The 69,351-nt window shown below is 37.6% G+C and overlaps 4 protein-coding genes across 4 annotated transcripts; 2 read left to right on the forward strand and 2 right to left on the reverse strand.

Moving 5' to 3' along the window:
- The first annotated feature begins 4,863 nt into the window (after positions 1 to 4,863).
- LOC149947919 (uncharacterized) lies at positions 4,864 to 37,991 on the forward strand. The gene is made up of 4 exons (XM_090170991.1): positions 4,864 to 5,542; positions 15,208 to 15,404; positions 29,901 to 30,390; positions 36,580 to 37,991. The coding sequence occupies exons 1-4, from the start codon at positions 4,864 to 4,866 to the stop codon at positions 36,939 to 36,941; spliced, it is 1,728 nt and encodes a 575-aa protein (XP_090027117.1). The 3' UTR covers positions 36,942 to 37,991.
- A 4,863-nt stretch (positions 37,992 to 42,854) lies between these two features.
- mesh (sushi domain containing 2 mesh) lies at positions 42,855 to 52,266 on the forward strand. Its single transcript, XM_090172201.1, has 21 exons — positions 42,855 to 43,130; positions 45,573 to 45,754; positions 45,819 to 45,975; positions 46,044 to 46,228; positions 46,831 to 46,956; positions 47,034 to 47,199; positions 47,281 to 47,559; positions 47,629 to 47,776; positions 47,844 to 48,044; positions 48,131 to 48,415; positions 48,482 to 48,614; positions 48,693 to 48,843; positions 48,912 to 49,067; positions 49,215 to 49,391; positions 49,458 to 49,594; positions 49,661 to 49,790; positions 49,976 to 50,136; positions 50,216 to 50,339; positions 50,402 to 50,578; positions 50,646 to 50,787; positions 51,648 to 52,266. Exons 1-21 carry the CDS (start codon positions 43,046 to 43,048, stop codon positions 51,742 to 51,744), a joined length of 3,399 nt encoding a protein of 1,132 aa, XP_090028327.1. The 5' UTR covers positions 42,855 to 43,045; the 3' UTR covers positions 51,745 to 52,266.
- Positions 52,267 to 53,020: 754 nt separating this feature from the next.
- Positions 53,021 to 54,307, reverse strand: LOC149947921 (uncharacterized). Its single transcript, XM_090172813.1, has 3 exons — positions 54,158 to 54,307; positions 53,960 to 54,085; positions 53,021 to 53,823 (listed from the first exon to the last, which is right to left on the reverse strand). The coding sequence occupies exons 1-3, from the start codon at positions 54,270 to 54,272 to the stop codon at positions 53,507 to 53,509; spliced, it is 558 nt and encodes a 185-aa protein (XP_090028939.1). The 5' UTR covers positions 54,273 to 54,307; the 3' UTR covers positions 53,021 to 53,506.
- A 2,082-nt stretch (positions 54,308 to 56,389) lies between these two features.
- LOC149947922 (uncharacterized) lies at positions 56,390 to 60,722 on the reverse strand. The gene is made up of 4 exons (XM_090172182.1): positions 60,395 to 60,722; positions 58,924 to 59,055; positions 58,632 to 58,790; positions 56,390 to 57,215 (listed from the first exon to the last, which is right to left on the reverse strand). Exons 1-4 carry the CDS (start codon positions 60,683 to 60,685, stop codon positions 56,409 to 56,411), a joined length of 1,389 nt encoding a protein of 462 aa, XP_090028308.1. The 5' UTR covers positions 60,686 to 60,722; the 3' UTR covers positions 56,390 to 56,408.
- Between the last annotated feature and the right edge of the window lie 8,629 nt (positions 60,723 to 69,351).

A 69,351-nucleotide genomic window follows, 5' to 3' on the forward strand; every position in this document is an offset into this window, starting at 1 on the left:
GACTCACTAAGAAAGCGACATTAGAATTTCTTGGTGGAATTTCTAGATAAAATATTTATGGTAAACGTCCCCACAGTCAAACGAAAGCCATTAGAAGCGGAATTTAATTGATTATAATTAACCTCAGATGCAACTATCAGTTGAAAAATGTAGATTGATTTACCCACGAATTTAACATGTTAATCCTATTTTCAAAATTTTAAAATTTTGATTTATTCGTCGGAAATAGGTCTTGAAAAATTTTAAATGATGATTGGTCGGGTATGCTATAACCTAGTTTTTCAAATGATTCATGATGACCTTTAAATTTTATCATTGTCCAAGAAACTCGAGCAACGTAACCTACTGGTTAACGGGATAATTCGTTAAAAGATTCTTAACCATGAGGAATATTTTTAGAGTATTTAGGATCTGATGTGGATGCCAAAATGGACGGACAAATTGGCAAATATCACGAACATAGGCTTCGGCGCTTTAGTCGGAGGACAGCGGGAGGTTCGCGGATTGCTCCTCGAGCTAGGCCACCGACGTCAGACTTTTGCCAGATCATTAGTCCTTACGCGATGGTGATATAAGCCCACTGAATAATATTTAAAAACATTTTCTTTGAATTTGGCGATAGCAGAGACGGATCCCCCGCCGTAAAAACCCGGAAAAAACGTCAACCGTCCGTAGCGATGCGGCTGCGGACTTAATTCAATTAGGAGCCGTCTATTCAATTCCCCTCCAAGCGGGCCCTATTCATGCCCTGTCCCCCCGCCGCAGTCCCCTACGATGAGAGGAAGGGGGGCAGAAATAGAGGATTAGGGAGAGAGGGAGGCCTGAGAGCGGAGAAAATAGAAAGGGGAACGTTGCGGAGAAAAGGGAGCTTGCATGTAGAATGAAGAAATTCGCCGTATTCTGCGTGTAGATATGCGTCGCTTTCGTGTCACGATACGTAGGATTTGCCAGGATAAATCGACATTTATTCTCGAAACTGATATCTAGGTTGACTTTGAATATCCACGATCACATTTCAAAGATCTTACAACGAATGGGATTTTTAATCACGATTAAAATTTTATTTACACGTGATAGATTGAATGGAAAAGCAAACATTCCGTATGTTGATTTAATACAAAAATATATTTAATTAATTTCTATCAACAAGCGAAATGGAGCCTAAAATATCAGCAAAAAAATCCCCTTTAAGAATATAGAGATGCTTTTTTAAGCGAAAAAGTAAAACTTAAAAAAAACACGAGAAAATCTTCCGCATCTCGAATGGGAGGAATAATAGAACATCTCTTCCGAAAGAATTTTTTTCAGTCGCCACTAAAAAAAAATAAAAAAAAAAACTGTTTGAGCGCGCACTCGAAAAGCCTCTCCCATCCTCCCAAATTAATTCCGTTTTTTTTTCTCCCAAAAGAACTTTACTTTTGGTATAATGATCATTTGATTGACGGGCGAAACAGACCCCGCCCACGAGGATGAGTTCATCTTTGTTCCTCCGGCAGGCAGCGTCGGTCTCTCTCGCGGAATAGGTGACTTTCTCCTCCTACGCCGCCCTCTATGATCTCCCGGGGGAAACAGGCAGCCGAAGGCCTCGCCTTCTTTCTACCTACGGCCAATGTTTACCCTTCTAGTTTGCCAGACTATATCCTAGCGAGCGTATAGTGTTGGTTTTACAGATCTAACCTTTTTTCATTTCTCTTTTTATCTTTCGTTTTAAATTTTAATAAATTTATTCCGTATTTATCGCGTTGTTAGTACACTCCTATTTCGGAAATATTTTCAACAAAGAACATCTATATTTATAACTATTCCACGGAAAAATAATAATGAATGAAAATAAAGGTGTAGAAATCTAAGATCATACTTTTTGGGGAAGGTGGGCTTCTCCACGAACATAGGTGTACGGCGTGTGGAACATTTTTACAGGCGTTGGTAGATCAAAAATAGAGCAAAAATATATTCCCGAAATAATAAGAGGGTACTCCGATCACCCCCTTTAAACATTAGATATAAAATATACAAAAATTGTTAACAAAATTTAAGGTTAACCATTAATGATAACTGAGAAGTAATTGAATTATAAGAGTTAGCTTTACAGAAATCTGAGATAATACTGTGGAGAGTTCCCTAGAATGCTATTGAAAATAAAGTAGTATTTTTAATACTCTTTTACGTGTAAAAAAAAATCCAACAGATTTTCATAATGAACAATTTGCTACCAAAGGGAAAAGTATTTTCTGTTGCATTCATTTTAATTGTAATTTCTGACGATTACGAATATAAGCATTTAATAACGACCAACTCAATTATAAGAATAACTCAACACTTCAAAATTGAGGCTAGTCAAAACGTTTTTGGACTTGCCTACATGTAACTCATTACGTCTACGTTCAACGCTCATAATCTGAAACTTCTACATAAGCCCATAATATTTTCCAAAAGTATAACCAAAGATAATATAGAACTCTGTACCCTAGATTTGAATTCTGAGAACTTTCCGATTGACGGTTTGGTAACGAAGCGTTTACCCACTTCCGGCACGTGACCTCCGAAAAAGAGACTTCAAACGGTTGCTGTATTGCCCTATCTATAGTTATTTACCATGGTAGCTATGGAGCTAATATTTTCGAAGTTAAAACGAGAAGTGGGTAACCACTATTGACTACGCGCTAGGCAGTCATTTTCCGTCTCTGATCACAATGGTTAGTTAATAACTCCAAGTGAAGTACTTCCCAAAAGGATCATTCTAATTATAGAAATTATGGAAATTAGCCGAAAACTGAGTAATTTTTATTATTAAGAGAAGCGAGCCTGATCAAAGAAATTAGAGAAACTATAGATTTTCAAACTATCTCGACGTTTGCCAGCTATTGCTTTGCGCTTGGACCAATTTATAAAAGGACGTGTTAGCTTCTCTGAGACGAAAAATACATTTTTTCTGATCCCCTCTTGACTAGAAAGTGCGCAACACAATCCGCGCGTGTGTAGCCTATTTTATCTTTTACAGTTTTTTAAACATGGCCGTTTCTTGTGATACCTTTGCATCTGCGCAGTCGCGGTTACGCCAATTTTGCCCGATAGAGGGATAGGAATAACAGTGTATCGCGCTTGCTAAAAAAATTCGGTTGCACCAAAAGGTCCCTAAATTAATTAGTGCCAGCTTTGCGTTATCATCTTCGGGATAATATTATTTCATTAGAAGAGATTTACGTCACAACATTAACCCTAACACCTCCCGAAATGAAACAACTATTTCAGTATCTTCTTTAGGTTGAAACGTATAGATCGTTATTGTTTACCCGAGCTAGGTGACTATAGTATAAAACCTTAACTTTTTCATTTAAAAAAAGGGATTATAACGGGCAGTCCTATAGAGAAAATATACTGGAAATGAAGCGTTTCGACGACTTCCGTTCCTTTACTTCCACTCCTTTAAAACATTTTCATTCGGAATCACGACCGCCAACCCATCGGCGTTTCCAATAAACAATTCTATTACACCAATTATCGTTTTAAAACGTCGTTTATAGTCCAAGTTATTTATTGCAAAATTTCTATAGAGCAAAAAACTGAAAAAGAAAATAATTGTTGATCGCTCGCGGAGGCAGAGAGATAAAAATGTTAATTAGGCCGGGTATGATAGAAACTGCGCGGTTATTGATGAAAAAGCAACCACTCGCTCGAGTAGAGCCACTACTCACTCAAACGTCCATCTCTGGCTCTCGAACATACGTATAGGCTGTATAGGCGCGTTTAGGCTCTCCATCAGGAGCGCTTGTACGTCAGGCAGACATGTATGCCGGGGAAACGGTGTTCCGCGGGGAAGCCGAAGTTCACCGATTGGCTGTTCAATTCTCGCGTCTGACAGCCCGAGCGCGGCCGAATGAGGCCGGAACAGCTTCCATAGGCCACCGTCGCGAGGTCTCTTATTTCCAGCCTACCGAGCATCCGTATTAGGAAGAGGGGGACCCAACAACTGGGAATAGCGCGGTGCCGGGGGTAGCCTCGCTGGGGGGGAGCCGGTATAGAGAAATATTTCAGAGTCTATATAGATCGCTATCCTAAGGGGGGAAGAGCGGCACGCAGGGGCTAAGCAAAATGGAGGCCGGCTTCCAGATTAAGCGGAGAATTCCAGGCGTCGCTCGAAAATGGGTTCGAGTTTTCGGGATTAACCGAGTCGAAACGAAACAACGGCGCCACGACGGCTCTTAGACACGCGACATCTCGCCGATTGTCCAAAGACTCGGACAATCGCTGGCCCCTCGTCATTCCGGCTTCGAAAGCGACGATATCCCGGAAGAGGATTTTTGCGTTCGAAATTCCTTTTTCTCTCTTTATCGCTTTTTAAATTCGCCGATGAGCGGCGGACGACGCCTTTTTTTGACTCCGGCGCGCGGACCGAAGAGAGAAAACGATCATATTTAACTCGATTTATCGCTCGCTCCGTGTTATAAATAAGATTATTCAATTAAAACCTTCAATTTTCGGTCCGTTGGGGGTTGTAAATGTAATTATAGCGCTCACTCGGTCGCCTTCCCTTCCAGAGACGCCGAAAGCCCCCCTTGTTATTCAATTTTGACCGAGAAAAGTTATGGACTAGAATGATGTAATATCGCTAACAAGATTTGTTTCCCGGCGGCCCACCGCTAATAATAACCCGAGAAAAGAAAAACGAATACTCCCAAGAAAAGACTACTTTTTCCGCGGTTAAGGAAATTTACCAATAAAGACCACGCTATTTTACGAAACGCTAAATTAATAGATCGACTTTTTTTAAAAGATCGTATCTCGAGTACGGTTTAGAGCGCGTGGATTCCCACTCGACGATTCGTTAACTATCGACCTAATTGAGCAGATTCATTATTAAAGATGGATTACTATCAAAACGCGTTCGAAAGTAGTTGCTCGCTGTCGGGGATGACCAACTCGGGTCAGGACATGAGTTCGTGCTCGGCTTCGGCGGGCGGACATCAACTCGCCTGTTCCCCGTACGCCGAGCTGCACGCCGCCTCGTCGCCATGTGGCCCGGGCGGCTCTTCCGTCAGCGCGGCGGCCGCCTCCGCCGCCGCCGTGGCTGGTATGCAAGTTTCGTCAGCTCACGCGGCCCAGGCCTACCATCACGCTGCCGCGGCCGCGGCCGCCGCCGCCAGGTACACTACGGCCGCCGCGGCCGCTGCCATGCCCAGGTCGTTCTCGGCGCCACCGAACAGCCCCACTGCCGCCGCCGCTGCTGCCGCGGCGGCCGCCGTCGCCGCGGCAGGATCCGCTTGCGGTATGATGGCACGCCCTCGTGCCGAACAAGGAAATATTAATGTTAGTGGCGGAAATCTGAGCGGTAACCTTGTAGGTTCGAACCTGGGAAACCTGAGCGGCGGAATGGTCTCGCCGGGAGGAAACTCTGGCCACCACGCTTCGCACCACGCTCATCACGCCCACGCCGCGGCGCTGCACCATCACCATCACGCGGCCCACGCTGCCCACCATCATCACGCGGCAGCCGCCGCCGCCGCAGCCGCAGCCGTCTTCCCATCAGGAATGACTCTTCAAAGTGAGTTCGATAATACTGATTTGTACCTTGTAAGAATGAGATCTAAGCATGAATTTTACGGGATACTATCGTTAAGCTTTTTTGTTGATTAACTAGAAAGTGGCATAGGTTCTAACTAATCGTCGGATATAGCCGTGTCCTATTGGTCAGCTGCCCAATGAAAACCTCTAGCCATTTTATCACATTCACGAAAGAAAGGTTATTGGTACGATGTGACGTTATTCTTTGAAGTCTCCTCACGCGGGCTATTTTCCATCCGACGATTTGTGTTAACTTTGGACACTTTCCAGGCCGATTTAATACTTACGAATAACAAAAACTAATATCACTAGATTCTTCCTACAAATAGGCAGCAGTTATAACTCGCGGAAAGCACGACCAAAATAATTAATTTCTTAACATAATTTTTCCGTCCAATTCAACATACTGGATTATTTAAACTATTTCATCTAAACTAGCTCTCTTCATATTGGTCATAACAAGAATGTATGGAAGTTACTAAGAATATTGGACTACAGGATTCTGATTCCCATCCTCGCAGCCTTTGTAGCTTAAATTCGTCCGCTTTCCCATTCAAGTTTGCGATATGGTATGACTTTGAATGCCCCTTAAATGCGGACGAACTTTCTCCACAAAAGCTGAGATGATGGTACCAGGGGTTAATGCTATGCTGAAATATTCTTAGTAACTTCAATACATTCTTGGTCATAATATATGAACCGAAATAATTAGCTTCGCAGCCGCGCGTCAACACGCGGAAAGACTGCGCAGATCCGACTGAAAATGCTACGTATTAAAAGCGTGAAAATAAGAAAGATAGGAAATTTTTAAAACCATAAAATATCGTAATTGTACGAGGACATTTTATAATAAAATTAAAATGTAAAACTGGTTATATACAAAAAGGAACAGTTCGTAATAGAGTAGTATCACCTCGTAGTTTTGGCCATGGCCGCCATTTTAGGCGCGTTTTTTTCTCTATAGGAAAAAGCATGGGTGACGTTGCGTGATGTAGCACTGACACTACTCTATTGTACTCCATATCAGTCGCGCTTATACTTTGAGAGATGGCACAGTATATCCGTTGATTGGCGCCAATTATAAAAACCTATTGAAAATAACTTTAACAGAGAGTATCCTACACGTAGAATTATATATTCCCAATAGCAACCCTGACTGCACACTGAACATTAACGTCACAGAAATCGGGTCAGAAACGCACCATATCCAAGTATAAAGATTCACTCGTATTTTTCATTAAACTGGATAAAATGGTCCTGGCACAGGCCATACGCGATTGAGGGTAAGGCGACATTTGGTGGTCCGGGCGGTTTAGGAGCCGCGCGGGCGACCGTCGGTCACCATCTTCGATACAATTATTTTGGGGATAAATTCCGCGTGAAGAGGCTCCAGTCGCGGCGCGGTCTTCCTCTTTTATGGGATATCTGGAACCAAAACGAGGAACATTTTTAGGCTCATTCGGGTCCACTAACCGGGTTAAGATCGGCGTTTACCGTTGTGGAATCCCCCTCCCCCCTTTCTAACTACGTTGGATAGAAAGATAGGCGAGAAGCGAGGAGGAAAATTAAATAATTTAATACTCTGGTTTGTTGGCCCTCGTACCTATAAGGCTCGGCGTGGCCTTCCCCGGGCCTGTGGCCCCCCTCCTGCCCCCCGCGTTCTTCTTTCCCGGCCAGTACGTAAGGAGAAGCTCTTTATTGGGAATAATTCGGTTTAGGAGCAAAACTCGGGCTTAGAATCTATGATGTACAAGCGGACTAGCGGCGTATAACTTAATTTCACTTCTTGTACACTCATTGAACGCCTCGTAGCGGTAAATCTGATAATAACCCTATTACTTCCCAGCCGGCCAATAGAAGATCGCCTTCCTCTTCACTCCGCTCGGCTTTAATTTCATTACTTTCAAAAACGGAGCCACCGCGCGTCCTCGGCCAGGGTCACTTTTAAACGGCGCCGCTTACATTTCTTCTTGTCTATTCATTCGCCACTTGTAAGCGATCGAAAAAGGCAATCTCTACGTTGCCTGTACCCGCTAATACCATTCTTTTAATTGCTCAAAAATTTAAACTCTTTACCATAAATATATATCTTTAACCGACGACAAACAGTAAAGACGTTCACACGTACCCTCATAGCGGTTCCTAGCGTTTCGAAATCTCTTTGCATTTGAGCGACGTTTCAAAACATTCTAATTAAAAATGAATGCACCCAGAAGAAATTTTTTGTATTTTTTAAACAAATAGACAAAAAGTTGCGAGACATTTTCTCCTAAAAAAGGCATACACATTTTATTAGGCGCAAAGAAATCCACGATTGACGATTTTTGTAGAAAAAAGGCTCATGGTTCGCAAAAACCGACTCGATTTCGTCACGAATCGCTGCCAAAATGGTCGACGAAGCGGTTCAGCCGAAGCGATCTGAAACGCTGGGACGCGCAACGGTCACTGTTCACACGACGGGATACAAACGTTGCGGTATGTGTGAACGCGACTATAATCTGTCGTGCCAAGTAAAAAGTTCCCGAATTAATCTCGTGTTGTAAGTAAAATATTTTGCTTGTCAGAAAAGGTACCAAGGCGGAAGATGGGTGCCGTCTAGGTTGGCCAGAGCCTTAATTATAAAGGGGCCTTTAATTCCTACCAAGAAGAAAGTTAGGAAAAACGTTTGGGGTTACTTTAAATTACTTAAAATTTTACTGGATGAAATTACAGGAAGCACAGAAATTGAAATTTCGAATATGAATAGCTATATTTTTCAGGCTTTAATAAATATACACAGGGCCTAAAATCCATCTAAGGAGTTCAAAAATAAATCTTAGCCTACACCTAACCCAAAAGTCCTGGCACTTCCATTGAAGAAGTATATAATCTCGTGTTGTACGTATGCATAGCTTGCCACAAGAATATTATGATATCGTGGTGTAAGTTAATTGCATAGCCTGCCACAAAAATAAAATAATATCGTGCTGTGTAAGTTAAATTCATAGCTTGCCAGAAAAATATTATAATATCGTGCTGTAAGTTAAATGCATAGCTTGCTAGAAGAATAATATAATATCGTGCTGTAAGATAAATGCATAGCTTGCTAGAAGAATAATATAATATCGTGCTGTAAGTTAAATGCATAGCTTGCCAGAAAAATATTATAATATCGTGCTGTAAGTTAAATGCATAGCTTGCTAGAAGAATAATATAATATCGTGCTGTAAGTTAAATGCATAGCTTGCTAGAAGAATAATATAATATCGTGCTGTAAGTTAAATGCATAGCTTGCCAGAAAAATATTATAATATCGTGCTGTAAGTTAAATGCATAGCTTGCTAGAAGAATAATATAATATCGTGCTGATAAGTTAAATGCATAGTTTGCCAGAAAAATATTATAATATCGTGCTGTAAGTTAAATGCATAGCTTGCTAGAAGAACAATATAATATCGTGCTGTACATTAAATGCTTAGCTTGCCAGTAATTGGCTTCACAAGTCACTAGTTGATGTCTATAGTGGTTATTAATTTCTGAGTATCAAGTCTACGTCAATGAGTGTCATATAAGAAATAACTTTTAGTTCTCTCGTTGAAGGTCCAACAGATTTATAAAATGTTGTATTATTTTTATTAAATGGTTTAATTAAAATCTCAGTTTATAGTACAGATTGTTATAGTGCTGGAGACTTAATAACTGTTTTAGGAAACTCACTCGCATCGATTGTGGCAGGCTCTTAAAGGATGACCACCGTATATTAATTGGTGTCGCTTCCTCTCAATTAAAATGGCTGACAAGACCGTCTGCTTGTAGCTTGAAAAACAGATAATAATCCATTGGTCAAGTCTTCGCAACGATGAATGGAGGAGCTCCATTTAAATTCAAACCCAATCTTTCAAAATGGTTTTTATTATAAAAAATAGTTATTATTATTGTCAGCATTTAAGAATTGTAATACCAATTTCTTATATTATGACGTATTCGGCAAAGGGGTTAGTTGGATCCTAGCTACCATAAAATAATCATTGAGGTTACTACTTGTATTTCGGTTGCGTGCTGTATTGAAGCGACAGCGGTGCTGGGGTACTTTTTACATATAGCCTACAAATTGTGTCGCCCCTTTGGATACTAATAATCTTATCAGCTTTTAATTTTAAAACGAAATTCGGATACTATATTATTTTTTTAGTGTACTTTCATTAAGATTTGAACATTTTCAAAAGTATTTTGTAAATTATCTAACTACCCACCTATTTGAAAATGCTGTCCCCATTTTATCAAATCCATTGCCTTCTTGGAAATTCTAGCACCGCCTCCGGGCGGAAATCAATAAATTATATATTTTCCCATAGATGTATTTTAAGACCATGGCTATATAGAATTCATTTTGGTATGCGTTTGGTTTTGGGCTCCAAAAGGGGTTCGAAAAAAGTTCGTTTAATTATTGAACCTTAATAAAGTGGAATATTTAATTCCGTTTTCCAAAATTGATACGAAGCCTATACAGCTCCATCGTAGTTACTAACATAAGAAACTAGCTTAGCAACCTCATTTACAGGGTGATATCCAAGCGCTTCGGTACGCCGAAATGCTTTCTCTAAGCTCCCTTACAAATTAAGAAACTTTCCTTTTCCCTTCCTTAAGCATGTTCAAGTATCCCTTCTCCATCACATGACATGATTTTGTATAAAATATTCTTTGTTTACTTTTTGGTTGACTTTGTCGCGATGCAGTGCTACAATATAAGATATCACAACTTTATGTTTAGTAAATCTCGCGTTCTAACCACCCGATGTCAAAATCATTTTACTTATTCCGTTATGAATAGACATCGCTTGAAAATGGTTGGAGAAAGTAACTAATTTGTTTCACACTAAATAATGTTCCTTTATTTTTTATCTGTATATTATCTTCAAGAAGTGTACCGTTTTCATCCTAAATGACTTAGTAAACTACACTTACTAAATAAACATAGCTTCCATGGACGCAAAGTTAAACTCGTGCAGTACAATGTAGGCCTTGGTTGAGAGTTTTCTGTAGTATATTTGAAAAACGTCAGTGTCAGGAATTACATTTTCATCAGATAATTTATTGTTATTATTATTATTATGTGGTTGAGCATAAAAGTTAACATACTTTCCTTTGAATATATTTGGATTCAGCATATTGTAATAGACCCAGTTCCATAACTGTAAGAAGCTTAGGTCAGATATTAGACTGGGTCTCAATTGTAATTTTTTCCCCGTAGAAACTTTAACAGCCTTAAGTGTGATCTCTAGATATATTAGGTGAAATGTATTCGCCTATACCTTAAGCTGTCCGGAGCTATATCACTACCAACGTTTTACATTTAGATCTTTCAAAAGAGTAGCTCGAGATTGGTAGTAAACTGGGCAGGTCAAAAGGATTCCCATACTGTTTCACATTTCATTGAAAATCACATTATTTCATCGGGGAAAGACGAAATAGCGTACTAATTTTCAAAATTTGTGAATATAATTTCCATAATATACCGTTCTTTCTTAAATTGATATCAAGACTGAATTCAGGTATCCAAGAATATTGGCTACCACACTCGCATACTTGGTATTGTTCTAGTTTTTAATGGCAAAACGTAAACATAGATATCGATGTGTTTAGAATCCCATATTCTTAGGTACCTGAACCTTGTTAAATATACATGAAATATTAGCTACGACGAAGGTATTAGGTTAGAGAGTTTGTAAAAGCGTAATCAATCGAAATGTAAACTCGAAGAGGGCGTTTACAGTCAGTCCGAGTGGCCCAGAAATGATATTCATCAGAACGGAGCTTTTTTCTTCTTTTATTTTTGTTCGTCTTGGGGTGTAATCAGTTTTGGGCTGGAGCCCTCCTATTTTATCATATATACAATAAGATTCCCCCGTTCCGGAATGCGCTTCGAGAGAAGCAGAAAACGGAATCTCCCAGTTAACTCGGTTACCAATTTCATTGCCGGAATCCCCCCCCCCCCCGGGGCAGACGCGCCTCCAGCCCCCCGCCCCTACGTATAAACGCGTTATCCGGTTAAGCGCGTACGTTACGTACTTGTATGTACGGACCAAATTTGATCAAGACCCATAAATCCGAAAATTTGCTGGCCAACATAATCTATATTGGACCGAGGCTTAACTCGTACAACGGTATCTCTTTATTGGGTTACGAGTAGCCTCCCTTAATCGCGTATACCCAAGCCGCAACCTTAACGGGACCGCGCCAGGCCAGTTCTCCAAATGTTCCCCGCCATTCGAGAGAAAAAGGGCACCCGCCTAGTACTTGGAGGCCGTATTTATAAAAGACGAGGACTGCTTTATGGCCGAATTCGACCAGAACTCTCCCTTCAAACGCCGGAATAAAATTCCTTCCTTCCGCGGTTTTACAAGTCGAGACTGGCCGAGATGGACTCTCTTTCGACGCCGGCCCGACTTCGCCGCTGGGCAGGCGACGCCGAGACGAACGCCGCGTCGTACTTCAACGTTTTCTTTTTTGCGGATTTTTCAAAAGGAAGTTTCGCGTCAAAGTGCAGTTAACGTTAATTGGAACTCGTTTCGCGTTCAGGATGCTACGCGGATGCTATTCGGACGTTACGTCTCGCGATTTACAAAAAACGATCGATACCTGAGGTACGAACACTTTCTTATCAAAATCCATTCACTCGCGAAAGAGAGATTAAACTCACGCGCTTATTTTACTTTGGTTATCTTTTTAGTCTAGGCTATGCTAGACCGATGGCATGTCGCAATACGCTAAAACCTATTCGTTTAACAATCGCGTTTCAATTCGAATCGCTCATTATCCGTTTAAAATATCCTATAGAATAATCCATTACGAAAATAGTTGGAAACAATGAAGTTGATAACCCATTAGAATAACTTAGCACAAAAATTGCTGTCTCTAGCTTTATTTTACCCCGTTTGACTAAATATTTTCGGAAATCGTGAAAAGTAGATAGTAGATAAGGAAACTTACGCTATGCAGCAATAATGTTTAAACGTTTCTAACCATATAAGATTATTAGATAGTCAATCTTATAATTCTTAGATAATATACACGTGGAGTTAGATTTTTATTAACTGCCTTAACTAGTAAACAAAATGTGATTTTTTATTAAAAAAAACCTTATAAATTAGAAGAAATAGTGCAAAAAGTACCTCTGATTTTTAAAGCTTTCTTTAAAATGCATTTTAGTAATCAAAAGTGAGATTGACGGTTAACTATATTATTCTTATTTTAAAATAATTATCTGAACATAAAAATTTATACTTTTAAAGCACTTCAATATCTAACAATGCATCGAGCAGTCCGCGATCGGAAATTAAAAATTTAAGGTCTCAGATTAATTCGGGGAATGTTCAAGCTTTCACTTAACTGAAATAGCTTCTAATTCTCGGTTAATAACTAAATAATGATGAATTTTAATTAATTAAGAGATGGTCTTCGAAATAGTGACCCAAGCTATTTAAATTAAATCCAGCCCAGTTGATTTTGAGTAGTGAATATTTGGTGGTCAGTTTTCGTAGTAAGTAACGTAGGAAATAGAGGCTCGCCGTGAATTTCGTAAGGCAGAGCGATGGGATATCCAGGCTAATTTAAAGGAGGTTTGCTAGTCGGTCTCGCGAACAGCGAGCTAAGTCGCTCCAAGATCGACTAATGCTCGGTGCACACAAAAGTTCAGTTTTGGGCCTCAGCAGATGTAACTAAATTGGGCGCGTGCAGTCCGTGAGACTAAATACGCAAACAAATGACTCGATTAATTCGATTCCCGGCGGGTGCAAAGACGGGAAGGCCGCCTCCCTCCCGCCCGCGTCCAGAGTGTAAATGATTGTACTTCAGTGGCGCCTCCCCTCCCCGCTTAATAAGAGGAACAAACTTTCTCCTCGCGCAAACCCGCCATTGTCGTCGTCGGAGAATTGTTTCCCTGCAGGACGTCCCACCGGATATCCGAAATAGCTCCCTGGTACGCGCCTCTCCGCATCACTTTTTAATCGTTTGTTAATTCCTCTTTCACTTTACGCGCGCTATTCGCAATTTTCAATGGAATTCTCTTTCGTGGTATACACGTGCAGTGTACAAAAATACAGTTTTCAAATATATCCGCAAGTAGCGCGATGATTGGCCAACAAAGCCAATGCACCTCGCCATAACTGAACAATAATCTTTAGTTCATTCAACCGTAAGATAAAAATGAAGATCAAAACGGCACTTGCCACAATCATAACGAAGAGCGTACTCGGATTATCGTTTCGAGGCGTGTGCGCAGAAATATTCTGAAGGGAAAGAGCGAATCTTTCTTATCATGCACTGAAATGTTTGTCATCATAGTAAACATTAAAGATTCAGGCGAATTTTGTACGTAACTAAAACTAACTAGATAAAGATGCCCGAATTTTAAAATTCGATTTGTTATCTAAGATATTTGAGGTAACTTGTTACACTGAAAAAGTTTATAACTACTTATAGCTAACGTTAACTAACACCAACACCAATCTAACACAGGGATCTTCTAGCCTTTTATATTGGTAACGGGTATAGTTTCAATTAAACTCTGAAAAAGGCTAAGATATATCTTTCTTCGACGCGAGTTAGATCAGGTGCAAGCAAGCACTGGTATGTTTACCGCTTATAAATAAAATGAGAATACAGTTAATGAAAACTACCTAGTTAGCTTGCTCCGATTTCGAATTGTAGAGAGCCAAATAGAAAAGAGATAACCTTCTGCACAAATAAAGTGTCAAAAGTTCAAATTTACAGTGCTATGTGCTATTGTTATAAATTGAAAAATAAATTAAAATACTATTAAATTTATTAAAGGCCTAGGCTTAGTTAAGAGTCTGACATTTAAGAACATTAACTAAGAAATCCCGCGGGAGCCTGTAGGTAATCTAAAACATTTCAGAACAATTTTGGAACATTTCAAAGTAATTAATTACAATTTTGTTTTCACTGTCGGATTATCCAATAGCTTGGATATGCTTAAGCCTACGGGCCCGGAAAATGCCGAAAGGCAAATGGGCCTGATACGCGATACGAGAACGATCAAGAGGGCCCTAATAAACCTGATGCCCAGGTGCCTGGGTGCTATAGTAAATCCGCCAACGCTTGTTGTAGAATTTGTATTTTTTAACCGTCCTTCTGGTGTAGACCCGCTGAGTAGGTCAAAAGATATCAGGCCCTAACTATATGTCTAGGTTTTCTATTAAACATTTATGTGTCTCAATATTCTTTATTCTATAAATAATACGAGTCATCTTTACGAATGGTTTTAGTACGGCAAAATGTGTATGAACTTATATAGAAAACCATTCGAAAATTCTAGAGCTCGGCGAAACAGATAAATTAACCGCTAAAGTTTTGATTAACCATAAAAATTACGATTAACTGTTTATCCATGGATATTATCCACGGCTATATAGTAATTTAACATGTAAAAAAATCGTTTTTTCCCGGATAATTTTCGTTTGTGGATAAAAATAAATAAAGTGATTATTTCTTATCCAAACGCCGAGCTCTAGAAAATTCACATCGTATCGAATTTCAACTAAATACAGCGTGAAAAAAATGCTTTCTTCGAGTGTCAATGTTAATACGCGTTTACATTTAACATTTTACTTCTGAAATCTAACCAATGTATTATTTGTTTCGCAGCTGGTTTGCCGTACAAAGTGTACCCGGGACACGAGGGAGTGCTTACCGAGAAGCGTAAACAGAGGCGAATTCGAACAACATTCACCAGCGCTCAATTGAAGGAGCTCGAAAGGGCTTTCCAAGAGACTCACTATCCCGACATCTACACTCGCGAGGAAATTGCGATGAAAACAGATCTCACTGAAGCCAGAGTGCAGGTACGTTCCTCTAATTAAGAAGCGTACCACTGTCATATATTTGAGACGGGAATCACGCGACGTAAAAGCCTATGGGACATAATATGATATTTTAATAAAGAAAATGGACAATTCGACAGTCTATGAAATAGATGATAAAATTATCGAATAAGTAGATAAGTCCATTATGAAAAGGGATAATAAAGCTGAACCCTAAATAAATTTGAAGAAATTTAAAAACTTACTAATAGCTCGTGCCGATAGGTCTTTGAGCAAACAAAAAAACGCGAAACTCGGACCAATAGATCTTCGAGTGAATAATTAAATAAAATAAAATAAAATAAAATAAAATAGCCAGAAAATCCAACGGTAGACCGGTTTCGTCCTATTTGGGACTCGTCAGTACCGTGCGGGAAATCTGGCTTGCGACTATAACGCCGAATAGAGAAACTAAGCCTAAATATTAAAAATTTCAAAACGAGTTGCATAGCAACGGAAAGTTAAGTTAGAAGAAACCAGCTATGGACTCTGCGAAGTGTGATAAAATACGCGTATTTTATCATAGCAACGGAAAGCCTAATAGGGGAAGAGTGGTGGAGATTAGTAGTCTATGAAATAGTCTTTTTTTTTCAATTTTGTTAGCATATTCTAAAATTTGTAGCTTTAAGTTGCTCTATTCTACGAAATGATGAAATAGAATAAATTAACAGATTACAAATATGGTATAATTTAATTATACTAACGCGAATAAACGGTTATGATCTTCGGTGGAGACGGGACAGTATCAATGATCCGCGGAATTTATCAAAAATTAAAAATATTCTAAACCGTAACAATAAAGGCCGGGGCCAGTCATTTCATTTCCGTAGAGCCAAAAAGCGGGTCGACGCTTTATAGATTGAAGAACCGCTTAAAGCTTTTAATGTAATTGGAAAGTCAAAACATCATTCAGTGATTATATTTCAATGGCGGGCAAGCTCCCTCGGCTCGGGAACAAAGCTGGCCTCCGCAATCGCGCTGCTGCAATTCTCATCATTAAACTCTCGTCTATAGACGCGATGCAGGGAGGTCACTCTTCGGGAAGAATTTTCTCCTCGGGAGTCGGTGGGGCCTGAGGTTCTGGTCGTTTAGGCCCATTTTTCTCCCCGGAATGGCCGCCGGATGCCCTTTTGCCAGTAATGCCGTCCTCCCTCCCTCCCCCTGCCGATTGTAAAGTAGTATCTCTCGCCAAATTTTACTCCGCCGGGTAGCGAAGGGCTATTGTCTCCACCCGCCCAAAAACTGGTCGCGATTCCATCTTTCGGAAAGGGCACGCAGTTGGCGTTGTTTAACGCGACTGAACGCTCCGTCGAGCGTCCAAACCCGAATGGGAATATGGACCCTCGTATGACGCCGATATAGGGCCATTCGCTAAATATAATAGTTCGCTCGGTGCGTTCTTTACGAGGACATAAGTGGCGCGTGCCGCAATGTCCTTTTGGGGGAACCGCGCCAGCCTACCCGGAGATGAAAATGCGAAACGAAAGAGTAGATGAGCTGGAAATGATTAGGAGTGCTTTTCGAGCCGCCTCGCCTGGATCCTCTTCACACACACACACCATCCTCTTCCGCAAATCCATTGTTGTCTATTTCCTCGCCACAGCATCCATACAAAACACTTACCTCAATTAAGAACCGATACTATCGATTCTACAGTATTGAAAACGTTGCGAGGTTCAAACAACTCGAAAAAATCAAATAACGCGAAAGTGTCCAATTTAGATCCAACTGGAATGAGGACCTATCCATTTTGAATTCGATTTGATTTGCTTCGAATACTTTTGATCAAATCGGAATAAAATTTAATTTCATATATTGTAATTGCATCAGATACAATTTTCGATCAAATTCGATTTGGAATCTGACTAATTTTGGATATAGCTTTGGAATCAAAATATTGCTACGATTTTCGTCAGAGACAGTAATATATTTCCTATATTTGTGACTTTTGGCGAAACCAATTAGCCAATAATTCTACGTTTTGAGCAAATTCAGTAAAACAAACAAGCAACTCTCAATTTTGGTACGAAAAGAACATGAGCATCGGGCTTTCTAATTTCGGACCAATTGAAAAGATGACTGCTTGGAAATATAAATCTATTTTTGTTCGCCATTGATTTTCCGCGAAAGATGAAGTTGTATTGTGTCGTGTAGCCACCCTTCCCCGGTCGGATATTGACACGTGCCGAGCATCGTTCTGGATCACTCCTCGGGAGCCCCCCTCCGTCCCCTACCCTGCCCCAGCCAGTGGCTTACAACGATCAACACGTGGACTGTAGATGGTGAACAAGCTCCGAATTAGTTTTCCCTTTCGGCCATCTGCCTTAAACAAGATTAGAACAGATGCAACTTTAGGCCTTTGCGCGCTAGTCTTTTAACGCATTATACGCATTCGCCTCTTTTCACTTGGCTTTCTAACCATGTTCAAGCTTTGGAATTTTACCCTGGTTTTTACCAATTTTCTTATTTTATTCGTTTGATAATTTCATTTCGTTTGAATATATTATTGTAGTTATAATAGGGTGTTATTGCGAAGTGCGTTTAATATGGCGGAGTGGTTAGCACTTTCGCCTCGCAGCAAGAGGAGCCGGGTTCGATCCCAGCTTGTGGCACTGGGTGAAAATTCGGAACAACTCTTTCTGCGTTGAGTTTGCAAGTTCTCTCCCCACTGGATTAAGGGCTTTTCCTCCAATCTCTTCGGTTTCCCCTTCCATAAAAAATTGTTGAGGTTAACGGTAATAGTTAGTGTAGGGAGCTGTTGGCTCGCGTGGCTTGAAGGGCTTGCCACCACTCTCCTACGCATCGTAACCCGGCCACCTGAGTTAATGGCTTTAAAAGTCGCTTGATGACTTAGGCCTAAGGTTGTGCCTTGGGTATTAGCCTAGCTTGGGTATTAGCCTAGCTGATTTTTATGGCACCAACGAATTATATTTGTCAGTAAAGAAATACGAAACCCTGACAATTCTAAGACTAAGAAAAACCGATATATTAATCTACCTTTATTATTTTTAGCACGTATAACCGATAAATAACTCGCAAAATAATTTTAAAAAAGAATTGTTTTTTTTTAACTCTGTAATGCTAAGTAATAAGTAAACTTAAAGCTTTATATCTTAAAAGAAAGGTATATATGGCATTTAAATCAGAAACTACCATAAATATTAACCTCCTTATTGTTAGAAACAATGCTCGGGAAAAAATAACTTTAAAGCACAATTAACAATTCTGACAACAATTAATAAATATAATTATATTTAAAAAATTTTACTTTAAGTTACCAAAAAATATTAATAGAATAATCAAGCACGTTTGATATTTAAGAATGCAATAAAAACGTAGGCTCATTAGTCGAAAAATTCAATAATAAAGACCGTTTAGTCGTCAAAAAGCAAGTTTAATAAGTAAGTACGTTTAGTTGTCGGAAAGTTTAATAAGCAATTACTTTTAGTTGTCGAAAAAATTGTACAAACCAGCACCTTCAATTATCGACGAATTCATTGAAGAAGCACGTTCAGATGTTGAAATTTCGATTCATAAGCAAGAACGTTCAGTAGTCGAAAAATGCAATAGCCAAGCACATTTAGTTTAGTTTTAATGATATTTTGATTTTAGAATTCATACTGATGTCGCGAATTTCACGTTAATTTGGTTGTTTTCCCTCCACCACGTGAAACCATTTCATTAAACTAGAAAGAATATTTATAAGCTACGTATATGACATCATTGAATAGATTTTAAATAAGGGGTCTCTTTATAAGCTCGGTCACTTGCCCGCGGCTGGTTGCGGGGAGCCGACTACAATAGTTGGTTCTACAAAGAACGGACCCTTCTGCCACACTCTATTGGAAAGGTCTTAATCCCGGAACAAAGCTCTTTGTACGGGTACTAAGCCCACCGTTTTGTATTGCACATTTAACATTCGTAAGCGTTGAAGTGAAAAAGAGCCCGATCCTCCTGATTTATTTGTTCGTATGGTGCGCCCATCTGATATCAAACACCGTATAAAAATAAATCTACAACTATATAAAATAACAATGAATTACTACCAATAATTAAGTATGCCACTGAAGCTTGAATTTATATGTTTTGTTTTTTTTTTTGGATTAGCGCGCGTGGAACCAACGACTGCGCAATATCGTAAATTTTGTAAATCTAACTTTACTAACTTTTAATTAAATGGTTAAATAAATTAAAAACTTTAAACGGCTGAAAACGGAGGGCATGTTACCTCCGAAACGTACCAAAACATTGGCGGTTTTTGAATGTTTTTAATAAACACAATTTTAAAGTTTTTAATTTATTTAATCAAACCTTAGTTTTGAAAAGGGTTTTTTCCTAAACAAAAGAATATATGAGTTCAATGGATTTTTAAGTCTGTTTTTAATTCGCATAAATCTAGATTGAAACAGTCAAAATGCAATCTAGCAGCAATTAACACCATTGGGGCCCATAAATTTTAAAGTAATCTTCCTGAAAATTCTAGTAAAATAAAATCTATTAAAGGGACCACAGAAATTGAATTTCCGAAAATAACTCGACATATTTTTGTAGCTTTAAGCAAGAATGAAAAAGGGGGCTGAAAGTTTTCAAACCGTATCTACAAATAAATTGAAACTATCGTCTCTCAAAATACCTCTAAATTAGTCCTAATTACGTATATTATTAAAAATAAATGATACATTTCCTTATAGTTTTAATAACGTAATTAGTACTAATAACCCTAAACACAGAGAATCTCAAATCGAAAAACTCCACATCTATGGGAATTTTACGTGCTTGGCTTCAAAAGGAATTGTTAAGTTAAAAGTTAAAATCCTTTTCAAAAGGAATTGTCTGGGATTTTACTTTGGTTTCGAGAGGTCAATAACCCTTGCCTGAGACCTAAAGTAATGAAATATAGGAGTCATATAGCCTTTAATCTTAGTACTAGGTAATTCTATTTCAAGTTTAGAGAAAGATGGTGCCAACACCAAATGATAAAGTTGTTCGCCCGTTCTAGTTGATATTTTTTGGCCCCTCGAGATCCAGATTTCAATTATATCCCTAGTTTATATTTTACCTCATACAAAAACGTTAAAAAGTTAATAACCCCAATTCATTTCATGGAGCCGTAGATGCGACTTAGTCTATAGAGTGTTGTCGTCTGAAACCCAGCGACGTCACCATTGTAATTTGCCTATTGATAAAAACGGTAACTGTCATGGCGGCCACTATTAACACTACAGCTGTGACGTTACAAGTTGTCAAAATCGTATCAGACTTGCCAAATGGTAGAAATAAAAACGAAAGCCTCTGGGTCATAATCTGGCCCTTAATGGGTTAGAGTGTGCAATAACTGGTGGCTTTACCGGGGAGTCGGGGTCCGGCTCTTGTAACCCATAAGGGCGGTGGCGCACTGGGAGATGTTAGCTCTGATCAAATGGTCCTATCTCCACCTCCGACTTCGGTCAGGTTTGGGCTGGATACTGAACTTCGGTTCAGGCTAACGGAGAGGGTCCAGGCAAACTGGCCGCCTCGGCGGATTGGGTAGCCTGCTGTGGGGTGGCGAGCCTCCATATGCGGGCACGGCGGTCCTGTTTCCCGGCCTTTTGGGACCCACCGGGATCTCCGGTGCCAGCTGTGCCGGGTTACTTGGGCTGCTGTGTGCTCGTCGTTCCCCTTTAGGAGCTCTTTCCAAAGGGTTTGGCTCCTTACCTTCATAGGTAGGGTGTCGGATGGAGTTGCTATAGCATCCATTCTAAATCCCACTGCTGTGTGCGAAGTGGGGATTGGTCCACCCATTGCTGCACCTTCTGCTGGGTTGAGTGGCTTGCGTCAAAGGTGAGACCATCAGTAGTAGGGTTCCGCTACCCATGCTGGATTTGTCATCTGTCCGGGCTTGGGGACGTTGGCGTAGGGCACTATGATGATAGGCCTCCGGTGGTATGGTCTTTGTTACTAAGTACACCGGGCTATAAATTCTGACACACTCTGGGTCATAATCTGAAACGGGGCAACAAAATTAGCTTTTCGTGCCATCCTCTTATATTTCGTATACAAATTCGTTTACTTTTTAATCACAAAACTTAAATTCGAGAGCAGATAAATTTTCGCGGATAGGAAAAAGAATCTCTGCAGTTCTATAGATTTGGCCCAAACCATAAATATTATGGTTGTTTATTGGTAAACAGTAAATTTGCTTCGCACCTAGTTACAGCAAGAAAAGTACTATTTCATTTCATATTTCCTAAATGGCCACCCAAAAGGTCGTTTTTTAAGTATATTAATATTATCAATATAATATTAACATAATAAATAATATTTCACTATATAATAATAATAATCAGCTAGGCTAATACCCAAGTCATTGAGTGACCTTTAATGCCTTTAATTCAGGTGGCCGGGTTACAATGCGTAGGAGGGTGGTGCCACGTGAGCCAACAGCTCCTTATACGCTAACTATTACCGCTAGCCTGTGAAAGTTTTTATGGAAATGGGAAACCGAAGAACTATAGGGAAACCTCTTCAACCAGAGAAGACAGAACTCGCAAAACTCAATGCGGAAGGAGTTGCTCCGAGTTTTCACCCAATGGAACAAACTGGGTTCGAACCGAGGCGAAAATGCTAACCACTCCGCCAACCCGCTTGTAAATATTTCAACAAATCTGATATTTAATATCTGGTTGAACCATCCAGTGGTGTATTAACCCATGGCAGAGCCCCTATGCTTCAAATTTTTTGGGCCCATAGACATCCACCTGCCCCTAGTGGTACATAAATAAAAAAAAATAATCAGCTAGGCTAATTCCCAAGCAAAACATTAGGCCCTAGTCATCTAGCAACTTTTAATTCAGGTGGCCGGGTTTGAATTTCGTATAAATTTGGATTGTCGACATCCACCCGCTCTCTGTGGTATATGGGCCCCTGCTCTGGGTGGTTGGATAGGGCGGTACTGAAACAATGGCGAATATAGTGGTTTAAAATTTCGGCAATGGCGTCGGCCAGGTTTTGGCGCCAATCAAAGTCTATCTTTATTCTTGCTATCACCGCTTTCAACTCAACTCATTTCATACTTCAATAGGTAATTTACCTGCAGAATTTATTTCAACTTTATTGATGAATACATTAGTAACGCAATACATACATTTTTAACGCAGAATTTCAAAAATCTTTCCGTTAGCAAAGTAATGACCAACTATTCAATCGTGACCTATATATTATTAAACAAAACACGTCGTTCGAGGTAATATTCTTCGAATTTGAGATCTAAATCTGTTTTGTGTTTCGTTTATATAAACTTAAACCAACATTTTTCAGAGTATTATCAGACTGGCCGAGTTTTAAATTGGCTGACCAATAGAAAAAATAAATCTACAAAAAATCCAAATTTTTGGATTATGGATTTGTCAGTGCTGAAAATAGGTTTTAGTAGAAAAAAATTACAAGGATAAATCTACGATTCTAATGGTTCATATGTTACTTATGCTATGCTATTAATCAACTTATAACATACTGAAAATTTCTAAAAGATAATGGTCATTTTTCATTCACGAGCACTGTGTGTTTTGACACTTTTATATTGTCACCAAAATAATAATCAATACGCTCCTTTAACCAGTTAGGTAGCCCTATAGCCCATTAAAAACAAAAATTTATGGCGAAAACCGCATCAAAAAATATTGAGTCGTTAATTTTTAATAAAATAAAGAAATTTCGGGAAATCGAAAAGCGCGCGTCCGCCGCGGCACCTGGTGAGAAGTCGGTGAGTCAGAAAAACAACATAAAAGCGCGCGCTGCTGAATACGCAAAAAATAGGTTTTGCACGCGCGGCGCGTTCCATTTATAAGAGACCTAAGCCTAAATTTGCCCGATTTTAAAAGTTAGGATAGTTCGCAAATCGCTCATACGGGGTTAGGGGCGCTGGCAGCAGCCCATAAGATGGCGGTGAAAATTCAAACCCAAACATTTTTCGGTTCACCTTTTTGGGCCAAAAGCAATTTTTTCAAGACAAAAAAAAAGGTACGTGTTAGTATATTGAACGTCTTGTTAATCTTTTGATACGGAAATAAGGCCTAATTTGGAAAAACTTGGCCGTTCCCCTTTAACACTTAGAACATTGTTTATAAGATAATTTTAAATATGAACAATCTTCTATTTATGGACGTTATTGTAGATTAATAAAACTCGGGATTATCAGAGACTATCCCAAAGGTTTGCTCGGGCTCCAGTCGGAAAAATCAATAAAAGCCTCGCCTAAAGAATTAAAACGGATCTCTTTATATGCATGAAGTGAATTTCTTTTTCCCTTTTTTCCACATACGCGTATGTTGGCACCCTGAGGCTTCGGCTTTCCCCTTCCTCGTATGAAAGTCTGAAAGTAGATTGAGGGTGGAAGAAATTTCAGAGAGAGAATGAAAATATCTTCGGTCTGTACAGGCGAGGGAGTGTCAAATAAAGATGGCGTCTCTTTCATTCATTTCCCGCCCAGTGCTTTCCCCCGCTCTCCCGCTCGTGCACTCTCTTTCCTTTCCGTTTCGTATTGGTCGAGAAATAGTTCCTCGGAAGCCTGGTGGGTGTGGTATCGAGCCTCTGATGGAGAAAAAAAACCGCCATCTAGCGCCAGAGCTTCAACACTTTGGACAGCGAAATTCGTATTTTCTGGCTCTTGTTCAGGGTGAACTTTCCCGTCATCCATCTTCATTTTTTTTAACCCCATCTCTTACAAAACCTTCCCTCTTGTTTTTTTTTTGTGTTTTGTTTAGTTCGAACCACCGGTACGGGCTTCTTTTACGCTATATACGCGTGTACGATGTAATTGTTATCAGAAAATACGTTGATCAAAGCACCGAGTTAAAAATTACCCGCGTCATCAGGAAAAAAATATTTATCTCTGTAGAATACGAGACCCAAGTGGCTTCCTTTATATCCTTGAAAAATATCGGTCCTTGGTTCATAAGTTTCACTCGGGGAAAGCGAAGCTGCACGAAAAAAATATCTCGTTAAGTTAGATAATAAATATAGTTATTTGTAAAACGAATAATATTCTTTTCTTATACTTTTTTCAGACGATAATCGAATTTAGTCAACTAAAGTTTATATTGTACACGTATTTCAGTTTAAAACTTCATATTAATAAACACGGTTTTATAACCCTCGTCTGAAAACAAAATTTATGATTATCTAAAATTTTAATGTTTGATAATATAAAATATTTATTAAGCCTACAATTACGGAAATTTCAATTCGGAAACCTTGTTCCATTGTCGCTTATAGAATAGTTTCGTTATAAATTATCAGTGGATTTATTTCCTAACACCGCTAATAATAACTTCATCCAGAGCAGCACCATTTTAGGTGCAGAGCTATATTTATATTCCAAATACTGGTATTATACTAAAAAAATTATTGTAAATATATATTTTGAGTTTCATTTAATTTCAAGCGCGTTCGTATAGTTAATTCATTATTCGGTAACGTATAAATATTTGAAACCCTGGCTCTTTAACCGAGGAGTAACCCACTAAACCAAAGCCTAAAAGAAAGTGAGGCGGTGTTGACACCAGAGACTAAACTGGACACGGGCCTATATGGTCACAGTCAGCGCGGAAGGGTATCGCGCGCCCTAATAATTCGCCCTCTTTGCAAAACTTGGAGCCAACTCCCCGAAGTATACAATACGGATCTAATAGAAGACCAATAGAGGGAGTCTTTTATGTATTGTGCCCCTGTCGGGCGCTGTCTGTGTTGACATTCCTATTCCCCGTAGCGTCGCGGGCACCTGCGCCCTCCCTGATTGTAGGCCCAAATATCTACGAACACTTCTCCTCGTAGGGCCGACAGAAGGGGAAGCCCCGGGTTACTATTTATCCGAAATATTAACGCTTCGGTGCACTACGCGTGTAGATGCCTCTCAGGATAGGCTGCGGCAGAGAGTGTAAAAGCTCGACTGAAAATACTACGTAAAAAAAGAGCCGGTCTTGTACCCCCGGATTATGTAAAGCTCCGTTTTATTTGGATAAAGGCCGAAACACCCGACACCCGCGTGATAAACTAAATAGTAAGATAACAGCCCGAAAATCAAAAATAAATGTTTTAGCGTACATAAAATCCAAAAACCAAAAGGTTTTTAAATATATGAAAGTTCTAATCTAAAAAATGATTTGGGTATATGAAAGTTCCAAGCAAAAAATTTTATTAGCTAAATAAAGTACTATAGGAAAAGATTTAGCTATTAAGAAATTCACGAACAAAGTTTAGCTTTAAAAGGTTTTACGTTGATACTCTGTTATAAAAGCCTTCAGACATACACGTTTAGCTATAAAAACCTTCTGAAAAAGAATTTTGGCTATAAAACCTTCAGGCAAAGACGTTTGGCTATAAAAACCTTCAACAAAAGGCTCTTGGCTATAAAAACCTTCCGGCAAAAACATTTGTCTATAAAAACCTTCAGGCAAAGAAAACCTACAGTAAAAGACTTTTGGCTATAAAAACCTTAAGCTCTAAAACTCTTAAGGGCAGAGATATTTCGCTCTAAAAACCTTCAGGTAGAGGCGTTTAGCTACAAAAGCCTTAAGGGCAAATACATTTAACTATAAATCCATCATCATTTTATATCATACTTTATATTTTTTTCACTAGAAAGAATTAAATGACTAAAAACGTCGATATAAAAATTAATAATTATAATGGGTGTTTTCGATTGCCCGATAAGGACAGTTCTATCAAAAAGTATATTGTGTCATGTTTTCAATTGGGAACTCTTTAGTTTGTAAATTCAAAGAAATTTAAAAACATTTGACGACTTCGGAACCTGTATTTTTCCCCGGTAGGTCGTAGACAAAAGATTTCAAAGACAATCGTAGAATGGTAAAATTTAAGTCGGGTCGTAAACGGACCATTTTCCACTAACAAGGAGACATCCCGAAGTGTAACCCACCGATTTTGTTCAAACTCGGGGGATTGGTAGACCTTCATGTATCATGAAAAATCCCAAAGGGAATTTATTCAATGGGCAACCGTTTTGCCATGGCAACGAAAAATGTTTTTGACAACACAAAATATTAAATTTTCCCATTGAAAATAGCATGGGATTTTGACCTCAAATTGATCAATTTTGATGGTTTTTTTTGGCAATTTTTATCTATTTTTTCTATTTTTGGCATTTTCGAAATTTTGAAATTTGTTAAAATTTTTCACAGGAGGGTCTTAGGAATCGGTCAGAATCGCATGTTATTTTCAATGGGAAAATTTCCATTTGTTGTTGTAAAAAACATTTTTCGTTGCCATGGTAAAACGGTTGCCAATTGAAAAAATTCCCTCGGGGATTTTTCAAGTTACATGAAGGTCTAGCAATCCCCCGAGTTTGAACAAAATCAGTGGGTTACACTTCGGGATGTCTCCTTGTAAGTTATGAAAACTAATTGCTACTACCCAAAATAACTTTTTTGTATAAAATGTTTGGAATGCTTTGAAATGATTTACTGAATTACAATTTTAAAATAAAACATTACCAGTAACTCATCAAGATAGCAGCATTCAACATAATTTCGTCGCAGGCGAAGTGAAGCAGACGCGTAAGGTCATGTAAATTAGAGCGTTTGAAGTGAAATCTTTTCCAAATCCTAATGAAGCTAAAATTTATATAATTTATCATGGCAGTAAATATATAAGTAAAGAAGTCTGATGCACCTTTACACTCTAAACATTATATCAGTGACCTTTACGTTTTACTCACAAACCAACAGAACAGAAACGAAACCTTGACAAAAAAATTAATTTTTAACGATGACCTAGGATAATTTAAATTATGGAGAGGAAATTATGGAGTAGACTGGGTAGGTAGGCTTGGCAACGTTAAACCATTGACTTAATACAATATAGACATATATAGCGGAAATAGTTTGAACTTGAGAATTCATTTTCGTCCGCTAGTTGTTGGCACGCCACGTGTTTTTATAGTTGTTACAATGAAACAAGGAAAAGCGTTCAATTTAATTTTCCAAGAACACAACTATACTGTTTTTTCCAAAAGTAAAAAAGTGACAAATAATGGTAAATACATATTTTTTAATTAGATAACACAATATTTTGCTTCTAAAACAAAAAGTTCACCTTCCGCCACTAATTATAATCAGTTTCCACTACTAAACCAAAGAAAAAGCCGTTATTACTTCTTATTTCGAACGTCTAGCAGACGAAATTATATGTACACGCATTTATGTTAATCTAGTAATACTGCCTGCCGTAAGATGGCGCTACAGGCTGAGGTTTTAAGTTTTAGCTCGAGCTACGTTACCGTAGGTGTGACGGAAAGCCCGTATTTAGGGAAAACAGTTTTCCATTCCAGGATACGGTCATTCATATTCCTAGGATGGATGGCGTTCAAAGTAGGGTACTCCTATCTTGATGAATTCATAATGTTACGTGCATGACTCTTCCTTCTGCTGCGATGCAAAAATAGTTGACAATATTTTCCATTCTAATAGACCTAGAATAATTAAAACATGGTTTTCGACACTATTTTTTATTGTTGTACGTCAGTGACACAATTGGTATTTAGAGCTTCAAATACCATATTCCTAATCATTATCAGTATACATTCAAATCACGTATTCTCGTGAACGGCGCTCTTTTATGCTAGAATTATATTTTGGTTAATGTAATCGGAACACTTTTCAAGTTAGATATCCGCAAAGCGCTAACTTAACAGTAGATTGACTCCGAGCACCTTTATTCGAATTGTTCGTGACTTTAACAGTACTGGAAATGTCGACTCTATGTTTCGTGGACAAAGGCGCCTTAATATCGACATGAAAGACACTGATCTCATCTAATTCGACTGGAGAGATCTACACCACCACAACTAACATTCGTACCGAGCCACCCTTCCTCAGCCTCTTTATAATGGAGACCAGCAACGCCAAAATGAAATTTGTAACTGGTTCTGTAACAAATATCCGGATTCATTGTCTACTTTTAATGTCCGATGAATGTTCTTTCTCGAGATATTCGACATGTAATCGCCAAAAAAACCTCATTTGGAATGATGTTAAACCACATTTGGGATTCCCTCATCACCACAAAGTGTAATTTAGACTACACGTGTAGGAAATTCTAGTTGGTCTTATTTTTCCTTCGGAAATCTTTATAATGGCCAGAGCTACTTCACCTTTCCTCAAAACAAGGTAGCAATCAAGTTGGAAGACATTTCTTTGGGTGATCAAAGACGTCTTTAGTTCCAGCTTGACGGTGCACAAACGCATAAACAACGCAATGTTGTGAAATTCATAACCACAAATATGATGATTCAACGTAACGGTCCTATTCAATGTCCCTCAAGATCCCCAGACCTTTCCTGTGTGGCTTCATCAAGGAACCAGTATAGAAAATTCCTGTTACTATAGCCTGGAAGACCCAGACCTGATATGATACAGAGGTTATTTCAACATATGTTTTATCGTGCTAGGACCTGTATACAATAAATGTTATTTAAAAAAAATGATTTAATAAAATCTTTGAACTTTTGAATTCATAAAAAAATGTATTGGTCAATGCTGAAACATAAAAATCAGAGTTTTCACGAATTTTCTGTTAAGTATCCGATACACGTTATTTTGGAAAGTAACAACTTATTTTGTCACGACTTTATGACTTTTTTGAAAAATTAACACGTGAAAATTTTTATATTTGCTCTGAAATTTAACTCAACAAATTAAAAACCTGTAAAATATTTTCTGCTTCAAAGGATTTTATAACCTCTCGTTTTGAATATAACACAACCAAAATTAACCGTACGGAGGCCAAATAAACACTATTCTTTCAAAGGTGTGCCATATTTATCAGCGTTAAATTTTGTAAGAACAAGAAAAAATATCAATGGTTGTGTTGAAACGAAATAAACTTAAAGCCATCAAACCCTCAAGATACACCTATGCGCTAAAAAACCAGTAGATAAAATATAGTAGCTAGGCTCGTGCGTTGAAGTCAGTATGAAGTATCCGGGCAACATACTCGCTCGTTCCAGTTCCGCAGTGTTGGACCAACAAGACTTACAGCAGTGGCATCGCCCGTCGATTCGATTAGCTTAACAAGATTAGATTCAATTATCGAGTGCTATCCAAGCGGGGGGGGGCGACAACAGACTATCCAGACTCTCCCCTTTCCCCTGTTTTCTCCTAGGCAACTGTCACGGTTTCGATGAAGACAGGCGCTCGGAGCAATTTTTTAGGGGGGTCGTGCGTCGGGTGTCAATTTAGAGTTCCGTCCCTATGGCGCATCGAAGCGACGGAAGCTTCGAAAAACTCTTAAGAATACACGCCACGAGCCCAGGATAATAAAAAAACATTCCCTTTTCTGTTTGATTATTCCAATTGTTTGAATGAACTATCTCGGCTCTATATCCGCAACTCGTTAAGAAATTTTTATTTTTCATTAGACGTTCTTAGTATCGCGCTATAAAGCTTTAATAAGAGCCTAAAGAAATATTTTATTTGTATTTAGGTTTGGTTCCAAAATCGAAGGGCAAAGTTTCGCAAACAAGAACGCCTAAATCAACAGAAGCAGCAGAACAGTTCCAACTCCGGAAGCAACCAAAGCAACGGTGGAAATTCCAGTAATCCGAACGCGAACGGGAACAGTAACGGTGGAAATAACGGGACGTCGCAGCAGCCAAACGGATCTTCCAGCCAACAGAATTCCGCGAACCAGAGGCCAGGTTCGCAGAATGGGAACCACCAAAACAACTCGACGACCAACGGCACGAACTCGGGAAACGACGCTACGTCGTCTCCAAATTCTTCTAGTCATTCCTCGAATGGAAGCCACCACAACCAGCCTTCCTGTAATGGTACATCAGGGTCGACTAACGGAGGGATGCACGACTTGGGAGGGTGCAACAATTCCAAAGACCAGGGCCAGAAAGACTCCAAACTCAACTTATCAAACCACCAACACGGACTTCCGTTGCATTTGGAAAACAAACTATTAAATGGTAAATTTGTTTATTGTTTCATGGTGTTTGCACGATCGTGTCTTATTTACATCTAACACTTACTTATTATTAATCCGCAAAAAAATAGCAATACATTGATCCTATTGTCATGTCTGCTGAAATTTCCTAATAGACGTGGCATTTTCGTCTAATAAAAGAAATACGAAGTGTTGGTTGGCCAAAATAAGCTTTAATATCGACCAATATCTAGAGATATTATTCAAATTCTAAACTATACTATCTAATAGTAATTTTTCGAAATTATTTAAAATTGTAATATTTTCGTAACACTGCCTACACCAATTGCTCTCTATTGTCTTACCACAATCAAAAATAGCCTTTTCAAAGGAATGCCAAGCTCAACCATCCGAAGTAAACACTAACGAGCGTAAGGTGGGATCAGTAAATTGGTCTTACAATTGTCAGTTAACTCGAGGGAGATAAAATTTCACTCGTTTCTCGTTCGGTCTAATATTACTTTAATATTTTTAGAGCATTTATTTAGTCTCGAAACGTAGAAGAGCATTTTGTAATTGCGTTGTTCCGTCTCTCGGTATATGCAAAGTGAGCGTCATTATCTCCGTTGGAAGTAATTTCTGCTCGAAGTTTCTTTCGTCGTCTAACTAGACGTGGCTAGAGAAACTTTCCTAATGAAATTCAAGCAGTTCGCTTTTTATCCGGCTCATCTTTCCTAAAAAGTTATACCGTGTCACCAACGGAATAGCGTCCAAATTTGAAATTTAAAGCAGCCCTTCCCCTATCGCCTCTCTTCCGGCGCGCTTCGTTTTCTACTTTTCACGTTTAAGGGATTATTGGGAAGTTTCTCGAGTAGAAAATGCGCCAGGGAGAAAAGAACCCGCGGTTACCACGGCAACGGGCCGGGCGTACTTAAAGGCATCCCTAGGTAATCGCCAAGACGGCCAGCATATTTTCTCCCGCAGCCGACGATGTACGTACCACGGAACTCTTCCTATAACAATTCGCATCGCGTCAAGGTATAGTACGGCCATTTCTTTCTTATCTTTCCGCTACTAGATGGCTCTGGCGCGAAGGGGGCGGAGTGGGGGCAGGCGCGCTCGTGTCCCGAAAGCGCGCCGACAAGCTTCGGGGTGGCTCCTCCAGGATTCGGACGCTAAATAAGGTCGCATCCGACGTTTCAATTCCGTAAATGGAACAATACCGTATATAAGCGTCTTCGCCAGCCGAGGGCATTCATTCGTCTGGCGAAGGGCGAAGGGGGAGGAAGACTGAAGCTACGGCGCGGCCATTTATTTCAATTAGCGTCTCTTACCGCTGCGGCGTAACGACAGTAATGGAGATTGCCTTCTCTCCTAACACAACCAAGGGCTAAGCTCTATCTTATATTATAGATTCCGCTTCCCTCGCCACATATATTGCGCCGAAGCATTTTCCGGATAGTGTCCGGAACATCACTCTCTGGTCACCCCGCGCCTCCCCCTCCCCCTCCCCCCTGCATCCACTTCGAGTCCCTTTTCAATTTAGGGCCATTCCTTGTCTTCCTCTATATTCCGAGTAGCGTCTTAAAATCTCCAAGTCACTCGAGAAAAACATTTTCTTTTTCTTCGCTGGCTACACTACATTTGCGCCCACTGTTTTTCTTGATCTTCAAAAAAGTCAGCGTCTACATGTAGACACCGAAGGGCCGGACTCTCGATATTGAGAGGGGCATTGGTGTGAGAGAGCACTCAGTCAATCAAATAATGGCCGCGACTAATCTTGATAAGAGACTGCTTCTCTACGGTAGCTCCGCCGCGCGGAAAATTTTAAAATTAATCACTCCTTAGTTTTTCTCTAAATTTAGTCCGAGACAAATGACTTCGAGAAAAGGAAAAACAGATCTTATTAGTGAGCATTAAGTGAATTTTTTTCGTCTCTGGTCGTGAACTCTTAGAATTTAATGTCGTTGACCACGTCCTCTCACACGCTCGGTAAAGGTTTCGAGAAGAAAACGTTTTTCATTAAAAGGTCAAATTCAAAGAATTACTCGGTAGAATTTCTCCGCGAAATCTATTAGTAAAAAACGTATTTCGGAGTTAATGTATCTTAATACTGAAGCAAAAAACATAGCTTAAGTGAAGAAAAATACAGCGGAATAACTTTATATTCAAATTAATTTGAGCGTCCAACAATTTTGATATTACTTTGGATCCGTATCGGGGAAATTTTATTTTCTAGTTACCCAGAAAAAACACCAAAAAAGAAAAGCGTTAAAATTACGGAAAAGCTCGTGAATAGCAGTGAAAAAAGAAACAATGGTACGAGCGTAAATATCAAATCCTGGTCATTTAACAATCCAGCGTAACTGACGAGATGAAGCTCTTTTAGCACATTACCAGTAAATGAAGTTACTTTATTATCAAATAGGGTCCAACTAACTCGTAAGTAGCGTCTCCCAACAAAATCATTCGTAGAAGGCCAGCCACCGAGACCATATAAGCTTCTATTTCTGATATATACTCGCAGTTAACTTTTTTTCTCGTGCGCTAGGATATGTTTCCTCTCCCCCCTTTCATCCAATAGCTTTAAAAGCATCGGGGGGGGGGGTTGCTAGGCCGAAGGGTGCACTCGGGCCGCCGCCGAAACTGAATCGATGGCCCGATCGAAAAATGTCAACTTCTACTTAAAGATAATCATTTAGGAAAGCTAAAAAAGGAAAATGTTTTTTGCAATCTCTCACGTTTTCCCTCCAATGACGTCTTCCTCTATTTTTCGAACCATTCTTTTACGGTTTTAACTTTGTATTAGCTGGCGCTAAGGCGATATTGCCAATATAGAAGATGCGGCCTATAGTCGAAAAGGGGTAAAAAGCGTCGGCTGCAATGGATGCGCGAGTTGCTCCCCATAAAAGGAATTTGTTTGAGTGAAACCGAAAAAGCCCATTTGAGATAGTGGAAAACGTCAACTCTGATTTGATTTTATAGCTCTCGCTTCGAGAATTGAACGATCCGTCGTTGTCGGCTGTAGCCCGCCGGAGCAGCTTCGTCGTTTTAGTGAATTGCTATAATTGGGGCTCACGCGATTAAGGAAATGAATTGCACACGCGGCAGACAACCGAGTCACCTTTGTTCCGAACCTTTGAAGGGACCAAGAAAGCTTAAATAAATACGTTTTCATAACCAAAACTAACTTATTTATAATAGTACTATAATATCAGGGTTAAATTTTTTCTAAGCTGAAACGCAGATCGCCAAAGCTTGTACATCGGTTACGGATAGTAATCACCCCATCGCAAAGCACACATTATTAATGATATCCTGCGCATCTAAGCTGAAACGCATATCGTCAAAGCACATAATTAATGATTCCTGCGCATCTAAGCTGAAACGCAGATCGTCAAAGCACACATTTTTAATGGTAGCCTGCGCATCTAAGCTGAAACGCAGATTGTCAAAGCACACATTTTTAATGGTAGCCTGCGCATCTAATCTGAAACGCACATCGCTAAAGCACACATTATTCATGATATCCTGCGCATCTAAGCTGAAACGCACATCGCTAAAGCACACATTATTCATGATATCCTGCGCATCTAAGCGGAAACGCAGATTGTCAAAGCACACATTTTTAATGGTATCCTGCGCATCTAAGCTGAAACGCAGATCGCTAAAGCACACATGATTCATGCTATCCTGCGCATCTAAGCTGAAACGCAGATCGCCAAAGCACAAATTATTAATGATATCCTGCGCATCTAAAATCGTCAAATGATAACAGAGGGATTAAGGAATAGGTGTTTCTATAAAATAAAACAATAAAAAGTGAAAAGTATCAAATGTTTTTCTACGCGTCACGAGCTTAAGCTTTTTGGCAAGTGGACTTCAAATTCCAAAATCATTATCGACTCGAGCGCGTGCTCTATCTTTAATAACTATAGCTAGTGACGTGGAAAAAACCTTTTACACGTGACCTCCCATATTTTATAGAAGCACCTATTAGCTTTCTAAGTTTTGTTTTCCTAAGCAGACGATTTTCTATATACGAGTTTCTCGCTTTGGCTACAACTTGGCTTTATGTAAACTGAAATGAGCATTCCTTATAGGAAATTTTCAGTTACCATTTTAACTGTTATTTATAGCATCAACGAAGCTCTCCAGATAGTAAATCGACTATACTAAAAAATATCATTCATTATTTATTTTAAGTTATAAGTTTTTTATTTAACTCTGGGGGCGCATCCATTTTCTTCGAAAGTGGTCTTCTCCGTATACCACGAAGTCTCAGATCTCTGATTGTCTCTGACTAAAATTGGGAAGAAAATTACCACGTAGTAGAATTCTTCCTTTCTCGGTTTTATAATAACGAATTGGAAGTTAGCTAGCCCTCACTTTAGTGGTCTCCGACATTTTAGTTTACTAAAAACAATCTAGTCATGGCAATAAATTTTAATTCTTACGAATTAGATCGCTTGTTCACTGATGCGGAATTAGAAATGAGATAAATCGAAGGTAAGAGAGTCTGAAATATTAAAAACGAAAGTATCGAAGACGTTATTAATATCGACGAATTAAAAAATAACTGCCAATGTCGTAATTGTGTGCCGGAGCGGTCATCATAGGAAACATAAAGATATATTTGTCTCTTCAAGATCCGATGTTGTCAAAATGTTAATAGAATTAAAATGTCCCCACAACAGCACTCTTTTCGTGGATTTAACAATGTGTTATTAGATCGTCTTTCCCTTGTTAACGAAGCTGAAAGATAAAAGTCGGAAACAGCTAACAATACACGCTAAAAGAAATTATTCGCGTGAAGGGTTTTTAGATTCAAACGCGTGAATATCGATGATATCTCGCATTTTTTCGTGTAATTATTCATTCTGATCCTAAAATCGAATCACTGGAGCTTAGAAATATTTATCTGCATTTGTTTTAAGATTATCATTTCCGAACCAGCACGCGCTAATTTATACAATGAACCGTTGGAGTTTTTCAAATCAATTAATTTTAAGATCTATTCTAAAAATATTAATATATAAATATGTGAGAGCTAGCTAGTGCTCGGAATTGTTTATTTATTATCCACAAAATTTCCGATTTATTTAACAAAAGTTGGTAAAAAGAATATAATTTTAACTTATTTAATTATGTCTTTTGCGCAACCAAGCATTTATTTGAATTAAAATGGTATTTATTTAAATAATTGTTTGTTTTGTTTAAATAATAGGCTTATCCACTTTCGATTATTTAAACATTTTACAATTATTATTCAAATATTGGTTATTTAAATAAATATTATTTCAATATCGTCGAACTTATTTTATCCATGGATAAAAGTTAATCGAACGCCGACCTCTAGCAGCTAGCTAACTTTCCATTAGTTATTGAGAACAGAAAAAGGAAGAATTCTACTACAATGTAGATTTTTTTCAATGATTAAAAATTGTTTAAATCAATTTTAAATTGAATTTTTAATTTTTTCTTGGTGATAATTTGTAATATCTGAACCCATGAAATGATTTAAGCAACAATTTAAAACAACCTGAACATGTCCTTAAAGCAACCTTGACCATTGACAAAATTATGGATTTTGTTTGGATAGATTTGATAATTTTTTATAACACGTGTTTATCCATAGACTTTAGTCGCGTTCACACTATCGCTTAAAACTAGTTGTCATGGAGAGTTTCTTTCACTTTCATTGGTCAAAACTGGCATTCAACCCAACATAAATTGGGTTTTAAGCTCTAGTGTGACCGTGGCTTTAGTTTATGGTGATCTTTAAATTCAAATATCTCGGGTCCGAGTAAAAATCTCCATTCTTCGTCATGACCTGTGTAAGTTCCCGAGATCAATCGTTGACTACAAAATATACATTTTATTATTATCTGCTTCCATAAATTCACAAATACTAGTAATTCCTAGGTACTTGAAGAGCCTGAACCCGGCTCAAAGCGTGGAAGCTTAAGTTGTTCTGTCAATTTAACCTACACTAAAAACCATATTTAAGGCACTAAATGTTTTTACTGTTTTTACTTATTACTTGTTTTCAGCTTCCATGGAAAAGGTAACGCGACGGTGTGCTTAAATTAACATTTTTAAACAAACAAACAAACACTATACAGGCTTAAAAGAGAGATCAAATTCTGGAGAACTTTAAAAAATAGCTCTTGCAACATAAATTAAAGCTAAGGTAATAAAGTAGTAATATTTTTGCTCGTCTCGTTCTTAGGAAAACTCAGTCTGCAAGACATCAGCAGTTCGAACAGCCTGCACAATCTGAATAAGTGGTCTTCGTCGCCACCTCCGTCGCAGGGAAACAACAACGTCTGTTCCATACAAAAGCAGTCGCCAGACTCGAATTTGCAGAATCTGATGCACAACTCGGGAGTAAATCAGCACCACCACTTGTCCGGTCTTTTGGGAAGTTCAGGGACGAACGGCTTACACCTTCATCCGTATTCCAGTGCCAACAACCACGCTTCGTGCGTCGTCAGCAGCGGCGGCGCGTTCGTCCACTCGGCTGCCGTTTACGGCTTGTCGCAAATTGACAGTAAACCGCCGACCACCGTCATCTCGCCGCAGATTTTCTGATATTAAGACTGCCCGAATGCCGCCGCCATTCGCCATTCAGTCCAAGATAAAAGCCTTATTTACGACGCTCGTAAAAACGTACGCGGTTAAAGGAACGTACCGCGAAATACTCGAAGCCGAATTAATACCACAAAACGAGCTCGAAAGCTAACGCGTGAAAAACGTTTTTCTCAATTCTAAAACCCCGCGAGTCACCTTTGACTCGAAAGGAATGTTTTTAGGATTTGACTTTAAAAATAAAAGTTAATTTTACCGAAATAATTCTACTCAAAGATACAGTTTTGAAACTTCCACTTTTTGACTCTCCGCGTCGCTGAAGGCGAGGGCTTAACGCGATTGCGTTGAACAGTGCGGCCTATAACGACGACCAACCAAAGCGCGTGATTGTTGGATTCCTTTGGGTAATCATTTCCGAGAGAGAGAGAGAGAGGGAGAACCCAGCGACACGTGCGTTTCTAATCAAGCAACCGAGGAGCGAAATATGCGCTGTCACAATTCTCCATTTTTGCATGGCGCGGACTACAATACCAAAGAACCCGCGCGACTGAGATAAAAGTCACGTGACTTTGTCGTAGCTAGTCGGTTTCTCTCGTCCCCGAGGACTCTGCGGAGGAAGCGAGCCGATCGTGGGAACGCGTCTCCGGTTCCCGTACCATCGTCGCTTCAATTTGGAAAATGCGAAGTTCGCGACTTCGGCCTCGCAAATATCTATCTACCGAAGCGCCGTATTCATATTGAACGAAAAATATATTTTAAACGAATCTGTTTTCGAACGAAAAATATATTTTAACCGAATTTGTTTTCGAACGTAAAATAACTGGAATTTCAAGCTAATTACGCTCGTAACTCTGAAGATTGTTCGATAAGCGACAATGAATACAAATTAAATCGTGGTTTGATCGTATACCGTTAACGGTTTATAATATATGGCTTATTAAGATAGACTTTGAATAATGCCAAATGTACTTATAATTATAGAATATATCGCCGGCCAAATTATGCGTATATGTAAAAATATGTGTTCACTTGTGAATTGTGTCAAATCTATATTACGGCAAAGTCAAAATGTATATTTCAATAAAATGTGCTATAAATATCAACTAAATTTCTCTTTTTGAAATTGTTACTTTTTTCGATTAAATCGTATTTTGTTTGGCTCTCCCGAGGATAAAGGAAATATTAAACGAGGAAACGCGTAGGGGCGTGGTTTATCGACTGAGAATCATGAGGCCAACAGAGTTCCACACACATATTCTCGGAATACATTATTGGTGGTGAATATTTACGTTTAAAGGAATCTGGCACACGAGCACAGGGGAAGTTTTCTTAGATATTAATTTAGTATGTGACATAAACCTATCATTTTACAATAAGTTAAGTTAGAAGAAACCACCTATGGAGTGTGCGAAGGATGATAAAATACGCGAAAAAGTAGATTAGTCCATAATTAAAAGGGATAATAACCTTAAACAAATTTTCAAGAAGAAATTAAAAAACTTACTAATAACTCGTACCAATAGGTCTTCGAGCAAATAAAAAGACGCGAATATCGGATCAAATAGATCTTCGAGTAATAAACTACATAAAAACTAAAAAAAAACTAAAAACAACTATGTAGTTTATTACTCGAAGATCTATTTGATCCGAGATTCGCGTGTTTTTGTTTGCTCGAAGACCTATTGGTACGAGTTATTAGTAAGTTTTTTAATTTCTTCTTGAAAATTTTATTATCATTTTACATCTTGTTTAACATAAGCTGACACCTGAGCCACCTGCACATCTTTCAAAAAATCCTTATGAACATGACTGTTCAATTTATTTCCATTAGAAGGAAGTATAGAATTGTATATTTATGTTGCATCAGGTAAATTCACATTTCTGGCAAAACGTTTAATATAAGATCGGAGTATATATGCAGTCAGAAGTTTTAATATTTTTTAATTACTTTCTATCTATCAAAAACTTAAATACCAAGTCATATTTTGTCATTTCGGGTTATCTATGGCGCCAGGCGGCGGGTTAAGTGCTCTACCATGGTGTTTCTAAAAACTGGGGGCTTAAAAATATAAATGATTGATAGATCAGCGGTTCCCAATTATGTTTGCTATGGAACCCTAAATTATCCACCAAATTCTGGCGGAACACCAACTCATTTTTTTACATATCTTAAAAGACTCTTGACACAAACAAAGATGGCCGCGCTGCGAATTCTTGGAACCCCTGTGACCCTTCCGCGGAACACCTTTTCGGAACCGCTGTTATAGATAGATACAAAATTAATTTAGTTTAATAGAAAAATACTTTTTTCCAACCTGAAAGTAAGAGGTAATTTTTATTTATTACTACGATATATTTTTTCAAAATGTGGTTATAATTGATGTATAACTAATATCACCAACTTATAACGAATATCGTGAAATTAACCAGTGATATATGAAGGGAATGGTAGAGGAACACATAGTACACCTCTTAATAATTTGGAAAGAACGCCAAATTGGTTCAAAAGGGGCATCCAAATGTTGATAATTTGGAAAAATAAAACAAATCAAACAAATATTTGGCATTATTTTAAAATACCTTATAATTAGTTCTATTTAGATTGTCTAGCGACAATAACAACGAGTTTGGTAAGTTTCAATTTTTGTCATTTTCGATACTTTCCATTGGTACTTGAAAGCTCTACAACTTACGAAGGATGTGACAACTCCGAACATATTTGACAAATCCTTGGATAACTTAGTTATTTGTAAAAATAGAGAAAACTTAAAGAAGTATTCTTAAAACACATTCTTGCAATTTTTTTACTTTTTAAGTTAGCCAAATTTTATATAAACTCAATTTTAGCAAAGGTGGTTTTGCTGGCTAACTCCGAACAAACTAGGGTACTCCGAAACCATAGAGTAAAACACTCACATATAGTGGAGGCCCTGTGGAAGCGCATGAAACATTACTTCAAACAGACCAGCTTGTTTTCGAGGCGTGAATAAATATTGCGAAGAGCGATGGTGATGTTTTTACATTTTTTAGAGTATAAACTTACTTTTTTATCCAGATATCGTACATTAACTTTAGGCCAGCTTGTTTATTTCACGCCTCGAAAACCAGGCTTTGCGAACGAAAAGTGTTAACAAGTTTCACTGATAGCCTTCCGCTCTATGTGAGTGGGTTACTCTACGTCCGAAACCCCACTCTGTAACTTCTAACACTCAAGAATGAGTATGCCACTCATATCTAGGTACGTTGGTATAAAAATATCAGTTTTATATTTATCCCTGTGACATAGGAATAGTCCCTATTTGTCTAATATTCAAAGCTTTAAATAGCTACTTTAAAGGTTAAAATTTTGACAAACCTGAGCTGTCCGTGTCCATCGTCAATCTGTATTTTCTAGCTGAAATCATTAGGCGACGCAAAAACTCTCCGCTAGGCCTAAGTTTTTTTTTTTGCGTTCACGCTCTCCCTCGTTGCGTTTTTGCTTTAAAGACCATAGGTAAATAGCAAATATTTTAGCAAAGTTTACTAGTATGTATGCCAAAGAGTATTTTTAAAGGTGTTAGTGAAATATTTTAGATGTTTTTGCGTTCAAAATTAAGCGGGAACTATTCACATTACTGAGTGCTCGGAGTTACAAAATTCACTTATTTTGTAAACAAATATTTCTTGGAATTAAATTTTGAAACCATTTGAAGGCTATATAGTTGATATGTCAGAAAAGAGTTGGCTCTTTCTCGTGGTTACAAGATCGTTAAGGATGCTCTATCATTTGTGAAACCTTATTTACCAGGCTCTATGAAGTTAACGTGCATCAAAATTGGCATATCTTAAGTCGATTAGTAGGGACTACTAGGGGGCATGAGCTATTTAATACCTTAACTTCTTGAAACTATTATCTACGACTTTGAGATATTTTATGCAAAATTCCTCAATATCTAAGCTATTAAATGGGATCTTCCTTGGCGAATTTGATCAATCCACTATTTATATATCTATTATTAAAGAGAAACGTGTTCGGAGTTACCCGTACTAACCATAGTATCTTATTTCACAGTAAAATTGAATAGTTTTATCCCTTAATAAAGATAATAGTTTATCCGCATTTGTTGGTCTTTCTTTACTTATTCGTTAAGTTTAACGTTATTCAGTATTTACTGCGCTGTTGAGCGAAGTTCTTTTCGTTTAACTTGAGTCAACTTGAGGGCGCTTCAGTGGTACGAGTGCTGATAGATTTCAATATCTTGAAATTGTGTTCAGTAGCATTAAATATTGTATTTTATATTTTTGACCATCGGCAAAAGAAGAGCACAATTATTTTTCAACCGGGTTTTGAGGACGAGGTATACATGATCCAAATCAACGTTACTTACGGCTTATAAAAGAGGTAGGCTTTTATCATAAAGAAAAATACTCAAAACTTCATTCACTGGTCATTAAACACCGTTATTAGTCTTCAAAGATTTGGTGGTGCTATTTTCAAACAAGACTGCACCATATAACACTTACGGACTTCACACTCAAGCTCACGAAGAAAAATAGACATATAAATAAACTTAAAAATATTAGGTGTTTTCTGGCCATTGTGAATTCTTTGATTACAGATTATTTAAAAAAAGGGTTGCCTGCTTTTTTAATGAATGACTACGAGCCATTTATTTTTCTCCAAATCAGTTTTAAGCCACCGTATATCTACTTCTTAATGCTCTAAATGTATCAGTTATCATAGTAAGTAAAGTAGTAGCTCGGCCAATTTCTTTGTTGCCTGCCTGTGTACTATATATTTCGTTACATGCAAGTAACATGCAATCCATGTTTTTTTTTTAATTATATTTGATAGTGGAACACCACATTCATTTTTAGTTGTACATTTTTCCATTCTATATCGAAAATTCTGAATTTTACTTATTTTTACTTATTCAGTACTCACCCGATAGGTTTGCATTGAGTGTGATACAACCTCCAGAATGAATATCGATCGAGAGACTTCCCAACTACTATTGCCATCTTCGTATCAAATATTTATTATATAGTAAAGTACGACATATTTATTTACAATAACTTAAGGAGTTATTTTTGATTTACCACACTATCTCCTTCACGAAGTTTATCTTTGCGCCTTGACATCATATAGAATTATATTATTTGTTACAAGATGGCGTAAAAGTGGTTTAACTAAAACGGATGGCAAGTTATTGATTGGAACTTCAATACCGTGAGATTTAGGGGTAGGCGCCAAATTGAAAAGCCAATTTTTATACGGTTAAGAGAAAACCTTGCTTCTATAAAATACATTATATTATACATCCAATTTGGTTCCAAGTCCAAATAATTTCGGTTAGTCTTTGAAAACGAATTCCAATTTGTCAAAATGAAAATTCATCAAAAGCATACAATCAGGTATTCTTTTCCACTCAAATCCAACTCTGTTTGTTACATATTTCTCTAAATTTTGGGAAAATTTATGATACCGAAATAATAAATAAAACATTTTAAATGTTTATAATAATATATATGATATATTATAATTATATTTTCAAAGAGCAAAGCAATATTAAATTGCAGATACCAGAAATTAATACTAATCTAGATGGGTGGATAGATTGAAGGCTATTTAATGCAATGTTATAATACGTATTCCTTATTGAGCCGCTCATTTAACATTATTACGTTAAAACTTTCGCAAAAGATTCCGGCAAAATGTTTGTCCGTAGATATGGTGATTGGCCTCACCTACTTCCTTCGATTGCCTTATGACTCAAAGTTCGCGTTGCTTGACAATGTGGAAAACATTACCAACGTACGAGATAAGAGAAAGAATATCAAAGATAAGAATTGAGCGATTGAAATTCTCTCGTCTTTGTATGAAAAAAGAGAAGCGTATGCGGACGCCATTTTACCTTCAATACTGGAACGCTCAAAATATTTATCCCTAAAACGTAAATGAAAAAAGTATGAAACTCTCGAAAAGTTAATTGTCAAACAAAATTGAACCGTCGAGTTTCCCCTCACTTATAGCGAGAAAAGATTTTCGCGAAATCTTTTAAGAACTTGGATATTGTCTCGGTACTAATTTGCCACACCCTAAAGGTTGGCCATCTAAATAAGTGACAATGAGGTGGACAACAATCAGTCTATTAATTGCGGGTGTTGTATTATTAGCTTTGTGTAATATAGTAAAAGGTCAACCGCAACAAGGTAAGATTTCAAATATACCATTTGTGAGTCTGGTACTAAACATTCTAAATTTCCCATACAATTGAAATGAGCAAGGTTGATAATGCGTTTTCTAAAGTAAAGCGGAGCTCGCTATAACGCTCAAAAATCCAAATGTAGAAAATATCAAACAACGTATTTCAGAACATATCCCCTAGTAGTAAAATATTAGATTAACTTTAACCCTAGGCCACAGGTCAATGTTTAAAAACCTGGCTTTGTCTATAGTGATTCTTAGTCTCTTCTAACAATGAACGATATTTCGTTTCTCGTAAACTCAAAATGGCGTTGCTAGTGACCTTAAATATTTAACGAGTTTTCCACAGCTTACTAATCTACGTACAAAATTCAATGGAACTGGTTCTTATATATCACAAGTTGTAATTAAAGTTTCCTATTGTCCACAACCTAGTAGATGGTCAGTCCTATGTACGAAATTTCTTTGTAGGTTGAGGAGTTTAAAAGGGGACTTATGACCTCAAATATATCATAGGTTAAATAAAATTTAATCTTATTCAACAAAAGGTAGAACGAAAATTCAAAGTACAAAATTTTAAAATAATTATTCAATTAGTTTTGGAGAAATTGCGTTCGCAACACAAATTCCACCAAAATTAGCTCCGATTCTATAGGTTAGACGTAGCAGCGGTCCCCAATTTCATTGGCTACGGACTACGTCATCTTGTTCCTTTGCCGTAGTCGTATAAAATTCGCAAATTGATAGCTAGGCGTAGTGTTTTTGCTAGGTGTGTTTTGTTTAATTTACATTTGTTTCAGGTTAGGTTAAGTTTAATTAAGTTACCATATGAATACTAAGGTCATATTGTTTGTCATTTGCTGATAAAAATAGTGTTGTGAGATAATTTTTTAACAATGAAAATAGGGAAAAACTGTTATGGCTAGTCACGCGACATTATAGCTACAGGGAGGACGTAGAAAAACTTTAGGCAGAAAAAAAACAGGATATTTATACAAAGATCTATTAAATTTATATATTTGCCACCCGTGAAATTTTTTAATAATAATCATAATCAGCTAGGCTAATACCCAAAGAACCACCTTAAGCCCAAGTCAATGCGCACAAGTAACTAAAGTAAAGTCTTTTGGCTATGGAAAATTAGCTACTCGCGCATTAAAATTACCCTTAGACTTAGTTTGGTGTGATCATTGAACTCTAATAAAAAATCAGTTAAGTAGTTCTTAAGCTGTAAAGGTAACAAAAATGCGTTTGACAAAATTTTCCAGTGAACCCAAAGATGGTTTCGCTCACTCCTCTTCAATTATTTTTTCCTGGGTATCCAAAATAAACATTCCCATTCTTAGGAATTTTTTAGTTCAATTTAGCGAACCGGTAGCGTTAATATCAATTATACAAATTTTAATTTTCTTCCAAAATATTTCATACCGAAATTACTCTCAAATTCAATTATTAAATCATTTCATTTTGGATTCAATAAGTCCACTCCGATTATTACCGTGAAAATTTCAAAATTTAGTGTCTATTTCTGTTCTAGTCAAGTTTTTGCATTCATAGAAATAAAGATCATAACTGCAGACCAGGAACAAAAAACTCTTAAAATGAACTTAACAAATTTCTATTTTGATTTATCCTATGAACAAATTCGAATTTACAGGAAGCCTATAAAATATGTAAAATGGAGATGGAGTGCATTTCGAATAAACCCAATTTTGCGTCGACAATTTCATCCATTTTATTCACTTGAGTCATAAGACTCACTCAAAGAGAGCATATCCCCCCTCCACTCCTATCCACATTTGAAAGCATTTTATCTGGAGACTTATCTGGGTTTTCAAGTAAAGCGATAACAGATTTCTCCCACGTAAAAGTTCCGATCACGCAGTACAATAAACCGTCTCACATAGCTAATCTTCCAAAATATGATTACATAGGTGTTTTCTTCCTAGAATTTCCAATTCTGCATTTGCCCCTCTCTAATAATCTGCTTTGAACTGGATTTTTTTTTTCATATTTTTGCTCTACCTGCTATACAGTACTTCATAATTACGTTTTCCCTGAAACCTAATATTTTGCACACTAAACAAGTAATTCGCTTGAAATTAAGACTTAATTCTTTAAAGTAATTATAAAGTATCTCATGTAACATTCACCGTTAAAGTGCTTCCAATTGCCGTATTGGTTATCGATTTTAAACTGGCATTCAGTTATCCGGTTTTATTCTCCATTGAAAATTTCGGGAGATCATTTATCTGAGGATATCAAATATCTAATTTTCAAATAATGAAAAATTAGTGCTTAAATGTATAGGCTAGAAGCACTCTACTTTTACTTTTACGGTGACTCAGTTAAAGCTATGTCGAATAACTAATAAGCCGTTTCAGAATAATTTTAATAAACATACGCAATAACATTATTTTGAAATATTTTAAACTAACATATTTCAGCACCAAAAGCCAAATATGAACCGTACATCCTTAATCCACCCGGATTGGCGGAAGAACGGAAAAAGTTAATGTACCCACACGAGCTGAAAGATATGTTGCAGCTCAGTATCGTTAGGCCAGTTCACGATGCCCCTCTACCTTGCAGATTACCTTTCTTTGGATTCAGTTTTCATTACATGCTGGTAAGAACGTCGAAATTTACAAACAAATCAACCCGTAATTATATTCAGTTGTCTTTCCAATTAGGTGCATAAAGATGGTTACATTACATTCAACAGAGGCCTCGTGGCGTATGATTTCCCCATTAAATTCCCAATTCAGATTACAAATCCGGCCAGAGAAGAAGACCCGTCTATAATTGCGCCGTGGTTAACGCAACAAGAAGTTCCAAGAAACATACAAGGTAGCCTTAAAACCCCAAAGGAATATTTTCGTTTTGAAGGCATTTATCAACCTATATAAATGTTTCAGATGCCGGTGTCTATTTTCGAATTGTGGAATTGGACAAAGAAAGCAATCTGACTCTAAAAGAAAGGATTTACAGAGATTTCCGGGAAGGCATGATTGGAGCAGCCGATTTTAACCCAACCTACGCCATGATTGTCACGTGGAAAAATGTTTCATTCGCCAATCCCCAACCGTCGAAACCATTGAGGGTAATTAAACTTGCTTTTCAATATTAAAGGAGAACTGTCACCAAAACCAAAATTTACGAGGTTTTTTTACAGAAAGATAGAAAATATATTAATAATTATGTCCCTGAAATTTTATAGTTATTGGAAAAGTGTTTAAAAAGTTACGCTACTTTTTCCGCAACCTACATCAAACGGCTCCAAAAATTTCAGTAATCGCGATTGAACCTACGTGCAGTACCAAAAGAATGAAGCGGCCAAAATTTTAGAAAAGGCGGCGTGTAAGGCGTATTAAAAACACGATTAACTACAATCTACCAATATAACTAGGGTAAAAATCCAAGGAGAATGTCGTAGCAGACGACAGTTCCGACCGAAAAACTATAAAACCGGGGGGGGGGGATATTTCGTTCACGAGATGGCGCTGCGGGTAGTCCATTTAAATGGTTTTTAACCAATTTTAGGGTGGTGACAGTTCTTCTTTAAGAAGGTTTTAACAAGCAGTAAGAAAATTATAAAAATGGTCGAGGCATTTAAAAACGACTAAGATTTTAATTTAATTTTAATATAATTTTCGTTATTTACTGATCATTTCAATTTTTAATTTGATTGAAACCCCTTTATAGACAAACACGTATCAAGCTATAATTGCTACGGACGAAATGAGAACGTATGCCATGTTCAACTATGAGTGGATTTCGTGGATAACTCACATGGACAATTTTGAGGGGAAAAACGGACCTCAAGCTTTTGTACGGTCAAAGAAAAAATATTTCATGTCCCTAAATATTTTCGTATCTCATTTATCGTTTCTTTGTAAAAATGAAAGGTTGGATTCAACGCCGGAAACTGCACTAGAGCTTTCGAATTCCGCCCATTCTCCCAACATCCTCACATAAACATGTTAACAACAAGAGGTTTTACAAATGATTTGGAAGGGCGTTTTATGTTCCAAATAGACGAAGAAATTTGGTTTGGATCTTGCATTGAAAGAGGTACGCTCTACATACGAAGGTTTAAAATAAAACTCGCAAAATCGACTTCAAATTAAATGAAAATTAAATTAATTTGTAAAGAATTGGACCCGAACTGGAACGACAGGCCTTTGTCCTTTTTCCCGAGGTACGGAAGTATGTTAGGAGGAACCCTAGTTAACATCACTGGACCCTGTCTCGGTGGTCTGGGCAACAAAAAGAAAATTATCGTCAAATTCGATTTCATCAACGTGGAATGCAGCGTTCGAGGACCTAATCACGCCACTTGCATTTCGCCACCACTCATGTATCACGGATACATTGACATCGCAACCGGACTTGATGAAAAGTCGTTTTTCTACCATGGAAAGTGGTATATCCGTAAGTGTCAATTTCAAATAATTACTTTTCAAAAATTGATAAATATTCTAACCTTTCCAACGACTACAGAACCACCCGAAATTACCGAAGAAAGACTAATGTCTAGTGGAGATAAAGATAGGCAAGAAGATCCTGACACCTTAGATTTGAGTTGGCGCGCCAAGGATTTGGCATGGCACGAAAATGCCCAAGTGCAACTACACCTTTGGGGTTATAGGTAGGGAACGCGATAGCCATATTCATCGAAAAATCTTAACCTCACCGCGAACAAATAAAATTTCTAGAGAGACCGACTCGTATCCTGAGTTGACGTACGTTACAAAATTGACCGGTGACATTAGTATCGCTGATGAAGCTTACCGCCTTCACGTTAACCAATTTCACAACCGTGATGATCCCGGCAAACAAGATCTCACTTTCGGATTTATCAGCATGAATTTAACGGAAGCGAGAGACGCTCTCGGTATAGAAGTTAACCTGTCACCGTAAGTGAATCCCTCTGTCTTAACACTTTTCATACTCTCTACAAACTCTACTACCTTACTCTGCTTAAAAATTAAACCTTTCGCAGGGTTCTCTGGTCTCGTCCGATGCCATTAGCCTGGTATTTCAAACGTCAATGGGACAGAATTCATGGCGAAAATAAATGGAAGTGGAAGTACTGTGACGCCTGGTACCAAAAGGAACTCAACTCCGATAGATTTGCTCACACGAACTTCCGTTGTCCTTGCACGAAAACTCAGGCGGAATTAGACCGAGGAAGTTTCGCTCCCGATGTACAATGTAATGTTATAGATCGTAACTGCGATACTTTCCACCAAAGCGCTCATCACTGCATTATGTCTGGACGACCCGCGTGAGTATATTACCCAGTAATTTAAATTGAAAGAAAATTAAACATTACCTCCTCCATTAATTTTAGTGTTGGTGGAGCGGGACAGACCTGTTGTTACGACGATCACGGAGAACTGATGCAAACCGCGGACACCATGTACGGTGGCAGGCCATCGAGGGCCTTCAAATTCGGAAAGCACCCTTACAAACAAAGAATGATGGTAAAGGGTTGTTTAATTACACAAAGAAAAGCCACATCACCTTTTGAAATCCTCCCGTCTGATAACCTTCGCTTCTAGGTACCCTCGCTATCTAACTGGATGCACGACATGGTTCCGTTCTTCTTCTGTTGTAAATGGAACCCCGATAATGATAATTCCGAAACTTGCTCTATGTACAAATTCTGGAGGACATCCCAAGATTGCTCTTCTTACAGTTCTCCGGGAGTTGGTACGTAAAAGTCTTAAATGCAATTTAGTTAATAAGAAAAAGGATATTAATAGATGGTTATTTTTCAGCGAGCGTTTACGGTGACCCTCACGTTCTAACTTTCGACCGACTAAACTACACCTTCAACGGAAAGGGAGAATTCGTACTTTCCAGAGTACACGACGCCGTTCACAAACTGAATGTCCAAGGACGATTTGAACAAGTTCCTAAGCAGCATTGGTTAGGTAGGGTATAAAGCAAATGTCAAACGCATTTTTTGTTGAAACTAACTTCTAAATTTGCAAAACCACGCAAAACTTATACCAAAAAATGTTCCAAATAAGAATGATACTACATACTTATATGTTTTTTACGATTAATTGTGATTTTAGATCCGGAGACAAACGGCACGTTTTTGACATCCATTGCTGTGAGAGACAATCAGTCTTCCATCGTCGAGTTTCGACTTAGACCAATCGCTGCTCGTTGGCGCTACCATTTCTACGTAATCGTAGATAAAGAATACGTATTCTTTTGGGATGACTCTTTGCGAATACAACATTTTAGAGGTACTTTCAAAATGTTTATTACTCAAATCACGTGGTTCGCGAAATCTCATTTAAAATATTTTGTAGGAGTTACTTTATATCAACCCGCTGGAACTTGGAATATGTCGCACATAGTCGCTATGTTCGACTCGGGCGCTGGAATTGAAGTACTCTCAGGAAACGGATATATGTCGGCTCATGTTTATCTACCTTATACGTTCATGGTACTTACTCGATATTACGTTAAAGTTAATCAAACATTTGCTCAAATATGACTGTTGTGTTTTTAGAATAAAACAAAGGGTTTGCTTGGTAATTGGTCCGGACACAAAGAAGATGAATTCACAGGAGTGGATGGTTTCGTGAGCTTGTACCCGGGAGCTAACTCGAGGGAAATTTATGAACAATTTGGAAAGCAGTGTACGTATTCTGTACTAGAGATTTTTGCTTATTAATATTTCCGCGATTATCTTTAGATGAATTACCAGCTCTCAGTTAGGCTTAGAATACACTGATGAAAACCAACATTTTCCGCGTTATTTTCTAGTAGTCTGGCAGTGCTTTAACTTTTTATTGTTCACGTAAAATTTTTGGGTTTTGTTTAGGGAGGCTCACTGAAACGGATCAAAAAGATTTAGGCTCGTCCTTATTTTATCACGATGCTACACCTTTTTCTGTTTACGACGGCCCTAATTTTCTTCCTGAACTGAGAGAACCTCTGATAGTGCCGGATAACTTTACATTTTCCAAAGAAGAAGTGGATATGGTGAGAAATTTTGACATCCTCACTTTTACTAGCATTTTAAAGCAAAGCATTAATTAAATGACTGTTTTATTTATTCCAGGTATGTAGTAATTCAGCGCCTTGTCGCTATGATTTCATAGTAACCGCAAATCCCGAAATGGCCAAAGCGACAAAGACTCAGGAAGCCGAAGCTGATCAGTTATCCATGGCGGTCAGAGAATCTAGTAAGTACTTTGTGTAAATCGCCATAAATTTACGGCAATATTAACAAACTGAATTTGAAAAGCTATCCGATGTCACGCTCTGCCGAAGCCACTGTACGGCCGCAAAAGCGAAATTCGCTATTTCATTGGTTCAGTGGTGCGATTTAGTTGCGATGATGGCTACCGTTTGTCAGGTACTGAAGTCCGTCGATGCCGGGAGAATGGCTTGTGGTCTTGGGGATTTGACGCCGAATGCTTAGGTTTGTGATGCTGTTAATACATATTGTATAGTCTAGGTTAACTAACGATCTATATCTTGTTTAATAGCCGAAACAGGTTATCGAGCTAAAATTGGTGGTGTAGCAGTGGGTATCCTTATTCCAATCATTATATGTGGAGTCTTTATCGGCATTTGTTTCGTTCGAATGAGACGAAATCAAGATCACCATTACACCGGAGAACCAGGAATGTACGTATTGACATTACAACAATTCCTACATTTTTCTATTAAACCTTCTACAGGCCTAGACACTTCAAAAAAACATATTCAAGGAAATAATATATAAGAGAGCCAGGACCTATAAGTTACTGCTTGTTGAAATAATAGTAAATTTCACCTGTAAAAAAATCTACCTGGTTAAAAGGAAACACGTTTTGCGTACTGTACATGTGGAAAGTATCCATTATTTCAACAAGCACTATATAAACAGTTAATTGTGGCTCTCGGAAATATTACTTCTTGGAAATTTCTTTGAAGATGTTTTTTTGAAGCGTCTATTTTGTATGGGTATTAAATACTATTGATATAACTCTAAATAGACAGATTTTTCGATTTTGAGCACGCTTTTTTCCCTTTTGGTTTTGTTTCACATTACAACAATCCTCATTTCCCAGGGAACCATTTAACACATTTTGCTTATAACCTATTGAATTTTCACTATTGAAACGTCAGGAATATACGTTCTTGATCATTGTTTATAAAAAAGTTAATTAAAGTAAAATATTAAATAAGTTTCAAATGCTTTTTTTAATAAATATTAAGAAAAACGAGAATTTCATATTTTCACTATAAATGAAAGTTGAAGTGCTTTTTCGGAAAAACTCTTAAACCTAAATTCACTTAAGTCTAGTTACCTAGTTTTAGAATTAAGATAGCGATTTATACCTAATTATGAAATCGTTAGTTTACTCTGTATAGTTAAATTAAGTCAGATCATAAAAATATTACCCTAACTATCTAAATTAAATCTATTTGACTACAAGCATAAATGCTAACACAAAGTTTGAAAATATTTACCAATTGCTGACAAGAATTGAAATAATTCCCAGGATTGGAGACAAACCACAAATTTCGGAGCTGAGGAGCGCAAAACGCGAAAGTGGAGACTACGTCCGGCGACCTGACAAAATGGAAACCGAGGCGTAACCAGATTCTAGCAGTCGTACACCTCGAGCACTAATTCTTGATTAAACGTTTAGCTTGGAAAAAATCTACCTCTAGGAAAGGACAATCAATAAAAAAATTAATAACGTTACTTTCTTTAAGCTTTAACGAATGTTATAGAATGTTAGACTCAAGGGCTATTTTACATTTTTAACTCATTTTTAAATTAGAGAGAAAAATTGTGTTTGTTGTAACGGGTTCTTTAAGCTACGTACTAACGACATAAAAATATCACCTCATTTTATTTGAAATAACATCATTTAAGGCTATATGTAAGATAAAACACATTTACATTTTCCCGTTTTTTTAAGACCTAATTTTGAAATAAAGACAAATTAACTATATTTCTCTGAATTACGTCAATAATATATTCCTCTTCACGCAAATCTATACCCGCGATTTGTTTCACTAATAGTTTTTCAACTTACCTGCTTTTTGTAAATAAAGAAATGGAAAAAGCACTCCTGGAATTTAGACAAATAAAGATAAATTGTAGTTAAAATATTTTATTTACGATAATTTAGCGTCGTTTTAGAATATTTTCCAGCCCTTGGCTTTATCATTTATATTACTTCAGTCTTAGTAAGTAGGTAGATGGGTACTAAATTTAATCGATGGACTTTTGATCTAATGCCGAAAGAAAAGATAACTGTTACTTTTATTTTCCACTCTCGACAAAATACGATGAACAATGCGATTTGTTTTCCGTTCTTGCCAAAAATAAAACCGATATTATCCCGTGAGAAAAAATATTCAATGTTCAAGCAAAGAAAATATAGATAAAAGAAATTTAATCCGCACGCTATGTTAGGGCCACTCATTTATGATTTCCGGTAATGTTGTGAAGCAATCCTCGTATATTGAATATTAAACGCGAGCGATTAAACGTAAGTATATCGCGCAAAAGTAATAGCTTTAAAATGGCAAGATTATTTTCAGGCCTCCGGGTAGTTATAATATAAGAGGAATCTGCTAATTGGGGGATACTTTCAGCCAACAAGAGTATGAGTTAGCGATCACCTAGCAAATGTGGCTCTAGTTTGTGAGTGGAAAACGAAATAACGTAATCTAGCGTTCACAACACGAAAAATGCTGTAGTTTTCGTTGTGTTAAAATATCAAACGGAAAGGAATAATGGGACTCTCAGACAATAGTTGAAATGTCCCTTTTGCTTTCATTGACAACAAATAGTTATCGAAGCATCTTTATATTTTCAACGACACAAACTTTTATTTCAAAATACACACATAATTTCAATTCTGCAATTAGGTAATTAGGAGGGTTCTTTTTAGAAGGATAGACTTAGTTTCACGTCAAAAACTGGAGACTGGGTCGCTAAGAGAGACATCAAGCTCGTACAAAAATAATCTGTAGAGAGGAACGGTACTACTTGTAGACATAGGGACCTTCATTTGATGGGAGATTAAACCCCAATAATTTTGGTCAGTTGGAAAAATGAAGTCTAGTTGGGAAAATTTCACACAAACCATTTCACTAACAAGGTGATTAAAAGAAATTGGTATACAGAGGGAAAACACAAGGCATCTACTCCCAACCCCTTCGGTGTGCTCCGGGGTTGATGTAGAATATTGTATAAAGTCTTCAAGTTAATGGGATTCTCCCTACATCTTGATCAACACGGGCTTAATTCCCCTATCTTAAATTTCGCTTCTGTCAAATGGGAAATGATGTATCAATATTTAAATTTTGACGCGAAACCAAATCTTCTAGAATGAAGACGGTTTTAAATAGATAACAAAAGGGCGGTTACAATAACGTAAATAAAACTAAATATGTAAAAGAAGAAACGATCCAGAACTACGCATACTAAATTCCAATCAGATTTCGCCGAGGAATTTGTTTCCGAGTCCTGCGTCTCAGCCGTGGTTGACTGAACGGGAGCTTGGAATGGTAAAGCGCATAGAATCTGGTCTGGAATGCTGCGGGTAAATCGTAACAGCGCTTCTGGTGGGGCATTTCTGCGCCTTTGAGTAGAATCGAGTCCGACAGTAACCACAAGAAATGCAACAGCTAAACAGACGCTTGTGGCCGAAAATTGAGCTTGAAAAATATAAGAAAACCTTAAGTTATTGCTGGAAAAACATTACTACTTTCTCCCATAGTGAACGTGTATAAACATTTTTGGGAAATGGGTAAAATCAAAGACATATCCGCTACCATACTATTATACCCCTACCTAGTAGCGGTATGACCTTTCCAGCAGGTAATGATGTTGCCAAACTAAGAAGATGAAGCGCAACCATAGCGTAATTAGCAATTCCCAAGACATATCTTGGAGTAGTCCACAGCTCTAACCAGAATCCTGTTAAAGTCAGAGACGGGTGGTACATTTCATGGTTTCTTGACGGGATTTATTTATAAAAATATAAATTACCAGCTAAAGTCATCAAGGCACTCGAAATGATGGGCACGACGGTTGTTAGTTTGTAGAGTGATGACACTCTTTTCACGATGACCGAAAATTTGATGGCGTTATACGGATAGTTCATTCCTTGATAATACTCGTGAGTTCTATATTCGTAAGATTCTATTTTCCACTCAGCGCCACTAATTTTATTATATTCAATTTTAAATCTGAAATTAAATTTATTATTTATAAACATTTTTAGTTACTAGCGAAATGATATAAGACTTTGGTACTTTTCAACCGTATTTAAAAAGATAGAATCACCACCGTGCGTCCACGAACCAAATTCAAAGGTGCAATTGTGTTTGTCGTAAGGAAAGTACTTGTAATTAGTTACGCAAGGCACTTCAAATGTCGCTGGTGGATACCACGAGACTAAACCATCAGATGTAATTATCACGTTCGTATCTCTTCCTTGATCCAGGGAATTGCTACCAACGCTGAAATTGTGCACATCATTACGATAATGGTTAACAAGATTCAACTTCACATTAAAGTGAATTATTTTTGTTGATTACCTGTAAAATAAGTGAATATCTGGCTGCCAAACCTCATGATCTCCCAACTGAATTTCTGATATGTTGTTGAACTCTTCCCTTTCCCATTTCAATTTTTGGTCGTACCACTCCTACGTTATAAATAGTGTAAAATAAAATGCAAGATTTAAAATTAAACAGATCAAAATGTATCAACCAAATATTTATATCTGCAGCGTAGGTAGCAAAGGCGAAATACTACTGCCTGAGAGTTTCAATAATTGCTTTTCTATCGTTAAGGGAGTACTTGTTGTAAAGTTACAAGGGCTTTATGAAATAATTTTTGGGAGGGAAGAAAGCCGATTTTTAAGTCATTGTTCAAAATTTGCCAAACGTTTTAGTCAATCCTAAAACAATTTCCATTTCATCACGTGATCTCACTTTGCCATCTCTCGGAAAACAGGGCCGTGTTAAAGGTCTCGCGGCCCCGGGCGAAATGCATGGGCGAAAAATGAGTTGTTAAATTTAAGCGGCCCTGAGCGGCCACCCAGCCTCCCCCCCCCCCCTTAACCACGGCCCGCTACCAGGGCCGTTTTAACCTATCCGTAGGCCTTAGGATAATATCTCATTTACCAACTTTTCAGACCTTCGTAGGCCCTATTATATGGAATCGTAGGCCATAATGTCTCCTAAATTCTTCGTAGGCCCTAGGCACTATGCATAGACTGCCTTATGGATAAGGTGGCCCTGGTGACCACCCCCTTCCCCCCGGACATGCAATTAAAATATCTCACCATTTCCACGATTCCTTCAGTTGCAAGTGTTTCGGTTTTTTCATTCTAAAAAAAGAGAAATACATAAGAAATGTTGCATTTTACGTGTTTCATAAATAGTAGATCACCATCTCTAAAATATGATGCAGATGATAGGCCATCCGTACGATTGTTGTTTCATTGTCGTGATTGACTGGTCTTAGAGTTTTGTCGTATTTGTCCTTGTCCAGTAGGTATTTTCGCAAGTCCTCATAGTCTTTTCCAAAAACTATAAAAATCGACATTTTCAAGCAACATATACAATTAAAATATATTTTGTATTTAGACTTAAGAAACTCTTCCTCAATCCGATTTACCACTCTCCCTTCAGAAAACATGAGTTACTGCTAAATAATTATCTGTAATACTACACCAAAAAAATATAGTTTCGTGTAATTTAAACAATTACGGGTTCTTTTAAAGTTTAAAATGCAGCTGCTCGAACTTCTCAATTTACAAAACTAAATGAACAGTTAAGCATCTATTTAATTATACATTAAATGGGCGACCATACCTTTTCTGAAAAGAAGTATTTGGAAAACCAATACAGCGGGAAAAATTAAAATTAATTTCATAATTAGAAACGGATAACTTTGTCTAAATGATGCTCGACTTCGAACCTCACTCTTTCGATTTTATGTGCAAAGTGGATTGAAATGGAAAACCAACCACAAATACTCCCCCAAAATAAAATGAAAGTTGATATTTATTCGTACAACTCCCCTTCTTGACAGAAAATAGTTGTTTTTACGGATAGTTTTATCTTGGAAGGCAACAAACTGTTAGTAACCCCTAATAAGGTCCAAATGAATAATAATCATACGCCATTTTTACACATAATTTAATATAATATAAATTTTTACAAACTTCATAGAGATAGTTCAAAAATTGTAGAAATTGTGTGGCATTGGGGTTTGATATAGCGTTAATTTAGGAGCCATGTAACTCTTTAATTAGATCAAAAGAATACTTCACAACTCTCTTCGTATAAACCGATTTCTCCTTCAGCGATTTCATTGATTTCATCGACTTAACTTCTATTACTGTCCTAAATTTCATAGCCCGCTTTTTAGTGTTCATCGGTGACTTTGCAAGAACATTTAGCGCTTTAATTTGCTCTTCAACGTATCTGTCTTTAAGTGGCAAACTTGTATTCGATAATCCGCGTTTATTTGGTCGCATTTTCAAAATATTGTCCGAATGTCTTTGTAAAATCACCTTGGATTTGATTTGAAATGTTTTGTCGACTTTATCATGAATAGGTCTAGTTATTTGCTTCCTAAGCGTGCTTCTATATTTTTGACAATGGGTGCACCGTTCTCCCTGCGCGTTAGTTAGTTTTTCGCATTTTGCCGAATGGATAGCGTTGGTCATCACTTCGAAGTAGCCGTTTTTACTAAGTCGCCGTTTGAGTACGGCAAATCGTTCATCCGCATTTCCAATACAAACTCGCCAAGTTAGAAATAATTTGTACATCCTCCTCAAATCCGCTACCGTTTCCAACTTCTTCGGGAAAAGTTCGGAAAATTCGTGACGAGAATCGATCAACTCTTTTCCAAAAACGTAAACAGCAGCAACGCTATCTTTGTTAATTTTTACGTTCATTTCCAAGAAATTTCCTTTAATTTTGGAAACTACTAATTCGTTTTTAGTAGTTGAAGTTATACACCAGTTCGGAGCGAGCAAAAGGAATTTTTTGACGTCTTCTAGCGATTCAATCACCGTCGATGGGAGAGGCTGTACAAAAGAAATAGCTTTTACAGTAATGATCTAAGAACAACAAACACAAGGAGAACGCAGCTAGCCTTTAAACACGTTAACGCAGTGTTGTGTACAAATTCCATTGGTCGAACCTTTACGCTGAACGTTTTAAGGAAAGGGGGAAGACAATTTCTGAATTGTTCCATTCCGACGGCAGCAAGCCCTAATGCGTCTAATCAAAGAAAAATTTACGAAAGAAAATGCATGACTTTTGACGGGTTGCGTTCTCCTTGTGTGGGGTGCTGTGTTTTTTTTATCCTAGCTGCCATGCTCTTATACTGTTCAGACTGGCCACAATCCTAAATCTTTTTTTACTTAAAAAAAATTTTTTTTGGTACTTTAGACGATACTGAACATTTCTGTGTCAAAATTATTTTGCGGAAATGAAAATCCGCGGAGATATTAATTTTGGTAATTTAACCAAAATTAACGTTTTCTAGCGTTACTTTTCCGTTTGTGGTATAGTAGGGTACACGAAATTTTCCGTTTAGTACAATATTAGGCGGGGATAGAGTATTTTCTATTTTTTCTTGGTCCTTTTGGTCGCGATGCTAGACGGCCCATCGTGATTAGCAAGAATGGGGTTGGGGTGGCACCGCGCTTCCCCAGCACGATCGCTACGGTCTCATGTGGCGCCGTCAGGCGCCAAAACTTAGTTTATGATTATATTTTTGTATTTTTCCACGATACTTTTTTACACTCTTGCATTCGGAGATAGGTGCTTTACCAAAATTTGCAGAGGGCACGCGGGCAGTTTAACCAAATTTTGCAGAGGAGCGTGGCCATGTAAAAAGTTTTACTAACATTTAATTTACGCTAGTTTAACCATTTCCGCAAATAAAATTTGGACAATGCTTTACTTTTATTGCATATTTATTCCTTTTAAGCCCATCGCGTATCCTACTTCACCTACAACAATGAAGCGGGCCGAATTTTTGCGAAAGGTAAATTAGTATCTCCGCGAATTTTAATTTCCGCAAAATAAATTTTGAAACAGAAATGTTCAGTTTCGTCTAAAGTAACATGCGTTGGTGTGTTGATATTTTGCCAAAATAATGATTTTTTAAAGAAATTTAATCATTTACAATTTTAGACAAAATATTTTACGTATATAAAAGTGTATTAAAAAATGTTTAGTTGTAAGATAATGGATTTGACCTGGATCATATATATCATAGTTTTGCAACCTATAGATGCCGCAAAATGTATATTTTACTGCGTCTTTATTCTGAGAAGTGTAAGATTATGGCATTGCATTGGTTCTTCGTTACTGTTACGAAATAAAGGTCCCTATTTTATGTTTTTAAAACCAAATTTCTACCTAATTTTTAAGATTCGGAAAATTTTAATTTGTGAGTTTGTTTAAGAATTCAATATTCTAAAGATACTAACTTGAATGATGAAATTAGGGCATCTGGTCTGATCTGGAACACTGGACTTGGGTAGCGTGACTAACTTAGGTGGAGCAGTAGCTAATGTAGATGGTGCATCTGGGCTCCTTATGAACCAAGTTCCGTTTTTATTCAATGGAATACCAGTGACTTCACGAATCTATATAATAAAATAAAGAAAACTTGTATAACAGTTAAAAATTAATGGACCCCAAAATCGTTCGTTATCAATGAAATAAATTTTAACGATATTTTTCAAATTTGAATTTTTTTAAATTTAATGACATAATTACTTGAATATACTTTATAGGAGCGATTTCTTCCGTTTCTAATTTAATTTTGGTTGGATTCATAGATGTCACGGAAGTGATGATTGGTGACGGTGATCCAGTGAAAATCGATCTTATATTGCCATTGCGATGAATCTAAAATTGAAAATAATAAGATATAAATGAAATATATATCGTGGAATTAAATTTCCGCACCGTGGCACGTTTGCAGTTTTGCACTTCGACCTATACTTTCGTATTTTAGAGGAATTCCGAATTCAAAGGATTATTAGATTAGATATAATAAACCCAAAATGTAATTTTTTGGCAAATCCTTGCTTTCCCCATTTCCTTTAAAATAAAGCCTATCATTAAAATAAAGTTATTTTAGATTACAAAAATAAACGTAAAACACCCACAAAATTTTGAAGGTGGGACCGAAAGAATCGCGAGTTTTCGGACGCTGGAAATTATGCCTCAGTCACGTGACCGAAGGGGAGGAGCTGCCTAAAATTCGTCATTAATTTTTCAAACGATTCTGTGAACCTTTAAATTCATTGTCTCATAAATGGAAAGATTTTTCCAGATATTTTAGTTTTTGTGAATTACTAGCTCATGGTTTCAATTAATTTATCGAGTGTTTTATGATACAATTGCGTTTCAACTGATAGTGTTTAACGCCATAACGAGTACAAAAAATTTTGCTGACTAGTAATAATTCACATTTAAAGGAAGCATTAATTAAATTAACCAGTGGCGGCGCCGGGATTGTTTTCGAGGTAGGTGAACAAGGTCGTAGGCCCCAATTTACGAAATTTATTTCGTATTCTTATCTGGATAATACAATTCGTGATGTATTAAGTGAGATAATGTATTTTATACCTATAATCTGTTCGCTCTTAAAATTTTAAAATACCTTAATTTTGAAGTTGGAGGCCCCCTACACTTTTGTAGGCCCTTACTAAAACTCAAGTAGGTAGTAGCCTATCTCTGCCTGCAAACAGGGCCGTCTTTAGCTTTCAGGCGCCCCTGGGCTAATTATATTAGGCGCCCTTTTATATATTTTTTATAGTAATTAAGGGCCAGACGGCGCCCCTCCGGGGAGACGCCGCGCCCCTGCCGTGCACGGCGCCCTAGGGCTTAGCCCTACCTAGCCCAATGGTAGAGAGGGGCCTGCCTGCAAAAAGAATTTCGGCCCGTTGCTGGCTCCGCCACTGCTGCTAACACTCGCCTATCACCTCCAGCTTTTGTTAAAAATGGTGATAGAAATATGAAATCCGTTGATCCGCCATAAGTATGTTAGTTTATACTCCCTTTAAAATTCTATTATTACTTTTTGGATTTCACTCTTCCATAAGTTCCATTGGCATTTTACAACCACCTTTATGAAGTGATAAAAGTATAATATTACCAGTTAATTATAACCCATTAATGACATAGTACCAAGAGAGGTAGTCTATTCGAAGTGCCATAACCGTGTGTACCCCTAACCTACCTTAAGTGCACACTGAATGGGTTCTTCGTGTTCCTGGGTTGGTCCCTTTTCTCCTTCGAAATGCTTGGAGCAAATGTATCTGTTTCCATCTCTCCAGCATTTATATTGCTTTTCCACAAAATCGAGGCCCAATTCCATTTCTCGGCCGGCTTTAATCATCCATCGTTGAAATCGATGGGGCTCGTTTCTGGGATTGGGAAACTTAATGAAAAATATCCCTTTCATCGAAGCCCTATTCGGGTATCGACTGTCGTTTTTGCACATTCCGTAAAAACATCTTTTAGTAACCATATTCGAATCTCCTCGAGACTCCTCTTAATGTCGCGCAAAACCCTAAAAATTGGGCCTTTGCAATTTTATTACGTACGATAAATTTCCACTGAAAAGTCTGCTTCTAGATGTCGACACTTTTGCGTTATCCAGCGTTATTCTTTCCCAATAAAGTGAAGAATGTGGCGCGTATTTTGAAATGCTATTTGAATAACTTCGTTTCTCTTTCAAGCAGAATGATAACATTACTGCATTTAGTACATAAATAAAAATCGTAGATGATATAAACCATTATTTCAAGAGATGCAACATGGTTACTTTTGGCCACAAATACGTGGTATAGAGTAATTTCACTTCGTAGCTTGGCATATGGCCGTCATTTTTTTTCTATATGCAAAAAAGCTTGGATGGCGTCGTGTCACGTGAGACTGAAATCACCAAATGATTCAAATTTCAGTTCTTGGCTGGATAAATTAGCAGCTTGATCTTATGAACGTCGTGTCACCAGATTTTCCGATCAGTTCCCATCCTTTAAAGTCGCCAGTAAATTCATAAACTTAAGACTACATATAAAATAATGATACTTTTCTTTTATGTTCAATTGCAATAAAATTGCGGTAGATTTGAAACGCTTCATATGAAGTTTTATTTAGGTATAAGGGACGAACTTGTTTTTATTATCTATTTTTGTTACTAGATGGCAGTACGCTCACCATATATTAAACCATAAAAACGCTTTAGTTATAGTCAGAAGTAAATGAACCAAAGTTATAGGAGAGGGTCAAAATTTTAAAGGACATTTTCCTTAACGTGGTGAGATGAAAATCCATCGGAGTTCCACCCCCTTTAGTTCCCGCCAAAAATTTCACTAGGGAATTGTGGGTATCCACATTCGATATACACGTCATCACCTACTACTAGTAGGCTACTAGTCGATAGATGGCGATAGTGGAGCTATGAAGGCGCGAAATTTGAAAACGTCAATTAAAGGGAGATCTCATATGGAAAACGCGTTTAGTATGAGAGATATAGTGGTCTGATAACTTCGGTTCATTTACTTCTGGCCGGATTAGGACCTTGTGGGGGCCCTAGGCCCAAGCTAATTTTGGTGCCCCTTTCCGTGGCGAGCGAGCGAGGCGCTCCCGCAATTTGTAATTGGCATACGGATGGAAAATAGAATTTCAATGTTACATTGAAATTCTGTGATTTGCACAAAGGCATTAACGACCATTTTTGACATTTTAATGTTTTAGTTTTATCTGGGTAAGTTGGTGGTGCTGATTCTGAATCTGAAATTAGTTTGTTTCTAGCCCTCTTAGGTTTTAAGATATACGCTTGTCACAAAAGCATTATTTCGGTACTTTCACGGAACTACTTCGCAAATAGGCATTAAGCGCCATCCTTTACTTAGCACAAAAGCATTTTATGGGTTTATACAATCAGCATTAAATGCTTTTGCGCGAATAATTTAAGTAATATGAGATTACCTTTAAATAATTTGCGCAAAAGCATTATTGCCTTTGTGAACATTTACAAGTTGGCAAGCCAAAATATACCTCTCCTCGGAAGAATTGTCCCTAGTGGTATTAATTTCTCGAGATAACCCTTAAAGATATATCTCCGCAATTTAGAGTTATTTGTTAAAAATATTAACCTCTTTCTATCCCGCCCGGTATAAAATTTTAATTATAATTAAAATAATTGAGACGAAACGACCAATTTTAATTTATTCAGAATATCATAAGTTAAGTAGTTACAACAGTAAGTTAGACGTACTATAACAATGCACAATTGAATTAAACCCTTTTACAGAACAAGTTTATCAGTTAAATATAATACGAAGCAAATTTTAATGAAATATCTACAGAGGCTTTTTGGAATTACTCGCTTACGAAATACTTGCCGCATCTTTAACGCTCATTTTATTTCAACACTCGCCCTTGATGAAGATACCGTAGATATCTGGTAGTGGACGACTCGTTCACTTCCTGTTGACGTTGTGACGCATACCACATGAAAAAGACCAATGCCGTCCAATTTCCAATATCATATAATGACTCGCACACCCAAGAAATCATTGACTGCGTTAGAAATCGTAGATATCCAAATATCCACACCAAATGTATTTACAAGAAGCAAAAACCTTACCATCAACAAAGCACAGAGAGCCACTTGACTAACCGCCAGCTTTTAAAGCAATTAACGTTAAATTATCTCCTTTGAATTAACAGAACTATATATAGGTCGTTAAGAAAGTGGACCACCCACAGGGTCTACCCTTTAACCCTCTAATCTCGGCTGACTGCGCTAAAACAAGATTTAACCTTTAAAAAATACCAGATTAGGCCTTCATAAATTCATTAATAAAAAAAGACTTTATTACCTATTATGCTTACGATGCCTGTCTTAATTTCAGTGAATCTAAGCAGCTATCGGTGGTTCTGTGGTAGAGCGCTCGACTGCCAAGCCGAATGGTCTGGGTTCGAAACCTGGGTGGCGCATTTGTTTTTAATCAATAGAGAAACGCTAAATTAGAATTTCTTCGATGCAATAATTTCAATTTCAATTCTATTTCAATTAAACCAAAATTTCGTACTCTACTAAATACGCTTCCGATAAAGCTGAAGGTCTAATTTTCAATAAGGCGTAACAAGTGTCGGTGGTTCTGTGGTAGAACGTCCGCCTGTCAATCAGGAGGTCTCGGGTTCAAATCCCGCCCGATGCGATCGCAAATTGATACTAAGACGAATACCGTGTACAACTGGTGGAAACCCTGCCATTGGACGTTGAGAGGTAGCATTACACTCAGCACTCGGTCCGTCCCAAAGTCATTAAGAAGAAGTTGGAGAGAAAACGCCCATATAAACACAACAGACTCAACATGCACAACCATCAGAACACAAACACAACAAATTCAACACTCACAACCTACGCATAAACATTACAAAAACGTAAAACACCAAACCGTCACGACGGTGAGCGAAAAAACACCATCCAAACCAAACCGCAAATGCTTCCGTTAACGCTCACCGTCACACGGTGGTTTTGCCAACCCTTTGAGAAACTGCGTACGCAGTGATTACACTTTGCACCGAAAATGCGAACGCGTTCGCAGTCCTGACAGACAGACACACCCACAGACCCACACACAGACCCACACACAGACCCACCCACAGACCCACCCACAGACAGACACGGTCGTTGTATAACCCCTCCTAGGGGACTTTGTCCCCTCGGAGAGGTAAAAACTCAAAAAATACCATGCACATCGGAATTTAACTTAAAAAGCGGGGGAAAGGAACCGCTAGTTTCAATAAGGAACTATAAATTTAAAAAGAGCAGAAAAAATACTTTTAGATAGGATATTTTCCAGAAAATTCTGAGGGAAAGTTTTTCATTGATAAAAAAAAGCAACAAAACTGAGTTTTTCTTAAAATGACGTTTTGGTCGTTAATGCCTTTGTGCAAATCACGGCAGTGTAGACTTTAATAAATGATATTGCTTTACATGGTATTGAAAAATGTGGACGCATATACTAAAATTTCTCCGGAATAATTTTTTTTCTGAAAAGTAAATTTAAATTTAATTTTTTCGAAACGTCTTGGTGCCCCTTGTAGACTTGGTGCCCTAGGCCCAGGCCTAGTCGGCCTATTGGTTAATCCAGCCCTGCTTCTGGTATGGTCAAAATATATTTCTTTAAAAGTAAAGGCTTCTTTAGTTCAATTAAAGCCCGACAAAGGGTTTAAAAACGCATAACGTCGAGACGAGGAGGAGCCCTAATCTTCATTGGGTATATTTAAAGGGTTCCATCAGCCTCGTAAGGGGATGACAGTGGGGGGTGAAATAGCACTATTTCTTTAAAGCGGAAGGAGACAAATCTTTGGTAATACGAAACTTTACAAAACACGTGGTCATTTCGCGGAAATTCGGATTTCGAATTTTCGATATCGGTCGCAACGGACGGAGTTTTTGTCACCTTGGCCTAGTTTGCTTTTATTGGAATTTAATTAGAATGAATATGGAAAGTTGTTCTTGTTCAACAAATTGTCTTAGTGATTGATTTTCTTTTCGTTTAACATGTATTCTATTATTACCATTAAATTAATTGCTCGACATTGTTAAAAACGAAAATTTTAAAACAGACTGGCGAACTCGCGGACGAATACTACGCGGTCATCGTACATTCGTTAAGCGCGACGTGCGCCCTCTAGTGGCGGTAATCAAAATCAAAATCCAGACTGGCTAGGGGGGGGGGGCGCAAGTTTCTCCCCTTACGAGGCTGATGGAACCCTTTAAATGGAATTAAATTTATGTTTTTAACTTAACATATAAGATATACCATCAATTTAGTAAGATAAATTTATCGTTTAAAATTAATAAAGTTAATAAAATAATCAAAAACTTCTGTTAAATTAAAAATAACCCTTTAGATAAACCTTTAGAACGAAAAAGATCCGTGTAAAAATTTTCGTTCAGTGACATTTCTTTTAGATAAAAATTTTAAAATCGTGGAAAAAGGAGCGATTATTTCCGAGTAGAAAGAATGGTGAAATAACGCGCAACCAACTTAATTTTAATTTCTAGGAATGCGAGACACGCCTAACCTGCTGGGAACGACCTTGGTAAACAGAAGTTCAATCACTTAGGTTAAAAAACGCTTCTAAAATAGTTTGCGTCCCGTAAATCTAGTGACGTCGATCTGCATTGTTTGTCCTTGGAGCCACGCGACCATCGTCCTTGGACGCTCGTGTATTCTTTCAATGCCGTGAGATCCTGTCAAAAATCTGAGCTCGCCGGTAATGTAGGTATTATGTAAATATAGGTCTATCCGACGTGATCGCGCCACCTAGGGGTTTCTTTCGGGAGAAGCGACGCTCTCCGCTCAGCGCGATGGGAAATAGTCGCGTTCCCAGGAGTTGCCATCTCCGAATTCGTAGGCCAGAGGTCGACCGTGCCTACATGCGCGGGAACATACGAGTTAAGAAAAAATACCGCTAAAGCCGAAGATACCCCGAGAAATACGATAAGGGCCGTTAGCGTTTGAAAATTAAAAGTGAATTCTGCGCGCAGGCTTCCGTATTTCACGCGACAAACCTCGGGCGTCGTCATTCCGCAAATTTCAAATAAATAAAATATGGGTTAGTGAAGGGAAGAGATCGGATGATGTGAATTTTCCATTTCAGATTTTCACGCGCGCGATTGCTACTAATAATAAGTTCAACTTTACGTTTTTATTTATATACATTTTTTTCTAAAAGGCATCGATTCTATTTTTCTCCTTGAAAGAAAGGGTAAATTAAAAATTACGGTTTAAAAATTGCAAATTTAGTTCCTTATTATTTTCACTGCCAATTAAAAACACGATTGTACCTCTTGTTTATTTATAGCCATTTACACTTTTTAGAAGAACGATCGAAGGAAAGCGACAGACGACATTGTCGGTTACTTTCCGCTTTAGGCGTTAGGGGGCGCTTCTTGAATCGCTACTATCTATATCGCCGACGGCTGCTTTAACCGTATTTTTTTATATTCTAGACCTGCATTTCTTTAAATGTAACGTATTGAAATAAAATGAGGATACTTTTGTTATTGTTTTGTTATTTTAAGTATTTTTTTTTAATTTATCGATTTTTTGAAATTTTACACTCCAATTTTTGAAATATTTTTCTAATGAGTATTTTTTCCGTATAAAATTATTGTGGCTTTCAATTAATTTATAGAACTAGCCATTGAAATGGATCATTAAAAAAATTCGTATATCTTAACAAAAAACGCTCCCTGCAATTGAAAGAAACGGAATTTGAATTTCTGCTCAGCTTGCTCACACGTTTGATGAATATGTATTTAACAATTCCAAATTTAAATTTGGTACGTAAACTTTCAAGGTTAAGACCTCAATATTCATGACATATGTAATAATTAAACTTAAGTAATTTGAATAAATTCTGCAAACTATATCACTAGTCTATAGTAGCAAATTAACAGTTTGTTTATATTTAAGTACGGGTTAATTTTTATCTATCGGAACTTAAAACTAAGTAAATATTAACCTTTTAAAAAACCATATTTCGAGAATCAAACTAAAGTTTTCAGTAACAAACAAATTTAATTTTAGAAAATCTCTCCTCGAAACTCTACAAAAAATAGAACTTCATAAAGTTGTGTTAATACCTGTATATAAAATATAAAAGATACGCAAAAAACTAAAGTCTAAAAATCTTAATTTAAAAACTTTAATTTGGAATTCGATAATTTGTGTATAATTACAATTTTAAAACACTTATTTTAATTAATTAATTAATTTAATTGTACCAATCTGTAGAACGTTTCGTATAAAAAACCTATAACATTTAAAAAAAGAAAAGATCAAAATGTTACGTGGCAAGTAATTAAAAATGGTTTGGGCTGAATTGAATAATAAATCATATGTTACGTGGCAAGTAATTCAAAACGGTTAGAGCTGAATTGAATAATAAATCTTATGTTATGTGGCAAGTAATTCAAAATGGTTTGAGCTGAATTGAATAATTAATCATATGTTACGTGGCAAGTAATTCAAAATGGTTTGAGCTGAATTGAATAATAAATCTTATGTTACGTGGCAAGTAATTCAAAACGGTTAGAGCTGAATTGAATAATAAATCTTATGTTACGTGGCAAGTAATTCAAAATGGTTTGAGCTGAATTGAATAATAAATCTTATGTTACGTGGCAAGTAATTCAAAACGGTTAGAGCTGAATTGAATAATAAATCTTATGTTACGTGGCAAGTAATTCAAAATGGTTTGAGCTGAATTGAATAATAAATCTTATGTTACGTGGCAAGTAATTCAAAATCGTTGGAGCTGAATTGAATAATAAATCATATGTTACGTGGCAAGTAATTCAAAATGGTTTGAGCTGAATTGAATAATAAATCTTATATTACGTGGCAAGTAATTCAAAATGGTTTGAGCTGAATTGAATAATAAATCTTATGTTACGTGGCAAGTAATTCAAAATGGTTTGAACTTAATTCAATAATAAATCAAACTGCAATAATATACCTCAGGCTAGTATATACCGAGAAGTTAAAGAGATAAAACTATTGGATCTAGTTTAGACAAAGACGATTTACCGCTGATGAATAGTTGGTGGATCGAGGTTGTGGATTAATTTTCCAGAGTAAAATGGATCAGTCTTTCGTTTGAGATCCATTATCCCTTGAAAGAAGCGGGGGCTACCGTGACCTTTTCCCGGCTTTTAGCTCGGCTATAAGTCGGCTTTCCGCCTTTCAGGTCCCCCCAATATTTTGACGCGTAAATCTATTTTAGTTTTTTTCGGGGCAGCTTTCTTCTCTTGGATCGCACTCTCAATCTTCGCTTCTACTCTCGCCTTCTTTTCTTCGCGCTGAAAGGTTCTTGAAGTCCCCAGTCGTCCATCTCGGATGATTAGCAATATTTCCGCCGAAAAGAGGCCAATCTCTCAACTAACTTTCGTTCTCCCCTTTATATCGATTTAACCGATTCCATTATTCCATTTAGTGTTCATCGAATAACCATATTGAATCATCTAAAAAGCGTCCTGAGTGCGAACAATATTTAAGAGTCGATCTATACATGTATATATATATATATCTTTAAATCGAATATCCAGCCAGTGCTTCACTGCCTCAACTGCCTAAATACGGGACTTATCAAGAATATATTAAAAGATATGTAGTTTTAACTATAGTTTATGTTCTCAGGATTCTCCGCCTACAAGGAGAGAGAGAGAATGGGGAATCACGCATTGTAACCCGTCCACCTGAATTAAAAGGCTTTAAAAGTCGCTTAATGACTTAGGCCTAAGGTGGTGCCTTGGGTATTAGCCTAGCTGATTTTTATTACATTATTACATTATTCTCTGTTCATCTAAATATATTCTTGGGAATGTATTGAACCTCATTATGCATGTATGTGGTCAGAGGTATAGCGTTAAGATAATGCCTAATCAAGCATGTATTTATTCATGCTTAGGGTGAATGAATATGTTGAAACGATTCGCGGGCACCACGGTGTTTTTTTTCCCCGTCACAAGAGAGGGGGGGAGTTAAAATGTCACGTGGTGTATTTCAATAGCATTGGAAAACGTACATTTTAGGGAATCAATGTAATATACGAACGATCTGATTGACTCTTAACGAAGGATGATACTGGCAGATCGTGAGGCGCATGGGAAGAAACACTAAAAATTGCGATCTCAACATATATAGTATAATTACGATACAAGGATTTGGTACCTTATCGTATTCTAGTAGTTAAGTTTTAAATAAAGTGGGTACCAAATTTCCAAACCCCCCGTAACGTCACTTTGCTCGAAAATCATGGGTAGTGAGAGGCATAAATTTCAAGGTAATTTTTGAGTAAATAACAGCTACCGTCGAATGACGCTTACGAACAACGAATTTCACGAAGACTGATTGGGAATTTGAAAAGTGGAAGCGGAGTTTGTTACTTTTAAGCCAGAAGATTTTCCTGGCATTCTAATCAAGATGATAATAATAATAATCAGCTAGGCTAATACCCAAGGCACAACCTTAGGACTGAGTTACCAAGCGACTTTTAAAGCCATGAATTCAGGTGGATACAATGCGCAGGAGGGTAGTGGAAAGCCCTTCATGCCAACAGCTCCCCACACTAACTCCTTTAATTCGTAAATGTTTATTA

Source organism: Leiobunum rupestre, chromosome 4, assembly GCF_980474605.1.
Source record: "Leiobunum rupestre chromosome 4, qqLeiRupe1.1.hap1, whole genome shotgun sequence".
Classification (NCBI taxonomy): domain Eukaryota; kingdom Metazoa; phylum Arthropoda; class Arachnida; order Opiliones; family Sclerosomatidae; genus Leiobunum; species Leiobunum rupestre.

Bases quoted from the DNA above. Each gene is read 5' to 3' on its own strand.
- LOC149947922 (XM_090172182.1), bottom strand. From the start codon at position 60,685: ATGGTTACTAAAAGATGTTTTTACGGAATGTGCAAAAACGACAGTCGA. The intron at 58,791-58,923 runs GTAATTATGTCA...TTTATTATATAG, and splicing joins CTCCTATAAAGTATATTCAA to ATTCGTGAAGTCACTGGTAT. The intron at 57,216-58,631 runs GTTAGTATCTTT...TCTTTTGTACAG, and splicing joins GCCCTAATTTCATCATTCAA to CCTCTCCCATCGACGGTGAT.
- LOC149947919 (XM_090170991.1), top strand. From the start codon at position 4,864: ATGGATTACTATCAAAACGCGTTCGAAAGTAGTTGCTCGCTGTCGGGG. The intron at 15,405-29,900 runs GTACGTTCCTCT...ATTTGTATTTAG, and splicing joins TCACTGAAGCCAGAGTGCAG to GTTTGGTTCCAAAATCGAAG. The intron at 30,391-36,579 runs GTAAATTTGTTT...TCTCGTTCTTAG, and splicing joins GGAAAACAAACTATTAAATG to GAAAACTCAGTCTGCAAGAC.
- mesh (XM_090172201.1), top strand. From the start codon at position 43,046: ATGAGGTGGACAACAATCAGTCTATTAATTGCGGGTGTTGTATTATTA. The intron at 46,957-47,033 runs GTACGGTCAAAG...TAAAAATGAAAG, and splicing joins AAAACGGACCTCAAGCTTTT to GTTGGATTCAACGCCGGAAA. The intron at 50,340-50,401 runs GTAAGTACTTTG...GAATTTGAAAAG, and splicing joins CATGGCGGTCAGAGAATCTA to CTATCCGATGTCACGCTCTG.
- LOC149947921 (XM_090172813.1), bottom strand. From the start codon at position 54,272: ATGAACTATCCGTATAACGCCATCAAATTTTCGGTCATCGTGAAAAGA. The intron at 54,086-54,157 runs GTAATTTATATT...TGACTTTAACAG, and splicing joins TGCCTTGATGACTTTAGCTG to GATTCTGGTTAGAGCTGTGG. The intron at 53,824-53,959 runs GTAGGGGTATAA...ATATTTTTCAAG, and splicing joins AAAGGTCATACCGCTACTAG to CTCAATTTTCGGCCACAAGC.